Below are 72,089 nucleotides of genomic sequence, written 5' to 3' on the forward strand. Positions count from 1 at the left end.
ATAAAATGGGATTAAATACATAGCATAAATGATATTTGTCTTATTTAACACAATTATTGCAGGATTGTAGAATATTCTGAGTTTGCATTTGACTGTTTTTATTCATTTTGAGGAATACTGAATATGTATTTTTCAAATGAGATGAGTAAATTCTAAATACATGTTCATATTTAGTCTAGAATTAAGCATCATATGCACACAGTGCTCACAACGCCTCTGCACTTACTCCTGATTTCTCTCAACATGGCAACACAAGAGCTGTCAGTCAATACATGGTAACTCATATTTCCTTCTAAATTAAAAAGTAATGCTTCAAAATATGTGGACGATCTCAGTGAATCCAGTAATTAAAGTCTGTTTTTAACCTTATCTCGGGTCAATGTTATAGCTATAAATTTGTCGACATTTTAATGATTTGATCATTTTATAATAAAAAAGAAAGCATAGTAGTTAATAGTTTTTGTTGCATTTACACCGTTTTGACCAGCACAGTGAAGCAATTGGTTCAAGTGAATTCCACTCAACTGGGGAAAATACATGCAGCCGCTTATTTGTTGAAATAAGAATAGAGTCCAGAGTATTTTTTAGAAATAACATGCAATGCTTGTCCTGCTGGAGAAATTTTACATGGCTTCTATTGCCAGTGGATCTGGTTTCGACCTGGTAGACCATCAACAAACCAGCTAATTAGTGATTTAAGTTAAATATCCCTGCTAAAACAAACAAACAAAAACAATAGAAACCATCACAGAAATTCTAATGGTTTCCACTACAAATATTACAAACCATCAACGTTTTAGCCATTAAAACCATATAAAAATGTTTTCCTGTAGTGTGTTTTGGTACATACTCCATTTGGTTTTAACAAGCCATCAATAGAAGGTGACCAATTACCAGAAGAGACCAATAGGCATCATTACAGTTTCCATTAAAACCAGTACAATTCCCATTATAACCATTAAAACCACATTCTGTGAGGGTTTGTATTGTTTTCTCAGCAGTGATGATAAACAAATAGTGAAGATGAAGCTTACCATCGGACAGAACGATGCTGGCTCCAATAACGGTTAACATCAGGAAGGCGTTCATGTTGGTTGAAGCTTCTGCAGTTGATTTCTGTGTAGAAACTCTGAAGATAATATGCTGCTATATATATTATGATTTCAAAGGCCTCGTGATCCACAAAGTAGTGATTTTATTTCACTTCTCCTAATCGTTCTGTGTGTGGTTCTGTCTATTCGTGTGCGTGTGAAGGCTCATGTGTAAATATGTGGTTTGAATCTGTTCACATGTTCATCAGCTGTGGGTCATCTGGACACATCTCATGTTCGGCCCGGTTACCACGTTCAAAATCCCCCTGGAGTCCCAGACTGTTTTTACCAAAAATTATACATCAAGTGCATGATTTGCATTTGACTGCTTACCACAGGTGGAACATTTCTTTAATAGCCCAAACAAATCAATGAATTGTTCATTATGAAATTTAAAATTAGAATATATTATTATATAAATATTGAATATATAATTAATATATAATTAATTAATATTAATTATTAAGAATATATCAATAATATTAATTAATTAATATGGATATAAATAATAATGTTAACTTTATAAATGTTAATCAAATGATCATCTTGTTAATAACCTGATATTTATATTAATATTTGCTATTTGTATAATTGATATTTATAAGCATTGACATTACATTTAAGCATTTAGTAGACGCTTTTATTCAGTGACACTAATACAGAGCAAGTTTCACAAGACAAATTCAAAAATTGGTCTAATAATTATTATGCTGTGCGTTCTGAGACTGAACAGAGCAGCAGTCTTACTACAGGACATGAGAGAAGCACACATGTCGAGTGAATCATGTTATCGGGAAAGATAAATCTGCAAAAATATACACGAAGGAAGAGGTCATCATCAGTTTAGAGGCATAATACATGAAGACAAATGAGTTAATAAAAAAAAACCTCACGAAAAGTTACAGCACAGGTGCATTTATTACTCATACATACGCTCCTATGACTTTCATGCAGGAGAAAGGCATTTGATGTGGAAACCTCTGGTGCAGATCTATCTATCTATCTATCTATCTATCTGTCTATCTGTCTATCTATCTATCTATCTATCTGTCTATCTGTCTATCTGTCTATCTATCTATCTGTCTATCTGTCTATCTGTCTATCTGTCTATCTATCTATCTATCTGTCTGTCTGTCTGTCTGTCTGTCTGTCTGTCTGTCTGTCTGTCTGTCTGTCTGTCTGTCTGTCTGTCTGTCTGTCTGTCTGTCTGTCTGTCTATCTATCTATCTATCGTTCTATCTATCTATCTATCTGTCTATCTATCTATCTATCTATCTATCTATCTATCTATCTATCTATCTATCTATCTATCTATCTATCTATCTATCTATCTATCTATCTATCTATCTATCTATCTATCTATCTATCTATCGTTCTATCTATCGTTCTATCTATCTATCTATCTATCTATCTATCTATCTATCTATCTATCTATCTATCTATCTATCTATCTATCTATCTATCTATCTATCTATCTATCTATCTATCTATCTATCATCTATCTATCTATCTATCTATCTATCTATCTATCTATCTATCTATCTATCTATCTATCTATCTATCTATCTATCTATCTATCTATCTATCTATCTATCTATCGTTCTATCTATCTATCTATCTATCTATCTATCTATCTATCTATCTATCTATCTATCTATCTATCTATCTATCTATCTATCTATCTATCTATCTATCATATACTGCTACTGAGCAAAAACTCAACTCAGCTAAAGAAGAAGAAAAAAGAGCCTCTCACATTCAGATGCTTTTATTTACAGCAAATGTCTTAACATGTTCAAATATTTATATTAATATAAAATGTTAAACAACTGGAACATAATACAGAACAAGTTTCACAAGAATCTAAAGAGCAGAATAATGAGTCCCTGAACAAGAGGAGGGTCAGCAGAAAATGTCACAGTGAGTTTCTTGCTTCCATCGGCTGCTTTAAGTATTCGATGTGTTATTTGCTGTGTCTTTGTAATAAGTTTCACCATTATTTTTCAGCACACAATATTTTATAAAAATACTGTTGATTGAATACCAATAACAAAATGAAGTGCATTTCCTCCCTTTTAAAAACTTATTCTATAATAATATATATCCCACTTTATTTTGCTCTCCTAACTTCTGTATACTTAATTAAACAGGATTATTTCAACCATTATTTTGGTCGCTACCCAACAGATAAGAAATTGTGCTCTATGTCTTGCAAGTAGTTTTTAATCTGTGGATAAATCTACAAAAATATACACGAAGGAAGAGGTCATCATGACAAGTTACAGCACAGGTGCATTTATTACTCATACATATGCTCCTATGACTTCCATGCAGGAGAAAGGCATTTGATGTGGAAACCTCTGGTGCAGAGCTACATTAAGCGCTTTAGAGAGAAGACCAGTGGAAGTAAAAAAGCATCTTGCATCATTTAGTATGTATTATGAAATCACCATAGGACATTTACCCAGATAGCAAATAAACGCACAATTTTTTTTTTTTTTTTTTTTTTCAAATCAGTCATGCTGCAAATGTTTAAATCTAAAATAAAATAATTTAAAATATTTTGAATATAATATATAAAACAGATCATATCATATTTAGTGAAGTGGACAAAGAACAGAAGATTGAGGAAAAACAACACCATTTTTTTTATTTTTTTCTACATTACAAAATTGTCCATATTCGTGCAAAGTATTAGCCAGCAATGTTGCTTTCAGCCAAAATGACAATACATTTTTTTCACAGGTCTGTAGAAATATGCAGAAGAAAATTTGTGCTAGAACATACAGTAAGAGAAAACATACATTTTTGCATGCAAACACAGATGGGAAATTATCCTTCGAGGATCTTTTTCACCCATTCATCATTGGGATTGAGGCACGTCTGTCCATTGTTCAAAGTGGCACTGTAAGACAAAAAAAGTTTGTTAGGCAATTTCTGGTCAATGTCACATTTTTAATTTGACTTCATGCATTCAGACTTCTGCATTGCATTGATCTCTGCTTTATGTCACACTCACATGATCTCCACGTTTTTGCACCATGCTCCAGCAGGAATCATTTTTACTTTCTGTATTTGTTTAGGGTTAATTGGTTTTCCCAAATACGTTCCAACACACAGGCAGCGTAGCTGTCTGGCAGTGATGACTTAATGAAACAAGATAGAAATAAGAGTATAAGTATCTCTGTAAGCTCTACAATATTTATTCAACATATACTAGCATACTGAAATAAACCCTTAATAAAAAATAAATACAAAAAAATATTATCACAAACAGTCACATTCACAAAATGACTCTGCTTACCTTCTGTTGTGAACAGCAGTGTCATGCATGTCAGAAAAACAAAGGCTGCTGATGTGAATTTCATCGTTGTGCTTTATAAGTGATCAATGCATAAGCATGTAAAGAATAAAACCGCAGATGTTTCTTAAAGAAATCGGCTTGTCCGTCTGTTGATAGTGTTTGTGTATGATTTGGCAGAACACTCTCTTTTAAAGAACCCCGCTTGCTGACATTACACTTATCAAAACTAATTGCGCAACAGGTCCTCCTCCTTCAGTAAACCCAAATTCCAGCGAATTAACCCAGGAAATTTAGAGTAAAGCACTCGCAAAATGCACTGATGATATATTGTTTACAGTTTTATAAGCATTTTCAGACAGAAATGATCTGAGTAATGTAAGGCAATCAGATTCCAAAAATTAAGTACTTGTAATTAGGTTAATTACACTTTAAATGACTCGTAGTCAGACTTATAATCAGGCAATAACTGATTCAGAATTCTCCCTAATTCTTCTTTTTCATCTTTTAAATCTGATTGCGTAATCCATATTACATGTAATCAGTATCTACCCGCTCTGCATGTACAGTGCTTTCTAGCTTTTGATTTTTCATTTTTATTACATATTATTGGCTTTGATCAACAAACCCCTTTTGGGAAGGCCTGCCTTACATTACTCAGATCATTTCTGTCTGAAAATGCTTATAAAACTGTAAACAATATATCATCAGTGCGTTTTGCGAGTGCTTTATAGTGCTTTACTCTAAATCTCCTGGGTTAATTCGCTGGAATTTGGGTTTACTGAAGGAGGGGGTATCTGTTGTGCAATTAGTTTTGATAAGTGTAATGTCAGCAAGCGGGGTTCTTTAAAAGAGAGAGTCCTGCCAAAGCATACACAAACACTATCAACAGACGGACAAGCCGATTTCTTTCTTTAGGTGAACAAATAAAATATTTCATTACATTTTTTTAAACAAATGTTTTATTTTGACTGATGTTATTTTAAAATGATGTATTTTAATTTGACATTTTTATGAATTAAGTAATTATTGGCTTTTCATTAAACTCACGAACACCCTGCAGTTCCTTTACAAACCCCAGTTTGGGAAACCTTGACATTCATGTTGTCAAAAAACAACAAATGAAATATAGATTATTTTTCTTGCCATTTTATATCGATATAGTACAATGTCAAAAGTAATCAAAAAGTAGACTGATTATGTAAGAATTGCAGAACCTCAGACACTTTGAACTTCTGAGATGGACAACACACACACAGTGCATTAACATACAGACATCTGTCTCCACATCCCACTGAGAGAAAACACGGGAAAACGCCTCTGTGACATATGCATCAGTTCCTTTCATCCCCTCTTCCCCGCACCCATCCTTCCCTTCACTCAACTCAACTCACTCAGGATGGTCAATAGTAGATTGTAATGTTCTGCATTAATGCAAGTGTTATTTACAGTCATATACTGCTACTGAGCAAAAACTCAACTCAGCTAAAAAAGAAGAAAAAAGAGCCTCTCACATTCAGATGCTTTTATTTACAGCAAATGTCTTAACATGTCCAAATTTTTGTATTAATATAAAATGTTAAACAACTGGAACATAATACAGAACAAGTTTCACAAGAAAAATTAATCTATCATCCAGTGCCTGCTGGGTAACAATGAGCAGAATAATTTACAGACTTAAAGATTAAGTAATTTCCCATTTAATAAGATTAAGTATTTTTCATTTTGATTTGTACTAGACAAGCATGTTAATTGCATGAATGTTAACAGAAACTAACCACCAGGAAGGCTGATTACAAGGAGACGTGCGCTAAAACAATCACGTTTACCACACCTAAATAAACAAACAGTTCAATCACACACACACACACACACACACACACACACACACACACACTAGTACTAGCCTCGAGCAGACCAGAACAATCACAGACTCTCTGAGGTGAACTGAAAGCTGGCCGGAAACCATCAGCTGCACTTTGACTGGCTGCAAGCTCCGCAGCTTTCACAAGTAATGCAGGATTTTATTCTTTATTAGGCTATAGATCAGAGTCACACATAAAACTAAATTGTAATTTGTATATTTAAAAAGAGCGCTGTTGAAAAACTAATGCATCAGCATATTTGTTAACATTTGAGTCAAGTCATTTAAATAGGCCTGTACTTTTTGGGCCCTAAAGCCTACTGTATTTTATTTGACACATGAATTTCATAGGCCTCTAAATTATCAGCATGATTAAAATTTCACAGAATTTCACTACTACTTGCCAATAGGCTAGTTCATTATAAAATGCTTGGAAATTTTAAAATAAAACCTTAAACATGCCCCCTTCAAGTTATGGTACACATCTTTGTGCTGAAATCTATATATACACACACATATAAAGTGAACATAAGAATAGCATTTATTAGTAATATATTAAGATGAACATTTACTGGACTAAAGCAACTTAAGTTCACTAGATTATCCTTAAATAATTTTAAAGTGTAAATACGGTTACACTTTATTTTGATAGTCCACTTTAGACATTCTACTAACTATAAGTAACTTTGTAACTACATGTCAACTAATTCTCATTCATTTGCAACTACATGTCTACTAACTCTCAGAGTAGACTGTTACGGTAGGTTTAGGGTTAGTAGAATAAGTTGACTGATACTTGCAAAGTTTCTGATAGTCAGTATGTTGTATGTCGTGGACCCATCAATATAAAGTGTTAGAAGATATTAAACAGACAGTCTACTAATACTCTAATGACTGCTAGTTGACGTGTAGTTGCAAAGTTACTTACTGTTAGTAGAATGTCTAAAGTGGACTATCGAAATAAAGTGTTACCGTAAATACTTATCAAATATAAATAAACAGTAAATATTGTTACTTCTCCCTCTGGCTGCAAAAAGCATCTTTCTCCACTTATGATGAATGAAAGCAAAGACTGTAGATGTACCAAGATGATTGCGAGAACACGCAATGCACAATAAATATGAAGTATGCATAAGTATGGCCCTTTAGAGTGCATGAGTTCTATGGTCTGTTTTCAATGGCAGCTGCGTGAAGTCTTAAAACAGAACATTATCCAGAACGTCTTATTTTGACTTCTGCAGGAGAAGTTTAGAAAAACATGATGCAAATATAAGGTAATTCACTTTTGTGTGAACTCCATTTCGTTGCAAACAGCTCAGGGAATGATACAGCTAAAGGATGAGACTCAAACAGAAGATTAGAATAACTCAGATGGCATTTTTGAACAGCAACAGAGGTAAATGGGTAAGTGGCAGAATGTTCAATGCAGAGGTTTCACAGTACTCCTTTTCCTTACAGGAGATTTTGGCAATAACGGAGGAGGAATGGATGACAGCACACACCTCAATGGAGCAATCCAGGGTGATTTGGGAGAAGACACACACACACACACACACACACTGGAGAGGAGCACAGGAGGCAAGTACATCAAAGTATAGCTGGAGTAGCATAGCAAGTCCACTCCATATGAACAAGACTGGACACTGGAGTGGAGTGAGGTGTGTGCTTATAAAACCATCTTGATGAGGCTGCAAAAGCATCAGTAATCAGGTGAGGGTGTGCGCTGTGATTGGACGGTGAGAGAGCCTGGCCGATCTGTGACAGACACTGTAATGTTGCAATGTTTTATGATAGAACAAAAAAGCACAATAAAGACCAACTAAAATATCCATTATGACAGTTTATTTATTCAAACTTCATTCAAAACCAATACAAAACTATTTGAACATATAAAACTCCAATTCAGTGACACAATAACAATAAATATAATTTAATCAAATACAATGAAGGTCAGGCAAGGTTACAGTAAGCTCATCTTCAATAAAACAGGTGGTAGAGAAAGCATATCTTCACATTCAATACTTCATTTATCACCCAGAGAGGACAAAATAAACAATTCTATAATACAGTAGTAATCGTTTTATTCAGCTACACTTTGAAAGGTGATATTCATTCACTGTTGTCTCTTGACGCTCTTCTTGTTGAATCTGCAAACATGAAGAGACAAATGAGTTAGTGTCTGAAGGATGCCTTGTCCGAATTTAAAAGCATTAATTATGATTATTAATATAAGTGAATTAAAATCAAGCTAATGAATAATTTTAAGATGGATATTTAGAGTCATCAAGGCAAGAACTTACTTTTCTTTGAGAGAAATCACCCAGTCTTTTGTAGGATTGAGACACATCTGTACTTTCTTTGTTGTGACACTGTAAGAAAGAAATGTGTAATTCTTTAAAATCGATAGAATGACTCTTTACTATTGCATAAAAGGATTCACATGAGTCACATTCTGACTTCATCGTTTAACTGAACCGTTCATCCAATAATAGACATTCAGTCATCATTTACATGCCCTCGAGTGTTGCTAAATTTCGATTTGTTCTTCTGAGGCGCATAATATGTTACTTGAACTGTCTAAGCCCATCTTTTCCAAACATTAAAACTGCCAAGGAAAATGTTCAAAGCAAGACTTTTATAGATTTTAAATATTTATTTAAATTTTTTTTCTCTGACATTCTGCTAAATATCTCCAAATCAAAGCGGCTGAAGGCGAGCAAATTTTGACCAAATTTCATTAATTTAGGTGATCCATCCATGAAGCATGAAATGTTTGCACGCTCTCTTTGCCTGAATCTTAATATGAAAAAATTAATTGAATTTGGTGAAAGAAAGGCATCAACAAGTGTTCACCACACAAGTGAACTCCTTAAATGATGTTTAAAAGTATGCCAGGATGCACCATGAAACACATTTGTAATAGTTACACATATTTAGTTTTAGTTAACTATGAAAACCCAGGGATTTAATCTTTTTTGAAGAAGCAAAGGAGGTTTTTATTGGTAGTGCACATTATGTGTCTGTATTTGAAGTGCTGCTTTGGTAAATTTCACACTCACATGATCTCCTCATTTTTGCATTGTGGTCCAGCAGGAATCGCCCTCAAGGACTGTATTACTTTGGTAGGGATTTCTGGCCCTGAATATGTTTTAATGCACTCACAGCGTAGATACATGGATTTAGGTCTACCAGGTCTACCTGCAGTGACACAGAGAGAGTTGCTGTGAGATTAACTCAAAAGATTCATCAAAAAAAAAAAAAAAAAAAACCCAGAAAGCATGATGAATGAAAGCTAGTCTGCTTACCCTCTGTTGTGGACAGCAGTGCAGCTGTGCAGATCAGAAGCATGAAGGCAGATGCGGTGAACTTCTTCATTCTGAGTCAGTAGTGTGAAGAGCAATGTCAGGTGTCAAGAGACTGTCTGCTGTGCTTCTAACAGCGGCCTGCACTCTTGCTTTTAAAGACTGACACTCCCACACAACATGAGTTTATTGTGCAATTATGACTTCTCACTATTGTTCTCTTCCAAGGAACTTTCTCTCTCTTTAAATGGCTACTAAACGAATTTAACAAAAACAGAACAAGTCATGCTGCCAAATGTCAACTGAGATAAAAAAAAAAAACTCAAAGGATTTTCTTTACCGACTAAAGCTTACATATGTACATTTCTAAGGCTTCTGAATTATCAGCACAATCAAACATGTTGCACAAGTGACTACATTCCCTCTGTCATCTGATTGATAGTTCATAATTTTTTGAAGTAAAAGCCTTTTAGCACAATGGTACAAACATCCACCGTCAGCGTGTGCTTCACATAGAACTCTTTACTGATTTTTATAAATATACAAATAGCTTTAATATTGTTAATAATATTTCAGAATGAACACTTACTGAACTGAAGCAACTTAGGTTTAATTAATTATCATACGTTGTTTTGTTCCTGGGCGATACATTTAGAATTATGCATTTGCAATTGTATAATACTTGAATGGTAAATATAAATCATTCTGAATGATCCAATTTCATTCTGTTCTAAAATGATGAAGAAAAGCACACTGGAAACCCAAACACACATGCTTTCAACTTCATCCAGAAAGAAAATTCGTTCAGTATATTCAAATTACATTTTCAGGTGATTGGTTTGTTGCAGCAGTTAAGCCTAAGTTTTATTGCATGTGTCATCTCGCAGTTCCTTTTAAGAGAACCATGCAGCAACACAGAAGTAGTGAAATCTCTGATGACATTAATAGTACAAGTAGTTAAAAAAAAGTCAAAAAGAGAAATGTGTTGTTCATTATATACAACAGATGGCATTCTCACGCTCTTAGTCAAGCTCCTCTAAATTTTGACACTGAACATGATGTTAAACCAGAAACTGTGGGAAGTTGGATCATTTAAGTAGTTTACAAATATACAATAAAGTATGTACATTATCCTGATTCATATGCACTGAATGGTGACTCAGATGCCTCTCTCTCTTTCATTCAAATTGGTTAAAATGTCTTTCCCAAGTAACACACAATGCCGAAGCTAAAAGAAATTCCAGAAAAAATAAGGGTCAGTCTGGGAAGGGCTCCAAATCAAATGCTCTTGGTTTCCAAAGAACCACAGTCAGAGACATTATATCCAAATTCAGTACAGTTTCCCAGAGGTAGCCGACCTTAAAAATTCGCCCCAATGTCAACACAGAAGGAACCACGGGCCTCTTTTGCTTCAGTGAAGTTGTCTGTTCATGACTCAACTATCCAAAAGACACGGGCGGATAACAGCATCCATGAGAGAGTGGTGAGATGAAAGCTACTGCTAAACCGTCTGAACAATACACCCTGGTGATCCTCAAACCTTGTAGGAGAATGTCTTGTAGACTGGAAACCAATTACTGAATGCAAGTAATTCCACCTGTCAACAGCTCAGTCAAAACAAAATCAAAAGCTTTGAATTGCCTAGTCAGAATCAATTGAGGAACACAATTAAGATGCTGTGGCAGGATTTGTAAACGAGCAGCTCTGATGTCTCTGAACTAAAGCAGTTCTGCAAACAAGAGTGGGCCAAAATCACACTACAGCACTAGTGGCACAACTAGATCAAATTAAATAAATAAAAACTGTATGTGTTGCCTTTGTTGTATTGTTTGAAGATCTAAAACTACACATCGTGGGTACACATCGTGATTAATCGTTGCCCAGCACTAATATATATATATATATATATATATATATATATATGTGTGTGTGTGTATATATATAAAAACATTCACATCAGTGACAACACAAGGACCGGTTTTGTAAACGATTGCATTATACTAGGAGGGAGAAGAGAATAATTACTATTAATGTAATATAAATGTTACATTTTCTACATATTGTACATAAAAAAAATAGGCTCTTGTTTAAAAGATTAACTTTCATTCAACAAAATGAAAATAATTATATAAAATAAAGATTCGGGCAGACCACACACACACGGCATCTAAACAGTTAATAATTACAGTAGAGTTTAATGTGTAAACAACGGTTTCATCATCTTTCCACTGAAACATTTTTGTATACTGATAAGTCTGGAAGAGCTGCACACTTACAGAGCGGGAAGGGCTTGATGACGTATCAGGTATCAGGGCATGTGAGTGCAGATAAAATATGAGATAAAACGTTTCACTGCGTCACTGTAATTACACTACGTGACTCATTTTAACACAGTAGGAACATTGTTTCCTTTCCCACATAGATCAATAATTCACCCACAAATGAAAGCTTATTCATGTTAACTCACCCGTATGTGCTTTACCTGACACAACTCTAATCCATCACATCCGTCATATCATATCAGATGGATAAAAGTTTTGAATGTTTAACATGTAGCCTTACTCAGGATCAGTATTGGGGAAAGTAACTTAAAAGTAATGCATTACAATATTGTGTTACTCCATAAAAAAGAAACTAATTGCATTTCTTGTTATGGAAAGTAATGCATCAAATTACTTTTGCGTTAAAGGGTTTTGTCACCTAGACTGGGCTTGCTTATTTGCTTTTAATAACAAAAACCCCAATCGTTGAATTTTTGGCAGCTGTAAAGGCCCTCACTCCAAAAGTGAAATGAATAAACCTGATGGAAGTGCCTCTGCCTCTGTACACATTCCTGATTTCTTACAACATCGGGGGCAGGAGAGCTGTCAATCAATGGGAAAACAAAGTAACTTGCATAATTTGCAAACTTAAGTAACTTGCAAGGTAAATAGTGTATTTCACTGTATATTTAAAAGCAAGGCATTACTTTACTAGTTACTTGAAAAAAGTATTCTGATTATATAACTTGCACTACTTGTAATGCATTACCCCCCAACACTGGCCAGGATAGTTCAGGTTTCACGACGGACGTGAATAGCAACAGATTTATCATATTGGTTTGAACTATTTTAACACCTCAACCCATTCAGTCGTTCTCATTAAATATCTTTTTATTGTTATAGTACGTTTGTATAAGGTACTCAAGGTGCTTGTGATAAGGACAGGAAACCAAAAACCAATCATTAGCAAACATCACAACAACGTCTTTTAGATGGATTTTGAATTTCAAACATTTTGACAATGACAAGTGGAGATTTTAATATTCTATTTGTAAATTTGTTAAAGTATAGCTAATAACCGTAATTTATAAAAAGATTGTATTGAAATTAAGTAAAATAATAGAAGAAAAGAACAACATCTTTTATTAAAATATAGACAGTTTTCATGGATTCGTAAGTTTCCCAAAAGTACTTTGTTTCTGATTGAAAGGATTGCATTGCTTTGTCGGCAAATTACGCAAACTCCAACATTTCACAAAACAACATCAAACAGTTTCTCCCTGATAGCGAGGAGCCTGAAGCATTCACAGAAACTGAGAAGGAAGAGTTGTAATATGATCACATCAGATTTTAAAGAGCCCTGTTTTAATAATGAACCGATTGCCCTGAAGCCAAATATCCCTGCATTCCACTTCTGTGGTTTGCACAAGCGACAGATGCATCTTTCTCCGTCAGACTAGTTCTACGTGTGACTCACAGGAGTATTTCATACGGTACTGTTCCATACTCTACAGTCAGCTTTGCCAATTAATATTGCACATTTTCTGCTCATGTTCTTATGAATTTCAAGATTTTCTGAAACCACTCATTTTTATTTGCTATCATTAAATGCATTTTTTTCAAATCACATAGGCTACGTTTGTAAGAAACTGTTTAATTTTCCAAAAAGATTTTTAATTATAGTAATATAATGCACCATATGCTGATCAAAGAAATGTAGACGGGATGTAATGCCAGAGTAAAGTAAAGCCACAACTTACACAACAGTGTTCAGATCATCTTTTTTCCTGACAAAATCAATAAAATGCAATATTTCTATGTGCTGAATGTAAGCTTTTCTATATTCCAAGCTTGCTTGCTGCACTGGGGACATCACATGCATGTGCGAGTCCTGACAATTATGAAAATAAATCTAGGAATTATTTGATTGTTGGATTTTAAAACAACGGGATTGAGTGGTATCAAAAGTAACTAACTAAGCTATTTAATGGATGGTAACTGTAATATTATTACTGAAATCTTATTAGTAATTAGATACACTACTAGTTACTGCAAAAAGTATTATTATTACAGTAACTAAGTTATTAGTAACTAGTTACTGCCCAACACTGATAACTAATAACTGTTTATAAATCTTCTACATCTCAAGACAAGTTGGTTTTTGTTGAAGTTCATTGAATGTGATGAGATAGTCTGGATAAGCCTGGCAGTCGTGGAAAACTACAAACATGGAGGGATTCTGCTCATTATCCACCACACTGTCATAATAGAGATCAGGTGCCTCACGGACAGGGGGTGTCCTCATGGTCGACTGACCCAGAGCGTAATAACCTGTGAGCACACGAGCCACAAACATGAGCTGAGTCCCGTCTGCTGCAGGAACTGCATAGGTAGGATTGGCAGAGTAGCTGGCGTTCACAGCGAAGTAAGTTCCAATACCGTAGATGGTGGCTGAGAAAGGTATAAAAGTCATCAGTATCAATTAGTCTGCAAACTGAACAATTAACAAGTAGCTGACTGGGAATCTATTAGACTATAAAGAGGAAGTTCATCCAATGGAATAAAGGATCTTGTTCACCCAAAAATAAAAATTCTGTCATCACTCGCTGTTGGGTTTGTTACTCCCACAGTTATTGCATGATTTCAGAGTGAGTCAGATGAACTTTACTTTATGATGCTTGTTGACATTTTTGGCCTTGATACTCATAGTCACTATGAATCAAGCTGTTAGCAAACGGTTTGGAACAAAAATGTCAAACATCAGCTTTGGCAATATATATTGGTCACAAACAAATATTGACAGAATTTAAATTTTTTGGGCTATTCATTTAATCAACCTTAAAAAGCAGTTACCATTTTGTCCAGCAAAATTACGATTAAAGTTTGACTTCATGATGGATGAGCAGGATGCCTCTGACGTGCCGTGATAAAGGATCCTCTCTCCTGCTCTCACACTGGGATCATTTCTGTTCTCCAGCTCTGTTTTACGCCCCTCATATAAGCGTCGAAGATTCATGTTCTGGATGCGCTGGATCTGTTGAAATACATTTGCACTCAAACAGCCATGCACAAATATATTTAATATAATAAGCCCTTGTTGTAGACTAACTAATCCTACATATAAATTAAAACATTATGTAGCTAGTTCTTTAAAATCTTTTTTTGAATGTCCTTTGGTGTGGTTTAAGCACACTAAGATGGTATTAGGTGTCAAACCTTGAGCACTGTTTTTTTGACAGTCGTCCTAAAGCCCTCCTTCACAGTCTTGTACTCCATGGATGACTGATCTAGGTCAATCACCTTTAAGGGGTCACTTTGACTCATGTTGTCCCAGTAGATTGGCAAAGCGAAATCTAAAACGCCAAATAGTAAGGGTTTTGACTTTGTTGGATTATTATGTATCAATTTATAATATAGATGTATATCAGTGGTTTTCAACTGGACAAAGATTTTATCTGACACAGCATCGAATATTTATCTGACATAATCAGAGTCATATATTTTCATAGACTATGAAAGTGGTTCCTCACCTGAAAGGTTCTCCAGTCGTTTGAGAGCGGTCACCTGTCTCGAATCACGTCCTGTGGCCTTCATCTTTGCCAAATCCACAGTCCATTTCACACCCTGTGCATCCACAATATCATCTTTCACATCTCCTTTCTCAAGCTTAAAATTCATGTCTTTTGGTACCTTCTGCCAAGTACCCCATGGTCCCAGAATGCACCACGTGACTTGACTGAAGACGAAGATTTGGTCCTTCTCTCTTACCTTAGAATTTGGGAGAAAAAAAAAGTTATTAGATATAAGATTAGTATATCATATATAAGTGCAGTGTGTGTGTGTTTATATATGTATATAAATTGGGACACTCATAGCACAACTCATGACACTATCAACTATTATATGCAAATTCTATGCATTATGTGCTGAGGCAATTGTGTGGAGAGCTAATTATTTTTTAATGTCAATTTAATGTTATTCTCACCTGTCTGCGAAGTGCATCTTGTATCAGTCTAACCACCTCATTCACTCCATCCTTCAGCCCTTTTACTACCCATCTATCAGAGCTGCTCTGTTCTATCTGCAGGTGCAGTAAATCCACTTTAGAGAGCAGCTGGTCCATCTCATACCGAGTGAGGCGCTCAATCTCATCAGGAGAGAAAGTTTGTGTGGAGCACTGGTTCTCATATGCCCGCTGAATTTCTCTACAGGCATCAGACACTTCAGTACTGGTGTGGCCAATGACTAGAAATTCTGCTATGCTCTCTGTGTCATGCAAAGATGTTACTAGAGAACTCAAGTCCAAAGCGACTGGTAAGGATAAGGAATGGGATCTTGATCTAGTTGATCCACTGTGCCGTCTGGTGGTTACACTGGTAGGTACAAGTGGTCCAGGAGCTGAAAATGGTGAATGTGACAATTGACAATGAATGTCTTGAACATTTTATAATGCATGAGATGGACAAGTAATAAAATGTCTCTGCATTACACATATTTACTCACCTGTTAACTGTATATTACCAGCAAAGATTTGCTTTGCCGTTGCTTGGAATGCCAAGAAAACGTTAATCTTCAGCAGAATGATGCGGATATTTTTGAGATGTTGAAGATTCGCTCCTTGTATACCCTCCTTTACTCCCTCTAGAATGGACTTGGCCACCACATTTGGATCCAAACCTCCTTGTCCTGCAAAGCCCAAAAATGTACCTTGCCACAGCCAATTATGACCCCAAAACATTTCTGCTATTCCATTACTGCATATTTCTAAACAGAAAATTGTGCATATTTCACATTTATCAAATGAGTGTCATGTGCTCATGAAAGCAAAAACAAAAGCAGGATTTTTCAGCTGTTAAAATTGATGGATATATGTCTCACAATTTTATTTGAATTTTTTTCAAATTACAGTATTTTTTACTCTGAGGTGGAAACAGACCATTGTTATAGACGATAGTAAATGGGAAAAAAATACATAAAACAAACTGCTTTACAAGACAACCATTTTTTTCTCATTGTAAGTAATAATGAAGGTACTGACCAGCGCAGATCGCAGGAATGGCCACAGACCTGTAGCGGCCCTGCTCACATTGAACCACTATTTCTTTTACCAAGGTCTTGATAACATCAGGGTTTCTCTCTCCACAAACATGCATGATGGTCTTACATGGGAAGCCTCCTGGTGGGGTTGTGAATATCTGCCCGCTCACAAACTGAGCTGCAGATTATATTTAAGGGATAGTGTTAGATGACTTCCTGCATGTCTAGATTTCATTATTTAACTCATTTATCTAATTTTTCAAGTGTCATTTGGTATATTTTTCATTTTTATTTTTTCATTTTTAAATGCCTAAAGAAGGTTGCCATTTGTACATTTCAAACTATTTTTTACAAACGGGTTCAGTTAAGTGTATGTAGTGTCTTGAGCCTTAAAACTTAAGTGTAAAACTTTGTGTTAAAAATACTTTCTATGTTTGTATACAGAGGTATTTTTAGTTCATTCAAGCATACTTGACAAAAGTCTTTTCATATGTTACAAAATTAGAAGATAATGTTATAAAAGAGGCTGTAGTTTATTTTTCTTACCCCCTGTTAGTTGAGTCTGGATTTGAGGTCCTGCCTTGGTAAGGATGTCCTTACACACTCCTGTGATGGATAGGATAAAAAACACTCTCTTATGGTCTAAACTGTGTATCGAGAATGCTTTGGTTATTATTTAGCAATCTGCATGAATACCAGCTGTCTGGAAGTCCTTAAAGTCAGTGGTGTTCACGATGGCATCAGTAGTCTCATTAGTGATGTCTCCAAACACTAGATGGAGTTCAATCCCATGTACTGGCATGATGATCTCATCAAGGTCAGAGGTCAGTGAGTGAAACAGAGCTGTGGTGACAGTGAAAGACATGTGCAGATATAAGAAGGTGTGGTATTTTCCAATGCAACAACAAATACCTTGTGTGCATGAGCACTCTGGGCCACTAAAACTTATTTTGAATCTGATTCTGATGTTTGATTCTCATTCACAAATTTTAATGCACAGCATCATGCTTTTGACGTCATAGTGTGAAAATGTGCTGTGGCATGTCCATGCGCAATTATATGACTTGTAAGTGTATTTGATATTTGATATTGATAATCTTGGACGGTGCCAAAATAACAAGGCTCAGTTAATATTGCTGCAAGCAGCAAATAAGAGGCCAGGCACAGAGACAATGAAGGCAGATAACTGCAAAAATTTAATAATGTAATTAAATACATTTTAATATGATTTTAGTCAAAATGTCTGAAAAATCATAAATACAAGCACAAGCAATATGATTTAATGGTTTATCACGTTTGACCAATAGGTGGCGCTGTTACCAAATTGATTTGTGTGAAGTGATGATGACACACATTAAGTTTGGTGTCATTGGCTGCATCTGAAATCACATACTTCTTTACTATATAGTAGGTGAAAAACAGTATTTCACAGTAGTCATAAAAGAGTATGCAAAAAGTACCCAGATGACCTACTACTTCCTTATATACTATATATATCTATATATAATTTTTGACCACAATGTGGCAGTGCCCCAAAACTTTTGAGTACTTTCAGAGCATAGTGCAGATGATACCTATGTTTTGTGATGATGTGTTCATAAAATATGACATTTTATGACAAAATTGAAAATTGCTGATGCCCAAATTGGGTGACATGAGAAAATTGGATACTGTTAAACTGGATACCTTCAGTGCTTGGCTCCTAAATATAATACATAATTCCTAAATTTCTTACCTTGCCCTGCATTGTCCACCATTTTTGCACCCAGATTCCCACAGACTGTCTGAAACATCTGCAAAGTATTTCCAAAATAGGGTTAGGAATAAACATTGCTGCAATCGTTGCATTGCGTGTGTTATTTATAGCTTACCTCTTCAGAATGAGCATAATTAGGCCTTATTGCGATATGGATGGAGTGTAGGTGACCAGTGGGTCCAGATAAAAATTTGCAGATCTCGTGAGTAAGAATATTAACAGAGTCTTTGACCGGTACTGACAGCACTATGCCAGGTCCAATTACTGGCAATGCAACCGAACCCCAAGAGTTCTGCTCACACAGCTCAAAAACTCTGCCAAGTCCAGAGTGAAGCGCCTAAGATCAACATCAAAAACACAACCTTAAAAAATACATTACAGATGGCAAAAATACTAAATGTTTAAATTCTTTAAATCCCATACATTCATTCATTTCTCCTATCAAAACACATTCACTCCTTTTTAATGTCATACTTTTTCAATGTTGAGCTTATTTCCTTTTGGCGCACATTCTATGAAGAAAACCTTGGAGCATCCCAGCGTTTGTGTCCCATCCACCTCCAGCACTTCTCCAGGCTTAAGAGTGTGATTTACTTTGGCATTGTTGAAGTTATTTTGAAGCTGCTGTCCTGCTTTCTTCAACAGGGATGATCCAATCAAGGTTGAGGTCATGTTTGTTTGGATCATTGGAGCAACGAACACATCTGCCTGTTAATTAAGTGAACCGTGAAAGCTACGTAACAGTGCTCTTCAAGAGGTATAACGTATAAATTCTGGTTGTTAAGGCTAAGTAATTTGAAAAATTATCATTCAGCCTTACCTGTTGTTGCTCAAGGCTACCAACCACAACTTTAATGTTTATCTCTTTGTCAAAGTCCAGAGAGTCTTGGGAAGGTGCAGATGCAGATGGCTGGAGACTGATACTGCTTGTGTATTTGGGCACTTTACCCATTTCCCGCTTATCATCAATAGGCAGTATCACAACCAAATAAGAATTCTTCACTAATTGCAAGGTTCTTGCACCTTCACCTTGAAAAAACTGTTGAACTCCAGGTCCTTTCACATCACATTGTTTAGTGGCAAGACTTTGAAGAAATGAGTCAAGGCTGTCCTTCAAATTCTCAACTTCACAGCGAGGTCCTGTGAGGTGGACGCATGGGGAAGGTAAACATGTTGCCTTTATTTCCACACTGCTCTTCTTCACACCTGCCATTGCCAAGATTTCAGGGAAGTGCTCTGCCATCTCTGGCCTGGGAAGAGGCAGGGTGGCATGGTGGTTCTGGTGGTTTATTTTGTATTCCAGTACAATGTTCTTCAGCTTATTGACTTCAGTAGTGTAGCCCACCAGTTGTACTTTGGGGTCAGTAGTTGATTCATCCAGGTATTTAAGCTCCACTTTAACACTTCCACGATTGGCCTGCTTGACGGCTTCACTCAAATCCTCCTTCAGTGTATTAAATGCAGATGATTTCTGAGTGTTTTCCAGGCGCACAGTCTCCAAACATACATCTCTCTGCACAGCAGTGGCCGCCTCCTCTAGCGCTCCATCAGACAGACTCAACAGAAGAAGATCTGAATCTGAAGTCTCAAGCATAACCGGGCTGCGTAGGCTCTGCTGAAATCGGTTTTGGAAGTGCTGTATACTGCCACTTGAGTCCAAGAAAGTCATAAGAGCACGATGCGGTTGAATTCTCTTCTCTTTGATTCCTAGTGCTAATTTTAAAAACTCTTCTTCACCTGCATGAACCTCTTTCTCAGGACCCTTCAGAAGAACAACACCTGCTCGTTCCTGTGTGATCTTAAGAGCAGGTAAATGAGCTTTTATGTGTGGCTCAAACTGCTCTTTGATGAGATCATATTTTTTTTCAGACACGTAACACTTTTGTTGAACCTGTTGTTTGTCCTGCAAGCCACTTAGAAATTTCAAAATCTTCTCCACTTCGGCTCGTTCTCCGACCACCACAGCTAAACATGTTAGTTTTTCAAAATACATTTTTAAGTTATCACTTTGGAGGAAAGAGTTTTCTTCCAGAATCGCAGATTTGTCGCTTTCAACCTCGAAGTGGATGATATAGCGTGACTTTAGAGTCTCAAACACTTCATCCACTGCAAATTCCCATTTCTTCAGGGGAAAAACATCTGCGGCAGCTGGGTCCCTCATCACCACCAACTGTTCAGAGTCAATGTTGATCTTGAAGGTGCTGGAGACCTTAGAGAGGCATGTTTCCAGATTTGAATATGGGCTTTTACATTCACTGAGGAAGCGTAGTAGATAATGGTCCAATTTTAAAACCTTCTCCACAGTTTTAGCACTTGCACTTGCACATTTCTAACATATGAAAAAAAGTAGACAAGTATTAATTGGTCATACAAAATACTTCATAGTATGCAAGAAAAGTGAAATTCATTTATCAGGGCTTAACAATAAGGATATTTCCTGATGGCCTGGTCTAGTTCAGTTTTTACCTGCTTTACCAGCATTTAGTAGACCAGCTACAGATAAGATAACATAACTGTCAGGAAACTAGTTTGAAAGACATATACAAAACACATATACAGGATGAACTAATGTAAATTGTAGTGATAATGCTGATAAAGCAACAGCTAATTGTTTAGCAACAGTAATTGTTGTCTTAATGATGTAACACTATCGGGTATGTCACTCACTTCCCAAAAAACACACCTTGAAGGCACGGTGAATATTTTGAATGAATTGCATGAATCAATGACTCATTGGAATTCATTCAATTGACCCATTCATGCACTTTATCTTAAATCCAATACTTCCTTACTATATAGTAGATGAAAAACAGTATGCCAAAACAGTAGTATGTCCCAATTCATATTATTCGAAAAATACTTCCTTACTATATAGTAGATGAAAAACAGTATGCCAAAACAGTAGTATGTCCCAATTCATATTATTCGAAAAATACTTCCTTACTATATAGTAGATGAAAAACAGTATGCCAAAACAGTAGTATGTCCCAATTCATATTATTCGAAAAATACTTCCTTACTATATAGTAGATGAAAAACAGTATGCCAAAACAGTAGTATGTCCCAATTCATATTATTCGAAAAATTGTAGGCAAAAACGACCCAAATGACCTACTACATCCACCGAGCTTCTGAAGTGTGCATGCAATGGACACTTTACTATCCCATTATGCCACAGGAGAGATTTATGAACGGCAGTGAAGTGACACAAATTATGCTGGTAGGTCATGTGATAGTAACATAGCATCATGCATGTTCATACTACATAGAACATACTTTTTTGCGAAGTAAGTTGAAATTCAAATTTTACTCAGACATTAAGCTATTTCGGACATGCCTATTAAAGATAAATGCTTGCTTCATTCCCTGAATGAATCAGCTGTTTGAACGACATGGTTGAAACAAATGACTAATTCATTAAGACTTTTACTTGCCGTTGTTTCAGTTTTAAAGTATTCTTTCATTTAGTTAATCATTTCATATTTTTATATTCAACATTTTTAAAACAATAAACTCATTATTTATGCAACTTTAATTGCCCTTACAAGGGTAAAAATTAAAAAAAAAAAAGTCAAAAAGGGGGGAACAACCCATTTCGGTCACTTCTGTGAATGCAAACAGACAGATTGCTAATGTTACCTGCACAGTTAAATCCAGACTGGAGAAGGTCTAGCAAAAATGTATTCTAGTGTATTAACTATATAGTTTAAAGAGTGTACATTGAAAGTGAATTAAAAACAAGAGCATTTATCAAGACCATTTCACAGGTTAGTAATCTCTTTGTTTGCATTGACATTTTTCAGCAACTACACACCTAAAGCAACTTGATTTTTGCTCAGTTGGAGCACAACAGTCTCTTTAAGTATAATTTATGTGGACCAATGATGGCACAGAATATAAAGAATATGACTCAAAGAGAATCAGCCGTCCACGACAGGCCTACACCAGTCTAGGGACCAGCACAAAAAATATATTCAGCAAAATTAACATATTAACAAAATATAATGCTATTTTCTGTCAATATTATATGCTGTAGTTCCTTATTGCCAAGTAATTATGCATAGCTGGTGATTTCTGAGAACTGTTAATGTATTTACTTTAACTACGCAGAGAGTCGTCTCCCTATTGGTTCCTGAAAAACAGGTCTGACCACATTTTGTATCAGCAGGAAACAAGGTACAGAGCATATATAAATCGAAGCTTGTTTGTTTTATGACTGTGCCATTTACCTGATTTGCAGATCCTGTAGTTTGTTCACTGCTTTCAGCGACATTTTCAAGTCTTAATGAAACATGGATCTCCTCTTGTCCTTCTATTTTGATGACATGATCCTTTCTTTGTAGAACTCTTTCCTGGGCTTTAAATACAAATTACACATAAATGGAATATTTTTATTATTACAGTTGTTTTGACAAGCAATAATGAAATAAAAGAATGGCATGGTTTTTAATAACACCAAACTGCAATAATAAAAAACATGCTTACCAGTTTTGTTCATAAAACTTATCTTGTAGGTGCTGTTACCCACTTTGTAGATCTCACAGTCTCCTCCTCCAGACCTTCTCCTGATTTTAAAGTATAGTTGCATTTGTCTAAGTTCCTCGTCTGAGAGACTCTTTGCCTCAAAAAACACAGCGTGCTGGTAGCCCTCCATCTTTAATCTGTTGTTGTGTTGAGCTTCGAGATAAATATAGGTGGTCAAAAATACTTTCACTTTTGCTTGTATTACAGGATGTGGTTTCCATGGCCTCTCCCCTAGCTTCCTCTTGATGCTGGCAGATTTAGGTAAGTGGCACAGAAACATAGATTTGTACTATAACATTATTTAACATTATAAAAACATAACAGGAATGACAGGACAAAACTGAGTGGCAAACCAACTATGCATGGGTGAGATGGTTGGTAATTAAAGACTAAAGATGCAGTTAAGGGAGACAGTCACTTGATGGTGATGTTTGAGGTCTGCTTGGAAGGTTTGTCATGACACAGCAATCTGAAACAGAGAAATACAGGCTGCAAGCTGAAGCTTAGCCAAGATGAAAAGGAAGTTATTTTCAGCCATGTATTTACTTTCGCTTCAAGGTGGTTGGAGAAAGCAGAACAACTGATAGGCAGAACTGTCAAAGTTAAGCAAAAGCCTTCTTTCATCTAATCCATCACATCTATTGCCATGAACGGGAACATGTGAAGTGAGAAGAAAAGTTTGGAATGTCATTCATTTCTAAGACATTTTGTTAAATTCCAGAGTGATGAATCAGTTGCCCTGAAGCAAAATATCTGTCACACACACACACACACACACACACACACACACACACACACACACACACACACACACACGTTATATAAATATATAACAACTTGACCCTATAACACTAGCTCTCTCTTTTCTATTTCTGTTCAATCTATTTCTATCGTTTTCTATTCTCTCTTTATTCTTATTGATTATTATATATATAAAAAAAGAACTTGCTACATGTGCTGTGTTAAACTATCTGGGACTTTTCACAGCACTTAAATATTGCTGCTCTTTTGTTGGTTTGATTGCTTCGATTGTCCTCATTTGTAAGTCTCTTTGGATGAAAGCATCTGCTAAATGATTAAATGTAAATACAAATTTGACTGTAGTTAAAACCGAAGCTTAAGGTGTTGTTCGCACCTGTTAGGGGTCTGATATTGTGGTTTAGACACATACATTCATACATTTGCATATGATGTGTAAGGTGTTGCAATTTTCCTATGGGCATGCTTGCTACCTAGAGATATTACAATTTTTTTCTGTTTGAACTTTTGACTCTTCCTTGTGAAGCCTCTTTGGCAAAGGTTACATTTCCTGTTTTCACGGGAGGTGGGCGCAGGCACAGACAGAGGCAGAGGAGAGAAGTTTTGAATGAGATTAATGCAAATTATATGTAAGGCTATAAAATACTTTATGTACGAGGCCGGCATTCCGCGGTGAAGACTTCTCGCTTGTTATTTTGTTATTTGCTTATGAGTTATTGTTTTTTAAATAAAACAAAACCATTGTATTGGTGATTCGTTAAACTTTTAAACCCATTCTCTGAGTGATTAATTATTAAATAACCAGTTATCAGAACCTGACTAAAACCTTGTTTCGAGCTTCAAGTGGTCTGAACTCGGCTGAGTCAGGACGGACACCAGGAGAAAGGACTTCACCTGACATCTATTCACCCAAAAGGTAATTATAGTTCTGCCTATTATGACCTGTTTTTGGGGAACATGGATGTAAATAGCAGGTTTTAACCCTTCATTTCACTATACAAGTATAACAAAAGGAATAAATTTGAGTACAAATCTGTAAAATAAACAGATTTATACATATTTAACAGATCTTAGCAATTTATTCATTCTGTGATCATATTCTGTAATCATAATCATGAATAAAAAGGGAGTTAACTACCAGATTGTTGAGTTAACACTCAACAATCTGGTAAGCGAGTGTGCACTGGGAGGCATAGCTATGTTAAATAAAGGCATGCTCGTTTTATATTCAAATATTTTTATATTAATATGGTGGTGATGGCGCAGTGGATAAGACACATGCCTTTGGTGTGAGAGACCCGGGTTCGAATCCACTGTGAGACACCAATGTGTCCCTGAGCAAGACACTTAACCCCCTAGTTGCTCCAGAGGCGTGCGACCTCTGACATATATAGCAATTGTAAGTCGCTTTGGATAAAAGCGTCAGCTAAAAAAAAAAAAAAATATTATATTCTAGTTATATGCATTATATGGTCCAGTGATTGTCTAGAGTGCTAATTTCATTTAAATACTGTCTTTCCCACCTGTCTGTGGAATGCATCATGTATCAGTTTAACCACCTCATTTACTCTATCCTTCAGCCCTTTTACTACCAATCTATCAGAGCCTCTTGTATCTAACTGCAGGGGCAGTGAATTCACTTTAGGGAGCTGGTCTGATTTCATCAGGAATGAAAGGGTGTGTAGCACACTGACTGTCATACACCCGCTGAAGTTCTCTACAGGCATCAGACACTTCATTATTAATATTACAACTGCAGCTCTGCTCTCTATGTCAGGCAAAAATGTCACTAAAGAACTAAAATTCAAAGCGACTGGTTAGGAATGTGTTCTGCTCGATCTAGCAGAACCTTTGTGTCTGCTATTGGTTGCACTGCTCCCTCTGGTGTGTGCACTGGTAGGTACAAGTGGTGCAGGAGCTGAAAAAGATTGAAGTGCAATATTGACAACAGAGTGATGCACAGATGGTGTATTTTTCTAGGCCAAAATCTGAAAGCGAGTTTCATTTTATCCATTACAATTTTTGAAAGGATTTTAGTTCAGTGTCTAAAATACGGTCTGTGGTTAACAAAAGCTCAGGATATGTAGGATGTTTCATTGTACAACATAAAATACATCAATAATAACCCTTTGTAAACTTTTAAAGCTCTTACTTAGTCTTTAAACTCATATGCTAACAAGTTTGCTTTTCCAGCCTCATGGTGTTTATAATCCTATTCTTGCAAACTCAAACTTTCAGGGAAAACGTTTCTAAATAAAGGCTTAAAGAATTGTTAAAGCTTAATGGTGGTGATATTCAGGTTGTGCAAACGGTTGAGGAGTTATGTAACAAGAATACAGCTTGGTTTAATGTGTCGGCGCCGACACAGTCGGGTTTAAAGGGTTAACATTAACAAGAACAACAATTATTATTTAATATAAATATTTAATATGAATTAATCAGGACTGCAGACATTCACTCCTCTGTAACAATATATTGATCGATCCCATCAGTCTGAACTGTAAAACACACAAAATATGTAATAAGTGACCTTTAAATGACTGATAATAATGAGAGATCTGGTTAAACCCATCTGTAGTAGAACAGATGAGAAAGAGAGAGATCTCACCATGAGCTCTGTAGCATTTGACTCCCAGTATGATGGACACTAGCAGATATGGAGAAGTTGCCAGTAGAAAACTGAGCAGTTTGACAACTGAGAGAACCGGCAATGGAGCTTCTGAACCTGAAAAGAAAAAAAAAACTAAACACTTTTTCCTCCGGTTCTTTTCACACCCAGCAGAACCAACTGCTCTGATTTTGTTTTTGTCTGCTTTTGAAATGCTGCCATAGAGTACAGAACAATTACATGCCAAACTGAAAATGATACTGTATAACATTTTTCCAATTACTTTGTAGGCATTAGAGTTGGATTGTGTGACTTTATTTAGCAGCCTTGAGCCTCACAGCCTTGACTTTATTTACACTCATATTGTCAGTCTGACACTGACAATATGCCATCAACACTCAAGCGTCATATAAATATCTATTAATTTAACCACATAATTTTAATATATGTAAAAGTTGATTGTGTCTGAATGTAGTCAGATTGATGAGATTCTCACTCTCACCTGATACGGTCAGTGTAACTTTATCACTGGTGTGTGAGTATCGTGATCCTCGGGTTTCTCTTCCAGAACAGCTGTAATGACCCATGTGAGATTCATTAAAATAACTGATTGAGTATTCCTGTGATTGACTGACATGAATCACTGAATCATCTTTATTCCAGCTGTAGATCCAGCTGCTGACGTCTGTCTCCTGTGTGTCACATGTGAGAGTGACAGTCTGTCCTCTGAATATCTGTGATGGTTCAGGCTGAACAATCAGACGAGGTTTGGGTCTCTCTGAAATTGAAAACACAAAGGTTACAATCAGTGCCGATTCTAGACTTCTGGGGGCCCTACGCAAAACTGTGTCGCCAGGGGTGGGGGTGGTTTGGGATGAAAAAATGGATGAAACGCATTTGACCGTGTTTCACTCGTCTCAAATCGTGCTCAAAAGCGCTCGAGAAACAGTAACTCTTCTGCACTGTAAAAAAAATTCCGTAAAATTTACGGTAAAAAACTGGCAGCTGTGGTTACCAGAATTCTACCGTAAAAAATACGGTAGCAACATTTTAGGTTTTACGGTTTTAACTTAAATTTACAGTTAAATACCGTAATTTCTTTAACTGATATAATCTTAATATACCAACCTATTAAAGTACTGAAATCTGTTTTGTTCCTTTGAAATACACTGATATCCACCAAATGCAGGTGATGATGAGAAAGTCACATGATGAGCCAAAGCCCATCACAAGCAACTTTTAAACAATAGAATATACAGAAAGTGCACAGTGTCATTCACACAAGCACTAAACACCATCATGGTGAGACTCATTAAACTGAAATATGCTATAAACATTAATTTAACAACATTAGATGTAACATACAACCCTAATAAACATAACCGATAAGAAAAAACTAAGAAGAAACAGTTATTTCAAAGAAAAAAACGTCAAATTCAAACAGAATTTGAAATGGAACGCAGGGAATTCTGAGAACGTCAGTTTACGGTTTTTCCATGTAAATTTTACAGGAACTTTCCGTTAACCATGTAACAGGTTTTTACCGTAGCATTTTCACAGTTTTTTACCGTTAAAATCACGATCATTTTTTACAGTGTGCGGCTCGGTACACTTTTAACTTGTTTTTTTTGTCTCGAGCAAGAGACTGTACTACATTCACGTTACATGATTTGACTGATTTTTACGTAGAGAGGGTAACAGCGCACCACATTAAAAGAAATGATCATTTATGTGTATGTGAGCAAGGGGTCCCCCTGGTGTTTCAGGGGCCCTATCACAGCTTGCGTATTCTATGTATAGGGAGGATCGGCTCTGGTTACAATATGGATCCAAAGAAGCCAAAGCATGGAGTGAATCAACGCAACCTGTCCTAAACCCTGTAAATGTCGCAACAGAGGATAAAGTAGTCGCCACTTTCTGGACTGAAATACGAGTTGAGCAAGGTCCTGATGTCAGTCAGTGATGATCACTCACCCAACAGAGCGAGAGTCACATTATCACTCCATTGAGAGCACAGTGAGAGTCTGCAGCCATAACACCTGCATTTCTGTTCACTCTCTACAGTGATCTTGAGTTCTTTCTCCTCAGAGTCGTCCTGTTCATCTCCACACTGCCAATTGTATGTCCAACCGTCCCCCTGTATGTCACATGTGAGAGTGACAGTCTCTCCTCTGAATATCTGTGATGGTTCAGGCTGAACCATCAGAAGAGGTTTAGGTGCCTCTAAAAGAACTGAACAAACAGAGGTTATGGTAAAACATCCAAAAAAGCCACAATAATGTACACATCTACACATGTGGCAGTTTATCTGTTTATTTCTTGTATTTGTCATTTGGTGCAAAACATTTTCGTCATCAAGACGGTCCATTAATCAGATATGGCCATAATGTATCTCAGACACTGAATATTACAAAACACCCATTAATTGTGGTTAATTTGGAGAGGCTGAAAAAAAGAGCCAATCGACTGCTGTCAAATTGCTCTTGCAGTACTTTGATGTCTCACGTTGGCGTCGTTTCAAAAAAAATTCTTGTCCCTATATGTTTTTGATAAATTTTGGACACAGAAGGACCACCATTCAAGTAGTACTTAAATATGCCATGGAGGGATATATAAGAGATTTCAAAATAAATATTGTGGGCATTAATTTGAAAGCGAACATTTACAGATAACAATGCAAGAGGGAGAAGCCTAATGTTACAGTCATCACGATCGCAGATGAAAAAATCCCGGATCAACACTGTTCATGTACCGGACAGTAAAGGCCATTGCACACTGAGTCAGAAATTTTCGTATGCATTTTTTCAGATTCGTCATCCTTTCCTATCAAAATGCTTGCTACGGATGCGAAAACGCAGAAAATCAAACCTGAACTGATTTTTCTTTAATGACGGATGAAAGTTTCGGAGGCAGTGTGTAAATTGACACAACGCAAGGTTGTATTTATTTTTTAACGTTTCGGACGAAAATTTCAAATGCTAATAAGAAGGAGTGGCTCCAGTTTGACGAAGATGTAGATAGGATCCTAGAGGTAACATCAAAGGGAAATGCTGATCAGAAACTTCAGACCATGTGCACTCTCATAATGTCCATATGCTCAGAGCGGTTTGGTACCATCAAAGAGCGTGGTTTGAGCAACCCAGTAAGACCAAACCGGTAAGAACTCAAGATCAGCCAGCTAAGACAAGAACTCAAAACTCTCAAAACATCAATATAAGTTGGCTGAGGAAGATGAGAAAACTGCCCTGTCAGAGCTTACAGAGATTATGAGAAAAAGGCTCATCATACTTAGGCGCGTGGAGCAAGGAGGGAGCCTAAAAGTGCAGTGCTTTCATTGCTGGTCCCTTTAGCTTTACCAAAAGGCTACTCGGACAAAAGCGAAGCCGGTGTCTCACTTGCTCCGTGGAGGAAGTTAATCATTATCTCAGTAGCACCTTCAGTGACATGTTGAGAGAGCAAGAATTTGACCAATGTGAGGCATTGGTGGCACCTCCAGAACCGCTGATTCAATTCAACATCTCTGAGGTGACTCTAAAAGAGGTCAAAGAAACAGTCAGAGCAGCAAGATCAAACTCTTCCCCTGGCTCCAGCAGAGTACCATATAAACTTTACAAGAAGTGCCCAAGGCTTCTGGTGAGAATCTGGAAGATCGTGAAGGCAGTCTGGCGAAGAGGGAAGGTGGGTATTCAATCAGTGTATGACGTTCTTCCCAGCCCAACCAATCTGCATTGTTGGGGAATGGCAAGCACTCCAGCATGCCAGCTGTGCCAGAAGAGGGGCACCTTGGAGCACATCCTAAGTGCTTGCCCAAAAGCCTTGGGGGAAGGGAGATACCGCTGGTGCCATGACCAAGTGTTAAGGTCTTTGGCAGATACTATCAGTACAGCAATTCACAAAAGTAAGAATCTACATGCCCCCCGACAATATATCTCCTTCATCAGAGCTGGAGAGAAGTTGGATCAGAGGGTTGGCTCAGTGGGGGCGCTTTTTGGCAGTGCACATGATTGGAAGCTCCATGTCGACCTAGGGAGACAGCTAAAGTTTCCAGCCAACATTGCAACATGACGCTCCACCCAGACATGGTGCTAACATTGGAGTCTACAAAGTAAGTGGTTTTGCTAGAACTGACTGTCCCCTGAGAAGACCGAATTGAGGAAGCGTATGAACGCAAAAACGCTAAATATGCAGACCTTGTCACAGTGCTGGAGCAATGGCTGGAAAGCACGGTGTGAACCAGTCGAAGTTGGGTGTCAGGGCTTCGCCGGTAGATCAGTTCAGCGAACTCTTAACCTTCTTGGTATGAAAGGACTGTACCGCAAAAGGGCCATTAAGAACATCCTGGAGGCCGCTGAAAAGGCCTCGCGATGGCTGTGGATCGTGCAATCGCAAATCTAGAAAGTGAAAGTAAAAAGCAATCATGCATTCGAAAGCAGTTTCAATGCCCCGCATATTAATGGCGGCTCCCTGATGTCCGCATTTTATATACAGTATAATTACTCAACGATATAACTGCGAGAGAAAGTATTGAAATATATATTTTCCCTGTGTTTCCTTTCTACTGTGTGAAATACTGAAATGAGGCGCACTGTGAAACAGCCAATCAGAGCAGAGTTCAACATTATTATTCATGACCTCTCCAAATAAGGTAATAACAGACCATTCTAGGGACAAATCCTAGGGTTGTAAATGGACATGTAAAACCGTTTCTGGAGAATTTTTGCCCTTACCTAAGCCACATACCTTCTATGTAGATATCAGAGAACAATTTAAAATATTGTATCAATACATTCTATGGCACCTTTAAGATTATATTAATTTACATTTAACCAGTTTAATATGAAGAGACAGTAAAATGTGAACCTTCGTTTATGTGTTTTTTAGGGGAAGTCGTGGCCTAAAGGGGAAGTCGTGGCCTAATGGTTAGAGAGTCGGACTTGTAATCCAAAGGTTGCGGGTTCGAGTCCCCGGCCGGTAGGGATTGTAGGTGGGGGGAGTGAATGTCCAGCGCTCTCTCCACCCTCAATACCACGACTGAGGTGCCCTTGAGCAAGGCACCGAACCCCCAACTGCTCCCCGGGCGCTGCAGCATAAATGGCTGCCCACTGCTCCGGGTGTGTGTTCACGGTGTGTGTGTGTTCACTGCTGTGTGTGTGCACGTTGGATGGGTTAAATGCAGAGCACGAATTCTGAGTATGGGTCACCATACTTGGCTGAATGTCACTTCACTTCACTTCACTTTACCTACACTGTACAAGACCTGAGAACAGTTTGCTATTTATGTTTGTACGTTAGCATGGACTAACGTTAACGTTAGCTAGTTTTAGCCAGAGATGCCTTGCTGAAGCACAAGATGACATTAGCGTTCTGCTTGAGCAGATGAAAATTGTAACTTAATGACATGTATGACAACCAGAAAATGAACGTTTTCGTCTTCATTGGGATTGGGGGTGAATGCTTAGGGACATTTTGCTCTGTTTTGTTTGGGTTTAGGAACTAGAATTAAATAAATTACATTGCCTATCTTCTCAGGATACGTGTTACAAGACCCCCAGGCACACCATTTTTGTAGCATAAACCCCATAAAAATGATGCTAGCTTTGGATCTTCCAGTGTTTCACTATGGTACTCAATCCTAAAGATGTCTGAGTTCCGGTGTTGTGCCGAAAAAAGCACCCTGCCAAATTATGCACCCCCTAGTATTGGTAGGTTTAGGAGTAGGTGTGGGGGAGGGGTTAGGATTAGGGGTGGGGTTGCGATTAGGCAATCAGGCAGCGATTTCAACGAAGGGGTGCATAATCTGGCAGGGGTGCAGAATTCGGCACAACACCGGTCCCCGTGCAATTGATACTCCATAGGTTAGTCTGTGTTCAAGGGGAGAGGCTTACCGATAGGTCAATGCCACCCCTGAACAGCACTTTGGAGTGAGAACAATAATGGATTCCAGCAGGGGCGGTTTCTCCATTAGGGCGATCGGGCGACGCACCACCAAAGCGCGAAAGGGAGTATTTTGTTTCTTTCACATACCCTAGCTTTCACTCTTCTATACTGTTTGTTCTTCCTCTGGAAATATAGTCCAATCAGGGTCGAGTCACGTTCTGTGTAGTACCACCCCTTTTTGGGCGATTTCTGTCAGAATGAGAATGGCCCCATAGACTTCCATACAAAGATTTTTTTTTTCAAACTGCAGTCACTGCAACGCAATCTCTATGGGTTACGGGAGGGCTAGCACTAACGTACTTTCGTCATCATACGTAACCTTAACTTGTGCAGCGATTGGTCAGAACAAACATACCGCTATTCAGAAGAAATATGAAGTCAGGACATGTCTGTATGGGTTCAATAAAGCAAACCAGTGAAGTTTTGATGGATGACGATTGTAATGGAGGTAAAGACGATTACAGTCAGTGACATACATGAATCGTAACTTACATTATTAGATGCGTGCGAGTCCGTTATTATTAGTGTGCAAATAAACAAACTGTGTATGTGTGCTCTCTGATAGCTTTATGAGCACATTTCAGTATGATCGCATGTCTGGCAAGTGTTTTATAATGGACACTCGCTGAAGAAGCGTGTTTTTATAGACGTTAGACAGTGGTGTATTGGCATCAACATTCACTCTGACAGAGGAACTGCTCACTGGTCAGTCATGTTGAGCTGCCTTCAAATCACCACACCCAACAAATTCATAATATTTTTATTTATTTTTATTTGTGTTTTGCTCTGTTTAATAATTCTGAATACAGATGTCTGTATATTTATATAACTTTAAGGCGACTGGGATGGTGGTCTGTTGGCATCTCCGTGTGGTTGTGCTTGATACTGCAGCTTGACTTGTAGTTATTTATATATGTATAGAAAATGGTATAAACAAATTCTCACAGATTGTGCTGTTGCACTGTATACATCAATTTTGAATTATTATTAAAATTAAAAACAAAATATTTTCATTTTTCTTGGAAAAAGCTTGCAGAAAATATAGTTTTGTGAGAATCATCCTCAATCTTGAATTTGGTAAAACGATTGTCTTTATTTAAAGTTTTTCACGTCTTAACACTTTTCCTTTTGATATACTGGGATAAATTATATCGGGATGTATGCTAAAATTTTTGGATGTGGCGCCCCACCTAGAAAATTTTCCACCAGCCGCCACTGGATGCCAGTTTGAAGCAGGTTTAATTGTGTGACAACATCCCTCCTTAATTGGTTCTGCAAGATGATGCAGAAATGAGTTCAAAGGAACAGCTTTTTGGTGCCCTCCACCCTTTAAAGGGATATTTGCAAACTTCCCTAAGCACTTCCCCTCGCAGGAATCCCCGCTACTATTTTGTGCGTTCCTCAAGTGCCAAGGGGAGTTTTTATGCACTTGTGCAACGTAAGAAATGACATACATCCGAGTCCAGGAAACGGAGCAACATGAGGCTGAGTAAATGATGACAAAAATTTTAATTTTTCGGGTGAGCTGTCCCTTTAACATGTCATCACATAAACACCCAGATGTAGCCTATACAGTAGTTTTATTCACAACTCATTTATGTCATTAAGGACCCAATACATTACATAAATAACAAATGCACACTGCACACAACACACATGCACATGCTTTCCCCTTCTGTTCCACTGTGTTACATGTGTGATGCTTTGCAGAAATGCATAAATCACCTTGAGTCTGTCCAGGGCGGATGTTTGAAAGCAGCACTACAAAACAAAAAGAGACAAATCACATTTATTTATAGATGTTGTTGCTATAAATATATATAACGAACTATATGAATAGCTGTCAAAAGAGTGGTTAGAAATTCAACATTAATCATTAATTTTAAATCACCATCTGAACAGTTTAAGCTGATTATAAGGTGGACGATCAAAATTAAAACAGGCTTATTAATAGAACACTAATTTGCTAATAAGTGTGTATACATAAGACAAACAGCAAAATGTTTTTCTCATTCTTGAGAAAATACAGTACTGATTTAAGCACATTAACAACAGAGTCACAGTCAGGCTACACGGAATCAAATGGTTTAAGACATTTCAGACGAACACTGCTGGGTTGTGTTGTTGGGTCAGCAAGCTGGTTAAAAATCAGAAAAATTCATCAGAAAATGAAGTAACTGATTATTTTAAGCTTTACTCTTTTACCACAAAGAAAAGTGCTTAACTATCATTCTCTATTTCTTCATAGCAGTCAATAACAAATGGAAAGTTTGAGGTGACGAAGGGTGAAGAAAACATCTATGTGTATTACTAAGAATATGTAGGTTATGCTGTTATGATATAAATGAACCCACAGGTGAATGCAGATGTTATTTTGCCATCTGTATCTCATATGGGAAGTGGCATCATTGTGGTCAGTAACATCACTGGTCAGAGTTTGCGTTACTGCAGGACCACACGTCCCATAAGATCACCTATACATGGATATTACACTGCTGAACTATTCAACAAATGACTTTCCATAACAACAAAATTTGACTGAATCTGAGCATATGAGTTACATCACAAGTAAAGAATAAATGTAGGTGCACAAACTGCCAGTGAAGTTCAACTGAAGAAAACAAAAACAGTAATTGTGAAAAGAAATGATACAGAACATGACAGTATGTCCAATACAACTGATGAACCATTGCAAACCCTAAACTGAATGACTAAAGATCAATACACTGAACTCATTCATCTACAGTACACAAGAGAGTATTTGAACGCAAAAGCCTCTAAGTGCCATTTGAAATATTTTTATAAAATAAGCATTTTTGTTTATCAGGTTGGTATATTTATGTGCAGTTATTTCACTTTAATTGTATAGAAAATGACCTATACATTGCCATTAGAGTAAAATTACTGAACCTTAACATAGGAGCCTGATAAAAATGCATTTAGGATTATTTCATCCTCATACACATATCACGAGCTACAGATGGATTTGATGCTCTCATTGCTCTGCCACAATTATCAAGCAACATGAATAATAAAAAAACCAAAGTGAAATCGGTAAGATTCAATACAAAACACTGATTCATTATTACTGTCATTACAAAAAATAGTGCAAAAATGAAAAATGATACTCACAGAGTATTAGAGGAAGTGGACTGAGCTCCATACTGATCTATTAATGACACACTATCAAACACATCATCTGTGTAATAGACTCAACACTTCCTGCACAAACACATAAAGAAGACACTCTGTCTGTTTGGTGGACATATGTCAATGTGATGAGATAGTCTGGATAGGGGTGATCATAATCAGGAGAGGACTCCACACACACTGTGTTTTAGTGTATTATAGGTCTTTAGTGTATTGCTTGTGTTAGAAACTACCAGCTCAATATGTCACTGCACGTGGCTTGTTCATTCACCACCAAACAGAAATATGCCAACGTTGGTTATAATCACACCCCTTTTACTTAAACATCGATAGAAATCTGCAGCGGAGATCAGTCTGCTGACTGGATGAAGATGTGGGGAAAAAAAAATAAAAGGACATCATTTATTTGGAATCATGTCCTCCAGCAATGCCAATGCATCCATCATGCAATACTGTACAGTGGGGAAAAAATTATTTGATCCCTGCTGATTTTGTACGTTTTCCAACTTTCAAAGAAATGATCAGTCTATAATTTTAATGGTAGGTTTATTTGAACAGTGAGAGACAGAACAACAACAACAACAAAAATCCAGAAAAACACATTTCAAAAAAGTTATAAATTGATTTGCATTTTAATGAGTGAAATAAGTATTTGATCCCCTATCAATCAGCAAGATTTCTGGCTCCCAGGTGACTTTTATACAGGTAAGGAGCTGAGATTAGGAGCACTCTCTTAAAGCTTGTTACCTGTATAAAAGACAACCTGTCCACAGAAGCAATCAAGAAAGAAAGCCCCTTTACAGGCCATATGAAGTTTGCCAATGATTCAGAGGAGAACTGGGTGAAAGTGTCGTGGTCAGATGAGAAAATCCAGCTCTTTGGCATCGACTCAACTCGCCGTGTTTGGAGGAGGAGGAATGCTACCTATGACCCCAAGAACCCCATCTCACATTATGCTTTGGGGGTGTTTTTCTGCTAAGGGGATAGGACAACTGCACCGCACCAAAGGGACGATGGACAGGGCCATGTACCCTCAGGGCCAGGGCATTGAAAATGGGTGGTGGATGGGTAGTCCAGCATGATAATTACCCAAAACATACGGCCAAGGCAACAAAGGAGTGGCTCAAGAAGAAGCACATTAAGGTCCTGGAGTGGCCTAGCCAGTCTCCAGACCTTAATGTGGAGGGAGCTGAAGCTTCGAGTTGCCAAACGTCAGCCTCGAAAACCTTAATGACTTGGAGAGGATCTGCAAAGACGAGTGGGTCAAAATCCCTCCTGAGATGTGTGCAAACCTGGTGGCCAACTACAAGAAAAGTCTGACCTCTGTGATTGCCAATAAGGTTTTTCCACCAAGTACTAAGTCATGTTTTGCGAAGGGGTCAAATACTTATTTTACTCATTAAAATGCAAATCAATTTATAACTTTTTTGAAATGCTTTTTTCTGGATTTTATTGTTGTTATTCTCTCTCACTGTTCACTGTTCCTCCCATTAAAATTATAGACTGATCATTTCTTTGTCATTTGAGCAAACGTACAAAATCATTTCTCCACTGTATATGCAGAAGTGTCACCGCAGAATTCAAGTGATCAGATCCAATCATTTACACCTTGTCACACAAATCAGACAATGAGTGGTAAACCCATACACCTTGAGATCATTAGAAAATTAAAGTTAAGGTAATTCAATTGATGCATTTTTATTTTATTATTTATTGCCTTTTATTTATTTAAATTGGTAGTGAACATGCATGTAATTATGATTAGGACACATAATAAGGATTAAAATTGATTTGTCTGTTTATGGTAATAGGGATCTATAAACAACTTTTCAAGTTCAGTAAGTTTCATTTCCATCATCTGGCGTCAGTCCCTCAACTCACCATCGGGTGTCGCCAAACTGCTCAGTCTCCAAAAAGTCTGTATGTATGGGTCAGAGTTTGCGTGCAGGTGCACAAATTTTCCCGTCAAGTTTGTTTTTACAAATCCCACCTTTTGCATAGGAAGTGGTGTATGTCTCTTTCAGTGCAGTTTTTGTGCATCTGCAACGGTTATAAATGAGGCCCCAGTTCTTTTTCTCCTTAGCTCAGGTGAGACGCTTCTTACGTTGTTTCTGGTTCAGGAGTGGCTTGGTTCTAGGAATGTGACAGCTGTAGCCCATTTCCTGAAGACGTCTGTGTGCGGTGGCTCTTGATGCACTGACTCCATCTGCAGTCCACTCCTTGTGAAGCTCTCCCAAGGACTTGAATCGGCTTTTCCTGACAATCTTCCCAAGGCTGCTGTCATCCCTGTTGCTTGTGCACTTTTTCCTACCACACTTTTTCCTTCCAGTCAATTTTCTATGAATATATTCCGATACAGCACTCTGTGAACAGCCAGACCTTTCAGCGATGACCTGCTGTGGCTTTAGGTGTAGGGCAATAGCACACACAGTTTGTTCAGTATAAAAACCATTATGCCTATGGAGAGTCCCCATAAACCAACGTGTGTGTGTGTGTGTGTGTGTGTGTGTGTGTGTGTGTGTGTGTGTGTGTGTGTGTGTGTGTGTGTGTGTGTGTGTGTGTGTGTGTGTGTGTGTGTGTGTGTGTCTCTCTCTCTCTTCTGGACAAGTACTCAGTCAGTACTCTTCCCCATAATTGTGGTTGCTTGTTCTAAACTAGCCCAGGAGGTACCCAGTATTTATACTCAAAATTAATCAAACTAATCAAGCTCAAAATGGAATATTCAAATTGTTTGAGATACTGAATTTTTAATCTTCCTAAGCTGTAAATCGTAACCATCAGAATTAAAACAAACAACAAAAACCCCTCTTTAAATAGTTCAGTTTTTGTGCAATGAATCTAGAAAATAAGAAAGTTTGCTTTTTGGAATTAAAATACAAAAAATAAAGAATTTCCCATGATATTCTAGGGAGCATGTGACCGCCTGTCTGAATTTTGTCGACAGCCAGAGGCAGCACTAAATTTCACAGAGACAAACACCTTGAAATTCTTTTGGCAGGAAAAGCCCTGCCTTAAATGAAATGCAATTAACATTTTAAGTAGAAATGTTTCTTCAAATTCCGATAAAATATCAGAACCAACAGCCTTGTGCAGTGCTCCAACAGATAGTGTGTTTGTGCTCCGGGTGATCCTTGAAAGAGTCCCAGCTCTAGGTCCTTTCTGATGCCATCCCCTCTATACAGTTTAGCTCCAACCAGCTCCAAATCACACCTGCTTGGAGGTTTCTAGTGACCCTGAAGAGCTTGATTAGCTGGATCAGGTGTGTTTGATTAGGGTTGGAGCTAAACTGTGCAGATCTGCGGCCCTCCAGGAATTGAGTTTGAGACCAATGCTATACAGCAGGGATGGGCAACTTCGGTCCTGGAGGGCCGGTGTCCTGCAGAGTTTAGCTCTAACCCTAACCAAAATATTATCGTCTGATAATATTTATTTAAAAAGGTATCATCCTTTAAGATATTGATAAGTGATCATATGTTCATGATCAATACTGGGACAGGTTGGGGACCTAGTCTGATGTTTAATTCAGCAATATTTGTACGGAATAGAAAGGAGATTGAAAACACATTGTTTATTGAACAAGCTCATTTATGTCATTAAGGACCAAATAAAATACATAACAAATGCACAAATTCACACTGTAAATGACACGCATGTGTAACAGACGTAGGCAAGTAAGTGCTGGTGCGTGTAAACCTCACTCCCCTGATCTCAAAAAAGAGGCGCCATGGCCTTTAGCCTCCTCGTTAGAGCGCCCGCCTCCCGCGCCGGAGACGGTGGTTCGAATCCCGCTCGGAGCGAGGCGAAGTAGAACCGGTTACACACGCTATAAACACTCCCTCCAGTTCCACTGTGTTATATGTGTGAAGATTTGAAGAAATACACATAAATTACCTTCAGTTTGTCCAAGGTGGATTTTTGAAATCAACACTAAAAAAGCAAAAAAAGGCAAATCACACTGATTTATAGATGCCGTTGCTTTAGAACTATTTGAATATCTGTCAAAACATTGATTTTAATACATAAATACATAGTTTGAAGAGTTTAAGTTTATTATGAGGTGGAAAACTGAAATTAAAACAGGCCCACCAGAAGACTAAGTTGCTAATAATTGTGTAAATGTTACTGTAAAACAAGTAGCAAATTGCTTTTGATAAAAGTTCTGATTTTGTGTTTATGTTGAGATTACATTACATCTAGACTTTATTCTTGAGAAAATACAGCACTGATTTATAGCACATTAGAGTCATAGTCAGGCTACACTTCAATAAATGGTTTAACACACTCAGACAAACACTGCTGGATTGTGTTTGTTGTTTGGTCAGCAGGAAGTGGACTGAGCTCCATACTGATCTATTAATGACACACTGTCAAACACATCATCTGTGTAATAGACTCAACACTTCCTGCACAAACACATAAAGAAAAGAGAGAACTTGGAAATATTTAATACAAATAGATATTTGATTAAATTTATGATTGATACTGTGATTGATAATGTGGTACAAATGTAAAAAACTACATACAAATATGACTGTTATAGCATTTTAGTCATGCTCTTATTTGTCATTTCACATCAGCTGGATCTCTGTATAGTATATTGAACAGCTTAGGTTGAAATCAAATAAAATTATGATAGAATGTAAAGATTGTGTTGAAAAATATCTAACAATATTGTAAATGTTTATATTTGAAAGACATTCACACTCAATAAAAGAATAGAAGAATGGTCGTCTCTGGCTTACTAAAACATGTAGATGATACTTTAAGCCACAGTGTGAAATAAATCTCACCACTCAACCTAACACGTATTTAAAAAAGAAAAAAAAGCTGCATTTTTTAACAGAATTTTTTTTTTGTATTGGTGTCAAGCTTTTTGTTGTAATAAGATTATTAATTAACAAAATAAATTAACCAGCAAACAAATTTTATATAAAAATGACATTTGTGTGTTTCAATCTAGACTCATATTGAATGTTCATATTTAATTTTATGTCATTACAGAGTCCTGAGCTATTCATATTCTCATTCATACATTTTGAAAACAAATTATTACACATTGGCAGGTTTAAACATGAATTAAGTTCTAAAAATTATATATATATATATATATTGTGACGAGCGTCCCGATCTCTCATCAGCGTTGCCCTGGAAACGCACCAGAAACACCTGTCCCCGCTCATCAAGACTAAAGCGGCCGCACCTGATCCCCATCCGCCCGCGGCCAGATAAGCCGCGTGAGGCCTGGAGGCAGGGAGAAACTGAGATCTAATGGGCATTCTCTCCACTCTCTTTTCCAGAAACGAGCGTCTAAGCGACCCAGCCTGCACTCTGCACTGCACCGGTCCACCACGCCAAGGAATCGCACGGAGAGCACCCCGAGCACCTCAGCACGCACCTTCACCGATCACCGCCTGTTTTCTTAATAAATCCACCCTCCGGGGTATTTATCTGAGCTCTCCTTGTTGCGTGATTCTTCCACCCCGCCACTATATATATATATATAGCCTATATATATATTCGTTTTTAAATACACGGTGATACAACAGAGATAATCTCAATTAAATAAAAATAATTTTCTTACATTAAACCTTTAAAACCTAAGCGTAAAATAGGTCATTTTTACACATTTTGTTTATTTGACTGTAAAATTCTAACAGAATGTGCTATTTTCAAGTGCAAGGTGTCATTTTTTTTTCAGAAAACAGACAGCTTTCAAAAAAGTACAGTTTTTGACCATTAATGTCGTGTGTTGAGTTTGTAAACAGAATTTAAATAGACAAAAATAAAAAACAACAGTAAAACATTTTCTGTTTTTTATTTATAAAAAAAAGAGAAAAATCGTGATCGAAATAATCCAACACTTCTTACTTCAAAATTCAACTATATTACATATATACAAGTAGTTTTGGGACACTGGGTTGCACAGTTTTCATTCAGGAGGCTTTTTTGTTCATACACGCACATATTTACACATGCATGTAAATGCGTGCACATGCATAACTTGCACCCATACATTTACACGCACGGACTCATTATAGCGATGCACACATTACATGTGAAAAAGTCTCACTCAGACTGCTCCCAAAGTCTCGTCAAAAATCATCCCAATCGACTCCTGTGCTGTTTACTCCACCTTCACCATGTTTTTGTTTGTTTCGTTTATTATTTTATGCAATCCAAAACTCCGCGCTCCCTATCGCTCCATTCAAATTCTCCCTCCCCGCTCTCCCGGAAATCAGCCGTCATTTGTCGACGGAGCGCAAGACATTACCGTAACAAGCAATATATTGCCGAAAAGCGCATGTTGTTTACTGTCAGGAGCAATTTGAATTATTGTGATGGTGCAAACGGTTGAAGAGTTACGGTATCATGAATACAGCTTGGTTTAGTGTGTCGGCGACGACACAGCCGGTTTTAAAGGGAACTGAAATAGTTTACTTCAGGCTGTTAGTTTAAAATATGTAATAATTCACATTTTCATGGTGGGTTTTCATATCTTAAAGGTTGGAGAAAATGTTAAAACAATGAAATCTATACATAAACAGCATAAAAGAGAGTCCTACATCACAAAAACAAATGAAGGCATGACAAAAAGTTCCTGTTACCTTCATATAACAAACAAGAAAGAGATTAAAAATGTTGAAATCATAAAATAATAATAATTCTGAGTATAATCCTCATGAAATCACAGTGTATGAACAGATCTGAGTGATTCCCTGACAATCAAAGCCAGCCAGTCAGTATTACACAATCAGCATTACATAGATATATTAAATACATACATATTGTAGTGAAATACATCTGTAACACACACTTTTCCTGGCCAGAGGTGAACTGGCCCCCCCAACTGAGGCTGGTTTCTCCCAAGGTTTTTTTTCTCCATTCTGTCACAGACGGAGTTTTGGAAGTTCGTCGTCGTAACCAACTTGAGTGGGCAAATGCTCACATTCGATGGCGTCTGGCACTTTGGAGAGATGTTCTCTTCACGGATGAATCCCGGTTTTCACTGTACAGGGCAGATGGCAGACAGCGTGTATGGCGTTGTGTGGGTGAGCGGTTTGCTGATGTCAACGTTGTGGATCGAGTGGCCCATGGTGGCGGTGGGGTTATGGTATGGGCAGGCGTATGTTATGGACAACGAACACAGGTGCATTTTATTGATGGCATTTTGAATGCACCGAGATACCGTGACGAGATCCTGAGGCCCATTGTTATGCCATTCATCCACGACCATCACCTCATGTTGCAGCATGATAATGCATCCCAGTTCTTGCATGGCCAGCATAATCACCGGACATGTCACCCATTGAGCATGTTTGGGATGCTCTGGATCTGCGTATACAACAGCGTGTTCCAGTTCCTCCAAATATCCAGCAACTTCGCACGGCCATTGAAGAGGAGTGGACAACCATTCCACAGGCCACAATCAACAACCTGATCATCTCTATGCGAAGGAGATGTGTTGCACTGCGTGAGGCAAATGGTGGTCACGCCAGATACTGACTGGTTTTCGGGCCCCCCAATACAGTAAAACTGCACATTTTAGAGTGGCCTTTTATTGTGTCCAGCCTAAGGCACACCTGTGCAATAATCATGCTGGCTAATCAGCATCTTTATATGCCACACCTGTGAGGTGGATGGATTATCTCAGCAAAGGAGAAGTGCTCACTAACACAGATTTAGACAGATTTGTGAACAATATCTGAGAGAAATAGGCCTTTTGTGTACATAGAAAAAGTCTAAGATCTTGGAGTTCAGCTCATGAAAAATGGGGGCAAAAACAAAAGTGTTGCGTTTATAATTTTGGACAGTGTATGAAACGTAACCATTAATTCTGTACAGATCTATATGGCCAGTTTCAAAATTTTATAAACAATTCCACAAACATTAAAATCTGCAACAACATACAATCAAATGTATCAGGCAAGCAAATCTTTACACTTCACTATGAAGTCTTTCACGAGTTTGTGTGCCCATATAATCTTACCATTATTGGTAAAAAGATTCGGCTTGATGTCTGCAATGGAGGGCTCAGAGAGACTATTCTACTCGAGCTCCGATAGCCCTCATAAAAAGAAAGATAAATAATTAAATATGCATAAAAGGAGGAGATGTGGAGGAGGAGAGATGCTGAAAGAACTAACGACGGAAGTGGTAAGAGGCTGTCTTTTATACTTGGATATTAATTGGAAGATTAGATGGGTGTACTCCTCCTGAAATCACATTAATAACTTCACTAAAAAAAGAAAACAACACCTACATCTGCTCCATGATAATAACCTGAGTGGCATGTCCTTTACATGAACTGTGATTTTGAAATGAATATTAAATCTGTTTCTATGGACACTTGAACACTGTTAAAAAGGTTAATTATGACTTAAAAAAATATGGCTTATTTTATGAAACCTTTAAGATCCATAGAACTTTTCCATTTCACAAAAGGTTCTTTAGTGAAAGATTTGTTAGATTTTTAAAATGTTTTCACACTAAAAAAAGGCACTTTTAAATGTTCACTGATAGGTTCTCTGTATAACCAAATATGGTTCTTCTGTAACATCGCTGCGAAAACCTCCTTTTGGAAACTTTGTTTTTAAGAGTAAATAGAAGAAAGATTTAGTGCCTCATTCAAGAAGATGAAATGTATAGAAGAAGAAACATCTCCATGCAGAAGAATAAAAAATGACAAACACCTTATTCTTTTAAAAAGAAATGATGTCTGCATGATTTAGCTGATGATTACCATGTCTCACCAATGATCTTCAAGAAAGGTTCAAACAGTTTTTTCATGGCATCGTCTTCACGAGGGATATTCTTTACAAGGTCTCGTGTGTTCAGCATTGACTGCAATTCACCCCACTGTTTTAGCATTTGATCTGCCAGTTCAACTCTGTTTTTGTGCTCTACTGAGCTCCTGCATATTTTTTTATTCCAGCACATGAAGAATTTAATTCTCGCCAGTTCTTCATCAGAAAGCTCATCCAAAATCTTCAGAAGAGCATAACTCCATCCGTGTAGAGCTAAGCCTGTGGAAATGTGATCAGATGAGCTGAAACTGTGTACAAATATTGTTGTACTATAAAAATATATCCTTTTTGATCTCAGTCAAACTATAAAAATAAAATTCTTATATAAACATAAAACTGAATAATGATGTTGAAATATATCTACACAAAAAACAAAAGGCCGCCAATATGTCTGAATAAAAAACACAGTAGGTTTTCCAGGGATTATGAACTTACAACAATTATTTAACAGTTCTAAACTAGTTTTTTTTTTTCAAATATAATTATTCATAACTGCTCATTTTACAGAAATAGGGTTCAAAGAATAACATTTTTATGTGAAAAGTTTGGTAATTCTGTCTTTATCGTGTTCAGACTTTTGATTGACACATTTGGTGTAGTGGTCACATACAGCCCTGCCAGAAAAATCCAAATGTTTCAACGCACCTGAAGTGGAAACGCAGGGGGGAAACGCGAGGGGGACTACTGACAGGAACGCGATCGTGATTTCTACCGAGGGGACCACCACCACCACACCCCCGGAACGCGATTAAATTCCTTGTTTTTAACAGTTCTGATTATTTTTTATGATTATTTTACTTCCTTTTATGTAAAGCACTTTGAATTACCACTGTGTATGAAATGTGCTATATAAATACACTTGCCTTGCCTATGAGTGCAGAAATAGTGAAAATGTGGCTTAAAAGGTAGGGTGGGTGATTTTGTTAAAAACATTTCTTGCTATGCTGGTTGAAAGTGTCTTCACATCCTGATAGCAATCACTAAGTTAAGTGGTCTACATATCTTTATATCGACTGTAGAAGGTATAGGACCATAAAATGTTCGTCCAATCACTTCCCTCGGTCTGAGGGTTACAAGAGGCTGTCCTACCTGCCTGTAAAGTATGTATTTGTGTACCTCAGCGCACAATGCTCGCACAGACATGATACGTCATCAGCGAAAATAGAAGTATTGCTATTGTAATATTTTGCACTGTAATGTTTTGTCACTGGTGAATGAGACATGAGGTAATCTGACAGCATTGCATTTAGTCCTCCACCTACACTAATCGTGCCGCTGGTTAGTCTCTGGTCTACTTGTGTGCATTTATGTGTCTTGGAGGCTTTTAAAGCTAGCCTCTCCGAAATTGCTACCCTCCTTTTAAGGTCTTTCCACACTGCTTTAATTAATGCATTAATCATAATTTAACTTATAATATAACAAATTAACTACTTACCCTTTGAATTAAGCTCCTGCAACTGTATTTGGTTGCAGCTTCTTCTGGACACCGTTAAGACACCTTGATAGGGTTTGCTACGATAGCCAGCATATACAGTTTCATTCTGATCCTCATGTGTTCTCCTGTATAAAGCTTCTTGTTTCCACTTTTGTAAATCTATTTTCAATTCTTTAATCTCAGCATCCTTTTTCTTTAATTTATTGCTCTTCATATCAAGTTGATCTTCCACTTCAGCGATTCTTCTGCGTAGGCCAGAGGGGTCAAGATCTTGAGTTCTTAAGTATCTTGATTGTAACCTCTCTATCTCCCTTTCTTTTTCTTGAACAATGGCATTTAGTTTTCTTATTTCTGCATCCTTTATATCAAGTAACCTTTTAATGGAGTTATTATTTTGTGTTCTTGGATCTAACATTAACTCTTCCTTGGAGGCTGAGAGAATAGCGATTTTAAATTTGATTCTGTCAACAAGACGTCTCCAGTCTGATTCTAATGTATTCTTAACCTCTGTCGGAGCTGAAACTTTAAAACAACATGCTGAATTCTTCCTGGCAACAAGCTCTTGAATTGTGTCAGTAATCTGGTTGCTGTCATTGTTTTGGATCACAAAATATCTTTCTCCACATTTGTCAATTAAAGGTTGAAGCTGATGACGTCTAATATAATCCTCAATGGTATAACCTCCCAGTTTTTCTCCATGTGTGAACAGCACTATGGTATGTTTCCACAGTTGAACAGTAAGCAGACTCTCTAGGATGCTGATGTTCGATTCTGATAGCACTGTGTTCACTTTAAGCGCCAAGATGATTGCATGAGGTCCAGTTTTATATAAAGCCTGTACACAGTAAACAATTTCACGTTTGGTTTGCTCCGATCTACTCAAGTCTCCTCTCCAGCCTGGGATGCGAGTCAAATGAATCCGTGTTCCTGATACTGTACGAGTCTTCTTGATGTACTTACTCCTTAAAGACGTCCAGAATGTGAAGACTTTTTCCTTGAGGATGGCATTAGCAATAGTGTTTTTCCCAGCACCCTGACTTCCAATCAGCACAAGTTTAAGTTCCTCAAAAATAGGCTGAATTTCTGAAAAAGTGAAATCTTCAGTTAAGTCAAAAGAAATTGAAAAAGTGCTCTCAGTAATATACGTTTATATTGCACTGTACAATATGATATGAGTGAATCTATATTGACACCAGACACTAATTTGTAATGCTTATTTAATTAGAACAATAATACAGCTCTAAAGAATACAGAAGTGCATTTATGAGTAATATCTTGATAGTTTTCAGTGGTCTCTTTCTAAAAAAGAGTGACAATTCTAGTCTACTGTATTTTTCTACATTTGTTACAATATCAAATTAAATTGCACTGAGATTCACAATAAGTCTGATTGTCAGATGTATTGACAGATGTCAGATGGCTTATAAGAAACAAACAAATATACATTTCTAAAATAACATTTTTAATATACATAAATACACAGATAATTTCCTTCTCTCACCTTCAGTGTGTCCTAACAAGGGCTCTTGGTCCTCTTGTGCTAAATCAGAAAACAATCAGTAATAAAACTTTTAAAAACAAAACTTAAAAAAAAGTTCATATATACAGTCATTTCAAAGATTAATATGAAAAATATTCACTGTTAATAATTACTTTATTATTATAAAGATTTAAAATCTTTATAACATCACTTACATGCACCGGAACCCATTTTTTAATGTTTCAGTCAGGAAAAGTCTTGATAGCTTCAGTTCATTACCTTTCTAATGAATAAATGGAAACAAATAAAGGATTTTAGAAGTGATTGAATATTTCTTCAGTCCAACAACCAGTATAAAAACATATCCTAAAGACTGTTGTGAAATCACAAAAAAAAAAGAGCGGGAGAAAAAACATTTATGCAGCATGTACTGAATAAACTGATGATTTAAATTATTAAATTATTATTATGCAGCTCTACTCATTTTATACAAGGCCCTATAATTGTAAATATATAATTTTCAAAACATAAATTAGATACATTTTTCATAAATTCTAAATTTGAATTAAACCTGATTGCATTTGTGCTATCTTTAATTATCTACTAAACACTGCTAATGTACTAATTACTATGAACAATTTAGTAAATCACTCTAAATTGGAGGTGGAAACATCAGGTTTTTGATACCCGTTTTTAAAAGTACATGTCCGTCAGAGGTGGCAACTAATAAGGGGATTTTCCAGGATGGCTGATATGTAAATCTGTACTGATAAAAACCAATAATTGATAATTATGCTCCCATATACAGTACATCTTTCAGATATTAAAATAGTTTTAATAAATCACTTTAAAAGTTCACCTGTTGTCTTAGGACACAAAAAAGTGAAACTGAAAGCTGCTATATGAACATATGAATCTTACATAATAACAAAGACTATAGAATACCTAAGACATGTCACTCGCATTGTTTTGAATGGGGATGCAACGCTCAATATGGCCGCTCAATCGCAGGAAGCCCCGCCTTCTGAATGAAAGAACCAATCGTTAATCAGTAAAGTCAGCGCGTCACTGCAGCTGCCGTTAGAAGTCCCGGTTGCTATATAAACAGTCAGCGCTCTGAGACGCGCGCTCAGGACTGCGCATGCGCACTGGCTGATCTAGCCTGAGAAATAAGCTTTTTATAACGCTATTTGAGCAAAATAAACAACATTTATGACACAGTTGTTGTCCGATTTCATTGGTGATTTCAAATATTAAATTTAATCGTAAGCTTAGTGAACCGTTTTGGAGAATTTGATGGTTCCCCATACAAAGAGATAGGAGCTGCACTTGGATGCCCGAGGCCGAGAGGCGTTTCAAAGATGGCCGCCGAGTGACAGGACTTGTCTCAAAGAGACTTTGATAATAATCAGTTAGTAAGGTGAATTGATTAAAACAACAGTTATAGGAACTGCTAGAATTTCAAACTCAACTATTGCATCTGGTTTGTTACATAAAAAAGAAAAGAGACCTGCTTGTCAAAATACTTCCAAATGCTTGTAAAGATTGTAGCGTCTGCTTATGATCCTTGATGGTCATTGTGGTTTTATGTCTTAGAGACCCCTTTTAACCTGTGACATTAGCTAAATAACTCACAGACCTGGCCCCAAATTCTACATTTATACGGTGCGTAATTGCCAATGGTCTTTTTCCACTATCAAAAGACGCTAAGCAGGTCAGCTCTCTGGTCTCTCTATCAAACTTCAAACACATCCCGAAAAGGAGTGAATGACCCCCCCTGTGCCAGGCACCAACGGCCTGACTAGACCAGTGGTCTCCACAATTTCAAATACACATCACACACACACACATAAAGATATTTGCTCTATTTAGGCTATAATTAAGCAGTTATAAATGTATCTGATATAGGCATGTGTTGTATGTATATTCCACTATTATATTAACCTAGTTACAACCCTTTACTTGTATTAGTTAGACTCTAAACGCCTATATTCAGGTGTATGAATGTATCTCTGGTTTAATATATGCTAGATGTTTCTTTCTTGATATCAAAATGATCTGCTCTTCATTTCTCAAACAATGATGTACACTGTGACCTCGTGAAATGCATCATAATATTCCTACAGTACTGTGGGAAGAATTTCACTGATCCAGCAGAAGTCATAAAACATGCAAATGAGGTGTAAGTGAGACAAAGGAACACTCTCCCGCTGAAACTACGGGCGTTGTTACTGGTCGAACTGACCAGAAATGGGTGTAACTTGGTCAGATAAAACTAAAACTCCCACACCCAAAAGCCCTCTCTTATCTCTTTAGACCGGGTGCCCTAGAGACACGCATATCACAGTGGAAACTTAGCGACAGTGTTAATTTTGGCAGGCATTTTGGATTTAGTCTTAGTCTTTATCTTGAGAAAAAAATGCTTAATAGTCACATTTTAGTCATTCATAGTTTTAGTCTAGTTTTAGTCGACGAAAAGTCATTGCATTTTTGTCAACTTTTAGTCATTACTTTTAGTCAAACTGCAGTTACCAACATTTATTTTGGTAGCTATTTTATATGTAGTATTCAAACAAAAATAGTCATCAGTTCTTCTCTCTTTAGACCAAATCAATTAAGCTTAGTTATGAGAAATTTGAATCAAGGATTGAATTTGGAAAAACTGGAATAAATTTTTATTTTTTGGTAGAAATATAAATTAAACTCATTTTTCAGATACAGTAGGTTTACTTAACAAGTATACATTTATTTAACATCTTTTGTTGGTTAACATTTATGACAGATAATTAGGAATGCTGTCCATTTAAGACGGAAGATGTAATAGCCTACTGAGATACATTCAGTTTTCACCCACCTGTTTAAGCTCACTTAAACCATAACCCACTGTATTTCCGTGAGATACTCTACATGAGAGACATTTGGACTGCTGTGTGTGTATTTGAGCGCTGAGAACTGATCGCGCGCTGTATGAGAACTGAAGAAGTGGAGCGCGCGCGAGAGAGAGCACTTCTATCAGCGCGTTTCCGCCTATCGCACCTTCACTGACTTTAAGTTAATCGACAATGAATTGTGACTCCCGGGAAAAACGGGACGTCTGGTCACCCACTCCCTAACCCTTCGGGTGCTGAGGCCATTGTTTCAGATCGCTAGTTGGCGTTTTGGTAGCCTATCCGTCCACTGCGGCTGCCATGCAAACGCACCTTATCCAATGACAGAGACGCACATTTTGAAAGACAAGGCAGTTAATTTAGCCTATAGGATGTATTTTGAATGTCCGATAGTCCTCAAATAACATTTTAGTCCTGTCTCGTCTTGTTAACGAAGATGTGGCATAAATTTTGTCATAGTTTTTATCATCAGATATTAGTTTTAGCTCGTCAACATCTCGTCTTAGTCACAGAAAAAGGTTCGTTGACGAATATTTTTCGTCGTCGTCTTCGTCAACGAAATTAACACTGCTTAGCGACTCCCCTTCGGGGGGAGTTCGAGCTCATGGCAGCTTTGAGTTCAGTAACTTTGGCGACTTAACTTCGGACCAATCAACCCGTGGCTGGAATGACAAAGCTTTCGCTCCTAAAGGAATTCATCAAGAATTAAGAATCACATTGCAACAAACCAGTGCAAGCAACCGCTTGATAATGTTTAGACGCGCTTCTAGGCTTCGACCACAGTTTGATTAAGGTGATGTAATTCTTTGATGGTTCTAACAGGTTGTGTCAGCTGATGTACAACTCCTGCACTTATGCTCTCGTCCTTTCCCTTGCGCACGCGCGCAAGCGCTCTCTCTCTCTCTCTCTCTCTCTCTCTCTTTCTCTCCATGCCTTCCGTGCGTTGGCATCTGTGTTTAATGTATGTATGTTTGTGTTTAGTTCAATGTTACATGTACCCCGTAGAGTAGTTTAATAAACATCCATATGTATTCACACTTGGTTGTGTGTGTCTGCAGCTCACAGAAGGAGGTCACTTTAACGTTCCGGTTTTGTTACACGCTGAGCGACGTGTTAAGAAGGAGATTATTCTCAGTGACCAGAGAAATAATTTTCCTTAGAGTCAATAGACGATTGAAACTGTCCGTACTGCGGACGAACAAATCTTTTTATTGTACTGTTAATGCTACAGTTAATTCCTGAAGATGAATATATAATTGATAACAACCCGTTATGATAAATTATGTTCATCTTACTTTGAGCTAATTTGCTACAAGATACTTTCAAAATGCAACACTCCCATTTTATCAAATCAATGAATCATATACAGTAAATTAAATGTAAAAAAAATAAAATAAATACATTTAATTACGCCAGTTTTCCCTCAAAGTGAATTAAAGCTGCTGTTTAGACAGAGTATGTGCTCACAAACCACGAAGCATTACATCCCGCTGGAGATGGAACATTTACTCCTTACATCACCATAATGATGAGAGATGAGATAAAGTCGAAAATTCATCACGACTTTGCTTAAATCTATTAATATATTAATTTAATATAGGCCAAGAAAACAGATGACGTGTGATCCTCTGTTTGTGTCTGTACAGAAACCCCACCTGTAGTCATGAAGTCATGTGACTCGATCGGGCCATCTTAGACAAAGAAGTCTGAACTGGGATGTTATTTCGTTTCATATTTCACTAGAGCAGTGACAAAACCCAATACTCTATTGGTATGCTACATGACTCACACGCGGCAAACTATCCAATCAGTGTTTTATTGGTAATATTTTGAATATCCTGGGACGACTGTATAATCTTTCAGACAGAGTGCAACAACACTGTGATTTGTGGACAAGCAGAGAGATGTTTAATCAAACAAATGAGCGATCTTATTCTTCAACCTGTGTTTGCACTGCAGTTCATACAAATGTTTGCTTTAATTAATATGTAACTTGAACAGATTTCACAAAATACAAATAAATCACATGTTAATAGTGGGAAGGGCATACAGGTGCCTTTCATTTATTTACATTTTGTGGTGTATTTTTAAGTCACAAGTTTTCAATTGACTTATATAGAGTCACCTCACTGAAAATGTACATGTTTCTTTTAATCAACACTGAAGCCTGTTCTTTTATGTAAGCCTGTTTTAAAAATGCTGTATAGTTATGCATATCGAGTACTGTATCCAAAGTAACAAAAAGTATTAACAGAATTAAATTGACTTACATCAGTCTTTTCCCTCTAAGTGAATCAGAGCTGCTGATCATCCGTTTTCACAAAACAGGAAGTCCTAAAATAGCTGGAGATTAAGAAATGATCCTCCTTTCATCACTCAAAGGATAATAAATGAGATTAGGTTCAAAAGTCAAAAAGAAGTTTTGCATACTGCTTAAATCTAGTATTATCAACATAGCACTGGAACAGAGATTATCGCGATTCTTGTGCTCTTTTCGTCATGTCTGTAGAGAAACTGGCCGCAACTGCACAGCATCCGTTTTCTCTTTTTCCTGTGTTCTTCTGTCATGTGATTTGTGGTTTATGCAAAAATAGCTACAATAAGCATAGGCTATAAGCTAGACAGGAAGGTATCATGTTACATAATACAGATGAAGACATGCTACTTTATGTATTATGTAACTGACATGAGACAAAAATCTTTAACCATGTTATTTTTGATGTTTTATTCAATTATAGTGTACCATTGTTTGTGATTGGTGGACAGAGACATGTTTAATCAAACAAATCTTATTCTTTAACCTGTGTTTGCACTTCATACAAATATTTGACTTGTGTCTCAGGTTTGTTAACTGCTGTACCTTGAACAGGCTTCACAAAATATGTATAGATTTTGTGTTAATATTGGGTAGTACAGGTATCTTTATCCAAACTTAATTACATAGTGGTGTTCTCTATGGACTGTATTATTGCTCCTTTTGTTTCTTAAATTAGAAACTGATACAATAGCACTAATAAAGTGTTATTTTAGCTAAATGTATGAAAATTAAAAAATAACCATGAACCCTTCAATGACCTTTAGACATAGAAATACATTCCAAACAAAATCACGCTTTTCTTAAAGAGCTTTTTCTGATTTTGGTTTGTAATAGTTTTCACACTACAGAATACAAACATGCAGACATTATGATTTATTGATATTTAAATATTATTTCAGCTGAAGTGGAGATACACAAATTAACACTACAAATGTGACCCTGGACAACAAAACCAGTCATAAGGGTAAATTTGTCTGAAATTGAGATTTATGCATCATCTGAACGCTGAATAAATAAGCTTTCCATTGATGTATGGTTTGTTAGGATCGGACAATATTTGGCTGAGATACAACTATTTGAAAATCTGGAATCTAAGGGTGCAAAAAAATCTAAATATTGAGAAAATCGCCTTTAAAGCTGTCCAAATGAAGTTCTTAGCAATGCATATTACTAATTAAAATTTAAGTTTTGATATATTTACAGTAGGAAATTTACAAAATATCTTCATGGAACATGATCTTTATTTAATATCCTAATGATTTTTGGCATAAAAGAGAAATCAATAATTTTGACCCATACAATGTATTGTTGGCTATTGCTACAAATATACCTGTGCTACTTATGACTGCTTTTGTGGTCCAGGGTCACACTGTAAAAAGTGATAAGTTGACTTAACAAAAATTTAAAAAAATATTATTTACTTAATCGTTTTAAGGCAACAGGTTTCCTCAGTTTTTTTTTAAGTTAAAGCAAACCACACCAAACAAAAAAATAAAAATAAAAATAAAAATCAACATTGTATTTGCTCCGGACCAAAGCAAGTGGACTTTCCTGGTGTGAATACACCCTTAGAGATGATTCACGACACTTTGCTGTGCCACAAACGGGATTTTGGATGATGACATACGCATGGACCAATCACTGAATATATTTCCTTAAGAATATTCTCAGATAAATTCACATTGAATGGTTAGATTCCTAATAGGAGTTTACATTCAACACACATTTGACAATAAAGAATTTTCAAGAGAATACATTATGGTGAAACGAAGCGTCATCACATCTCGATTTAGGGTGCCGATAGACGATAGTATATGTATCGACCATAGTCAAAGATATCGCCTGTTACTGATGCCTTTGACGACAGCGAGAAGAAGATTATTATTATTATCCGTCAAAAATAGACTAGGTGCCTATCTTTAGTGATGCAGCGCAGAGAGCCACTTCAGAAACTTGCCACGGCGCGGCTGATCAGCTCCAGTGGCCGAGGAGCTGTAATGCGCTGCAGCCATGTGCAGTATAAATAAAGGGTAAGAGATTTATTCATCATACAGTGTAGATCGCATAATACTCGCACTAGACTTAAGTCAGTTATGATGTTCTTTGGTAAGGTAAATGTTCTTTACTGGTTTTGAATAACTGAGGAAATGTAACCATTTGATTAAGTGCTCATCGCCAAACATTTCAAGAACATTCTTCCTCTCCTGAGAGATTCGCGCACGTCTCTGTCTCCTCAGCACCATCACAAGCCCCTACTGGCAACTCCAAACCACTTGAGAGACCTCTCGAGCTGTCTTAAATAACTGGGAGAGTAAGAGTGATTCTTAGCTTTAAGACATTTGATAACTTGCTTTTATACTTAAGTTTGAAAGTAGGAGTAAACTTCATGAGTTCTCAGCACTTAAGACTAAAATGGCACTTTGAGAAGCTTGATAAATACGGACCCAGATTAACAAAATCAAAGAGCTTGTCTTCGATAAGATTTCAGCAAATGTTAACAAGTTACTCAAATCAAAGGATGCAGAGATCGAGAAACTGAATAACATTACTCAAGAGAAAGAGAGGGAGATAAAGACACTCAGATACCCAAGAGCTTAAGATCTTGACCGGACTGAAGAACCGCAACATCAACTTGATATGCCAGACCGGTTTGACCCTTACTTGGAAAAATTTGGTGCAACATGGTGAGACAAATCAATTAATGGTGATCAGTTAAAGCATGCAGTCATCATTTTCTTTTCAAAGATGACTGCTTTATTTTTATCATCCTGCATTGAGACATTTCTTCTGCACATCAGACAAATCTCATATCGGTTTATTTAATACTCATCTCAAAAACCCAACAGAGATATGGAATTTGTACAACCACATTTCCAAAAAAGTTGGGACATTTTGTTAAATGCAATAAAACAAATATTTGTTAATTCTCTTTAACCTCCATTTAACTTATATGACCAACTCAATTGTAATTTGTATATATAAAGAAATTCAGATTTTGATGGCTGCAACAAACTCCAAACAAGTTGGGACAGAGGCATGTTTACAACTGTGTTCTATCACCTTTCTTTTTAAAACACTTTTTAATAATCAAGTTGGCTTGAGAAATCTACTATTTAAGATTCTTCTTCTGAGATTACATTTGAAAATGTATCTCCTCCTAAAGCTTTCAAGCTACAACCACCAAACTTGGGTCAGACATTCAGACTGGTCTGACTCTGGTCGCTATATATTTTCTAACTGATTAGATTTATGATTTTCGTTAAACGGACAATCGAAACTACAAAAAGTCTCACAGACGTTCGTTGAGAGCAGGGCCGTAACCTCCATAGACATTGAGGGGGACAAGATTTGACCTCCTCGTTTCTGAAAAATATAATGTAACGATTCAGCATCGAAGCAATTTTATTATTGAAAGTCACGGGGCAGCGCTGACAACAAGTTCTGTGCTCCTGAATGTTTCTGTGTGTAAATGCCATTATTTTATATGAAAATGTTCATTGTATTTTGACCATTTTTGTTTGTCTTGCATATTTTTGATTAGATCGGATAATATTTTAAGCTGTTATGGTCATGTTGCAACATGTATGGGGCATAATGTCACATTTCACTTTCCTTCTTTTGGTAGAAAAAGGAAAAAAACTGATAAATGAATTAAATAAGACCACATATTTGTACTAGAGGTGTGAAATTATTTGTAGGCGTTACTACATGTTCATTTTTGAAGGGTCAGTTGTCTTTGTAGGTCTGAGTAGTAAATATTTTATCTGTTTAGTATTGTGTGTTGTTGCACATTTTAAAGTTTAAGGAATTAGATATGCACAGAATGAATAATGACATTTCATATTTTTGCAACACATTACTTAAAGTTCTAGATAAGCTCCTCTAATTGTCACCAGGATATGTAAATATCTAGTATTTTTCTGGTAGGTATTGCTGACTGAATAACAGTGTCTTGAATAAGGTTTAGTAAGTCTTGCCCTGTACAGGTCCTTTTCAAAAAATTAGCATATTGTGATAAAGTTCATTATTTTCTGTAATGTACTGATAAACATTAGACTTTCATATATTTTAGATTCAATACAACACAACTGAAGTAGTTCAAGCCTTTTATTGTTTTAATATTGATGATTTTGGCATACAGCTCATGAAAACCCAAAATTCCTATCTCAAAAAATTAGCATATTTCATCCGACCAATAAAAGAAAAGTGTTTTTAATACAAAAAAAGTCAACCTTCAAATAATTATGTTCAGTTATGCACTCAATACTTGGTCGGGAATCCTTTTGCAGAAATGACTGCTTCAATGCGGCGTGGCATGGAGGCAATCAGCCTGTGGCACTGCTGAGGTGTTATGGAGGCCCAGGATGCTTCGATAGCGGCCTTAAGCTCATCCAGAGTGTTGAGTCTTGCGTCTCTCAACTTTCTCTTCACAATATCCCACAGATTCTCTATGGGGTTCAGGTCAGGAGAGTTGGCAGGCCAATGGAGCACAGTAATACCATGGTCAGTAAACCATTTACCAGTGGTTTTGGCACTGTGAGCAGGTGCCAGGTCGTGCTGAAAAATGAAATCTTCATCTCCATAAAGCTTTTCAGCAGATGGAAGCATGAAGTGCTCCAAAATCTCCTGATAGCTAGCTGCATTGACCCTGCCCTTGATAAAACACAGTGGACCAACACCAGCAGCTGACATGGCACCCCAGACCATCACTGACTGTGGGTACTTGACACTGGACTTCAGGCATTTTGGCATTTCCCTCTCCCCATTCTTCCTCCAGACTCTGGCACCTTGATTTCCGAATGACATGCAAAATTTGCTTTTATCCGAAAAAAGTACTTTGGACCACTGAGCAACAGTCCAGTGCTGCTTCTCTGTTCAAAAGTGGCTTGACCTGGGGAATGCGGCACCTGTAGCCCATTTCCTGCACACGCCTGTACACGGTGGCTCTGGATGGTTCTACTCCAGACTCAGTCCACTGCTTCCGCAGGTCCCCCAAGGTCTGGAATCGGTCCTTCTCCACAATCTTCCTCAGGGCCCGGTCACCTCTTCTCGTTGTGCTGCGTTTTCTGCCACACTTTTTCCTTCCCACAGACTTCCCACTGAGGTGCCTTGATACAGCACTCTGGGAACAGCCTATTCGTTCAGAAATTTCTTTCTGTGTCTTACCCTCTTGCTTGAGGGTGTCAATGATGGCCTTCTGGACAGCAGTCAGGTCGGCAGTCTTACCCATGATTGCGGTTTTGAGTAATGAACCAGGCTGGGAGTTTTTAAAAGCCTCAGGAATCTTTTGCAGGTGTTTAGAGTTAATTAGTTGATTCAGATGATTAGGTTAATAGCTCGTTTAGAGAACCTTTTCATGATATGCTAATTTTTTGAGATAGGAATTTTGGGTTTTCATGAGCTGTATGCCAAAATCATCAATATTAAAACAATAAAAGGCTTGAACTACTTCAGTTGTGTAGTAATGAATCTAAAATATATGAAAGTCTAATGTTTATCAGTACATTACAGAAAATAATGAACTTTATCACAATATGCTAATTTTTTGAAAAGGACCTGTATAAGATTTCTTTTGAAAATGCAAATTGTAATTTAATTGTTGTGATGTCATGGGGAGTGTCAGGAAAATAACAGCCATTCTTTATTTGTGCACTGTAAAAAGTGATAGGTTGACTTAACACTGCCCTTTTTGAAGTGAACCAGAAATTGTAAACAAAACCACACGTGTGCTAAGATTATCCATTCATTGGTTCATCCATTCAGCCGTACCAGAGTTCATATGGAACTGGACCGAGACCACCTCTTCAGCTGGGTCTCGGTTGTTTGGTCTGCACCCGAGTGAGATTGCTGTATTCACACCTGCCCAAAAGATCCGTACCAAGGGGGGAAACAAACTTTTCAATCGAACCAAACAAGACAGGTGTGAATACACCCTAAGACTGAGGCTGTGTTCGAAATGGCATACTTGCTTACTGCCCAGTACACAGTGCATACTGCCTACTATTTTTTAAAGAATAGTGTGTGAAACGGTATACAATAAGCAACAAATGTTTCAGAGTAGTATGCTTAATTGTCACATGACAAACACAAACATTAATTCAACACAGCTGTCTATGGTTGTTACCTTAATGTGCTAACTATTCTGTTTACAAAGGCTTGTTAATAAGGCTTCATATTAGTAAACAATGGTATATTGTCCAATTGAACTCATTTCATAATTGAATAACTTTACAAAGGCTATTGGACTGAACTGAATGAGCTGTCTTTAAATGAACAATTATATTTTTGGTAGTTACACTAATTCGAAAAAGTGATATAATTACACTAAGTGCAAATAATGATAAATTCTGTTTACACTAAAATTGCAGCATTTTCTTTAGCAACAGGCGTGTAAATAGTAGTTAGGTGGCAGATATTTATACTCCAGTACTGTAGTACATTGTAAAACAGTCAGGGGCGTGTCTAGAGCATTTTAAATGGGGGGGGGGGGGGGGGGCAGTCTTGGGCACTGTCTTAAAAGAGGGTGGCCGGGGGGAGGGGTTGGATACACGATGTTAATAGGCCTATATTATATAGGTTATTAATTGCACAGTGTGAGATTCATTGGTCCTCACAGAACTTTGTGAGATCGCGATGAACAAAGAGTGACAGCTTTATTGGTTATGAGCACTCTTTGCGAGCTTTCTAAGCAATCCATTTAAAATGTAGAACTTTGTTTTTTGCCCACACACACTTTGCAAAGTTTTGGGAATGACATCTGCATATTTATTCGGGATTCGCTCTCGAAGTAGCAGCATATTGATAGCAATAGAAGGGACAAAATATGTGAAAATGTGCATTAAGAGAGCACCCCCACTTATTTCAGAAGCAGCCTTAGTGATTATTTCTGGAACCTGGTTGATTTCTATAATTATATACAAAAACAACAAAATACAAAATGTACTACATAAAATAATTTAATAAATGCATATTTACAATTTAAGCACTTAACTAAAATAAGTATTAATAAAATTAATAACTAGAGAAGGCTAATTATATTCAGCTTGCTTCCATTTAGTGAGAAAAGCCTACTCTTCACTTGAATTAGAAAAAAAGCTTTTCTGGTCTTCAGTGATGCGAGGATAACGTTTGAGCATACACACAATATCTGAGTGAGACCCGAGCCAATTCATAAAAGAACAATGTAGATTTAAAAGCACACGTCCAGTTTTGTGCGAGTGAAGGAAATCCGCTTGCGAGTGGGGAGATTCGTGCTCGCGCATTACATGATCGTGTAACATTATGCGCTCTCGACATTTGTCATTTAGATCACGCTAAAATGCCTAAAATTAATAAAGAAGAGAAGAAAGCGGCCCTAGGCAGCTGCCTACACATGCCAAAATACGCCAGATGCAGTTAGAAATTAACTAAAAACAAGCCTATCGCAAGACATCTGGTAGGGGGGGCACCTGGGGTGGCCAGCCAAATTTCAGGGGGAGCCGGTGCCACCCCTGGCCAACACGTACACACGCCCCTGATAACAGTATGCAATAACATATTGAGTGTTATCATCAAATTTTATTTGATGAACGCCACTTTATTGGGGCAAAAACCTACCTACTGCTAAGCACACTGTATTATTAATGAGGTGTTTAATCTCCACTTTTCAAATATTTACTTATTTTTTTATTGAAAATGAATGCCTTTCTGATCTGGTATGTGATGGGAAAAGGAGTTGCATGAGTTTGACAAAAGGCAGAATCAAACTCGGATCGCTCGCATCAGCAGCACACATCTCGTGCCATTTACACACTGCTCCACTGGTTCTACAGACATTCACATGTCTTTTGCAGAGCTGTTTATCGCAGCCAGGCATTGGTGGCCGGAGTTCATGTAAATAGCCTCTGACAACAAATTGGTCTATTTGTCTTTAGAGTAAATACACTCCATTTCTTTTTATAGCTGCTTGACAGTGGAATTTAATTCTGTTTGCTTAATTGAAATAAAGTTTATTTATACATTTTATTTATATATTATATTAATGCAATATTAATATTATTATGAGCTATCTTTGAAACAATGTATAAAGCGCTATAGAGATAAAGGTGACGTCAAGTAGAGGGTGCTTTCAGACCTGTAGATCGTTTGCTTTGTTCCAAAACAGGGATTAATTTGTTACATTGTTGCATTTTCTTCTTGGTTCGGTTCGGTTCGCTTTCACATGGCAACATTACAAAGCGTACCAAACTGAGTAAAGCTGTCCTCTTATTGGTCAGAGTTCACTTGTTTACGTTCCTCTGCGTCATTCATCAATATATATATATATATAAAGCGCTTGACTGCTAGACACAAAAGACACTGACTGCTGCTTTTTATATAACATATTTCCCGTTATGAATTATGATACCGCTTGGTTCGTTGGGTCGGATTGCTTTCTCACCACAAACGAACCGCTCCAGGGTTCGTTTGAAAGTTTGCCTATCTTCTTCTTTTGTCGATCGCTATCTGTACACGTCTTAATAATTTGATCCTCCTGGAAAGCAAATCGTCCCCCGTTGCCGGAGGAACACCCAACGCTTCCGGATGATGGCCGTCTCTCTCTCCCTCGTGGCCAGAAGACTCGCCTTACATTCTGTTTGTGTCATTCACTGCGGTAAAGCCAGCCGCGGTTCAGAAAAACACGGTCAAGCCAGCCGCGATTGATTTTAGTGCGCGCGCATATTACAGTGATTACGGTAGTTTCAGGAACAACACAGAGAGAACGCGCTTTCAGAGCGCTTTTCATTTAGACGCCCAGGACTGAGAGATAATACAAAATGCTCGTGAATTTTTACTTGCTTATTTATTTGCATTTCTGCTTTAATATCCGTGTTATTTATTGGTGACTTTGACGGTTGTCTGTTACAGTATTTTTCTTAAATATTCACCTTTCAATTAATAATTGTTTTATTTAGATGAGTTACAGCAGAATTCGTAGAAAACAGACAAAATAACATATTTAGTTTTTCTAAATACCAGAATTGATTTTTAATTTATTTTACTGTTCAAAAGTAACAGTTATTCTTCAATGAATGTTTTCTATAATGAGTTTTTACATCTGCTTTGAAAGAGAGGGCAAATAAAAAAAATGTTCACAATGGAATAAAAAGTTAAATAAAATGCCTTTATTTCACTCCAGAGAGCTATGAAAAAATTAATTCTAGTAAGTATGAAATGCCATGGTCAGTTTTTATCCCATATAATGTGCACACATTATATGAATTAAAAAAAACAAAAAAAACATTTTTGAGATATTGGACATTATTACACTTTAAAGGGGTATAGAGACCCCATTTCTAATAAGTAGAAAAAAACAATGATCAATTCGTATCCAGGACGTCCCATAATATATGCACACCTCATATGAAACTATTTTACTGCAGCATTTATGAGATATGGGACATTATTACACTTTAGAGCGGTATAAAGACTCCATTTCTAATAAGTAGAAAAAAACAATGATCAGTTCTTATTCAGGACGTCCCATACTATACGTACACCTCATATGAAACTATTTTATTGCAGCATTTATGAGATATTTGACATTATTACACTTTAGAGGGGTATAAAGACCCCATTTCTAATAAGTAGAAAAAAACAACCACCAGTTCTTATTCAGGACGTCCCATACTATATACACACCTCATATGAAACTATTTCACTGCAGCATTTATGAGATATGGGACATTATTACACTTTAGAGGGGTATAAAAGACCCCATTTCTAATAAGTAGAAAAAAACAATGATCAGTTCTTATACAGGACGTCCCATACTATACGTACACCTCATATGAAACTATTTTATTGCAGCATTTATGAGATATTTGACATTATTACACTTTAGAGGGGTATAAAGACCCCATTTCTAATAAGTAGAAAAAAACAACCACCAGTTCTTATTCAGGACGTCCCATACTATATACACACCTCATATGAAATGATTTTACTGCAGCATTTTTGAGATATTTGACATTATTACACTTCAGAGGGGTATAAAGACACAATTTCTAATAAGTAGAAAAAAACAACCACCAGTTCTTATTCAGGACATCTCATACTATATACACACCTCATATCAAACCATTTTACTGCAGCATTTTTGAGATATTGGACATTATTACACTTTAAAGGGGTATAGAGACCCCATTTCTAATAAGTAGAAAAAAACAATGATCAATTCGTATCCAGGACGTCCCATACTATATACACACCTCATATGAAACTATTTTACTGCAGCATTTATGAGATATGGGACATTATTACATTTTAGGGCGGTATAAAGACTCCATTTCTAATAAGTAGAAAAAAACAATGATCAGTTCTTATACAGGACGTCCCATACTATACGTACACCTCATATGAAACTATTTTATTGCAGCATTTATGAGATATTTGACATTATTACACTTTAGAGGGGTATAAAGACCCCATTTCTAATAAGTAGAAAAAAACAACCACCAGTTCTTATTCAGGACGTCCCATACTATATACACACCTCATATGAAACTATTTCACTGCAGCATTTATGAGATATGGGACATTATTACACTTTAGAGGGGTATAAAAGACCCCATATCTAATAAGTAGAAAAAAACAATGATCAGTTCTTATACAGGACGTCCCATACTATACGTACACCTCATATGAAACTATTTTATTGCAGCATTTATGAGATATTTGACATTATTACACTTTAGAGGGGTATAAAGACCCCATTTCTAATAAGTAGAAAAAAACAACCACCAGTTCTTATTCAGGACGTCCCATACTATATACACACCTCATATGAAATGATTTTACTGCAGCATTTTTGAGATATTTGACATTATTACACTTCAGAGGGGTATAAAGACACAATTTCTAATAAGTAGAAAAAAACAACCACCAGTTCTTATTCAGGACATCTCATACTATATACACACCTCATATCAAACCATTTTACTGCAGCATTTTTGAGATATTGGACATTATTACACTTTAAAGGGGTATAGAGACCCCATTTCTAATAAGTAGAAAAAAACAATGATCAATTCGTATCCAGGACGTCCCATACTATATACACACCTCATATGAAACTATTTTACTGCAGCATTTATGAGATATGGGACATTATTACATTTTAGGGCGGTATAAAGACTCCATTTCTAATAAGTAGAAAAAAACAATGATCAGTTCTTATACAGGACGTCCCATACTATACGTACACCTCATATGAAACTATTTTACTGTAGCATTTATGAGATATTTGACATTATTACACTTTAGAGGGGTATAAAGACCCCATTTCTAATAAGTAGAAAAAAACAATGATCAATTCGTATTCAGGACGTCCCATAATATACACACCTCATATGAAACTATTTTACTGCAGCATTTTTGAGATATGGGACATTATTACATTTTAAAGGGGTATAAAGACCCCATTTCTAATAAGTCGAAAAAAACAACCACCAGTTCTTATACAGGACGTCCCATACTATACACACCTCATATGAAACTATTTTACTGCAGCATTTATGAGATATGGGGCATTATTACACTTCAGAGGGGTATAAAGACCCCATTTCTAATAAGTCGAAAAAAACAACCACCAGTTCTTATTCAGGACGTCCCATACTATATACACACCACATATGAAACTATTTTACTGCAGCATTTTTGGGATATGGGGCATTATTACATTTTAAAGGGGTATAAAGACCCCATTTCTAATAAGTAGAAAAAAACAACCACCAGTTCTTATTTAGGACGTCCCATACTATACACACCTCATATGAAACTATTTTACTGCAGCATTTTTGAGATATTTCACATCATTACACTTTAAAGGCCTATAAAGACCCCATTTCTAATAAGTATGAAAAAATAAGGACCAATTCTCATAGGGGACGTCTCACACTATATCCACACCTCATATCAAACCATTTTACTGCATCGTTTCGGAGATATGTGACATTATTACCCTTAAAATGCCTATGAAAACCATATTTCGAAAAAGTTTCCCTGGCCTTTGCCTACACATACTAGTATTCTTTATAACTATAGTTTCATATGAGGTGTGTATATAGTATGGGACGCCCTGAATAAGAACTGGTGGTTGTTTTTTTCTACTTATTAGAAATGGGGTCTTAATACCCCTATAAAGTGTAATAATGTCCAATATCTGCAAAATGCTGCAGTAAAATGGTTTGATATGAGGTGTGCATATAGTATGGGACGTCCTGAATAAGAACGGGTGGTTTTTTTTTTCTACTTATTAGAAATGGGGTCTTAATACCCCTCTAAAGTGTAATAATGTCCCATATCTCAAAAATGCTGCAGTAAAATCATTTCATATGAGGTGTGTATATAGTATGGGACGTCCTGAATAAGAACTGGTGGTTGTTTTTTTCTACTTATTAGAAATGGGGTCTTAATACCCCTATAAAGTGTAATAATGTCCAATATCTCTAAAATGCTGCAGTAAAATAGTTTCATATGAGGTGTGCATATAGTATGAGATGTCCTGAATAAGAACTGATCATTGTTTTTTTCTACTTATTAGAAATGGGGTCTTTATACCCCTATAAAGTGGAATAATGTCAAATATCTCATAAATGCTGCAGTAAAATAGTTTCATATGAGGTGTACGTATAGTATGGGACGTCCTGTATAAGAACTGATCATTGTTTTTTTCTACTTATTAGAAATGGAGTCTTTATACCGCTCTAAAGTGTAATAATGTCCCATATCTCATAAATGCTGCAGTAAAATAGTTTCATATGAGGTGTGTATATAGTATGGGACGTCCTGGATACGAATTGATCATTGTTTTTTTCTACTTATTAGAAATGGGGTCTCTATACCCCTTTAAAGTGTAATAATGTCCAATATCTCAAAAATGTTTATTTTTTATTTTTTTAATTCATATAATGTGTGCACATTATATGGGATAAAAACTGACCATGGCATTTCATACTTACTAGAATTAATTTTTTCATAGCTCTCTGGAGTGAAATAAAGGCATTTTATTTAACTTTTTATTCCATTGTGAACATTTTTTTTATTTGCCCTCTCTTTCAAAGCAGATGTAAAAACATTCATTGAAGAATAACTGTTACTTTTGAACAGTAAAATAAATTAAAAATCAATTCTGGTATTTAGAAAGACTAAATATGTTATTTTGTCTGTTTTCTACGAATTCTGCTGTAACTCATCTAAATAAAACAATTATTTGAAAGGTGAATATTTAAGAAAAATACTGTAACAGACAACCGTCAAAGTCACCAATAAATAACACGGATATTAAAGCAGAAATGCAAATAAATAAGAAAGTAAAAATTCACGAGCATTTTGTATTATCTCTCAGTCCTGGGCGTCTAAATGAAAAGCGCTCTGAAAGCGCGTTCTCTCTGTGTTGTTCCTGAAACTACCGTAATCACTGTAATATGCGCGCGCACTAAAATCAATCGCGGCTGGCTTGACCGTGTTTTTCTGAACCGCGGCTGGCTTTACCGCAGTTTACATTCTGTACATTCACTTTCACATTCACTCTTTTATAACTTTCCACCTTCTTGTCCTTGATAAACGTCACCTGGAAGAATGTGTTTCTGTTCTAAAATCAGTAATCATATCTTTGTTTAAGCTGCAAACAGGCATCATCACACCAACCACTGGACTATGATGACAGTTTAGCAGTGGTGGACGAAGTACACAAATCAGGTACTTGAGTACTTAGTTGTGAATTAGATCAGGTAATACTGAGTGAATATGACCATTTTGTATTATTGTTGTATTACCTCCAGGTGTTTTAATAAAAGGGCTCACATAGCTTTATTGGTCAGTCAGCTTAAAAGCTCTCATCAATGCTAGGCACAGGCCTATGGATGATACATGCAAATAGTGCATTTTATATAATCAATTAACTCTGAAAAAACAGTCAATGTTTAACATTCTATTAGCTGTCAAAATGAATTCATTGCAACAGTTGTCAAACCTAAATCGATCTGTGCACAAAGGAAAATAAAAAAAAAGTTTTCTTTTGAATCCCCATCTGCAATAATGTGAAAAAATCAACAGCACATAAATGCCAGAACGTAAAATTTGATATTTTATTCATTTAATATAGTTGATATAGTTTCATTTTCGTACTTTACACACTGTGCTCATTTAGCCTACTTGTGCATTAAATTACAAATAAAAAATTAGGCTATCATCTTACGCCCTATTGTGATCTGGAATTGCAGAATATTTCAGTAGGCTACATGCATTTGAGAGACGTTCTTAACTGTGATACATATATACATGCATGCACAGTTTTCCTGCTTTAATCGCAGTTTTGGTAATTTCATGATGTATGCTCGTCGTTTCTTGTGCGGGTTATTTATGATGAAGCGATATAGAGCGTGCGCCTCATACTCGGTTGAAGAGCGTGCGCCGTGAGTAAAACGTCTGACAGAACAGGAATGTTTGTTTTACTGACATATAACATCTCATCAGACCGCAGTTCACTGTACTTAAGCTCATTTGGCACATTTTTTTTAAACATAAAGCATGCGGAATTCCACAAATCGAAAAAAAAAAAGATGCATTGCAATTAAGAGTGCTTGCATTTTAATGCATTGTATTTCCAGGACTTGAATTTTTAGGTCTGCAATTTAACAGTTGTTTATTTAAACTGTGAATATTTCAATTCAAAATATTTCACACACATTTTCGTAATTAAAAATTCAATAATTCACATTCACCTTCCAGAATTCTCTTCCAAAATATTCAGTTTAAAAATACAATTTATTTCACTTTCCAAATTCGCTGTCACAAATTCAGTGGTTAAAATTCGGCAGAAAATTAACCGTTGCACATTCGGAGCCCGCAGGAATAGCATTAGAGCACCGATGCATGATCTCCAGCTGATGTGAGCCGCTCACTAGCAGGTGGCGCAAGCGGCTGTTGATGAAGGCCATATGTGGATCAAGTCGTTCATTTACAAAAACTGATTTGTACGGTGGCCGAGAGAGCTCAACACGCTGCAACTTCAGAAAACACATGCAAATAGACAAAACACCAGCAAATCAAGAAAACATCATCATTTTGACAACACATGCGCTGCAAATGCTCACAACACAGGCAAATTGAGAAACGCTGCAAATGCTCACAACACATGCAAATTGAGAAACGCTGCAAATCCTCACAACACATGCAAATTGAGAAACGCTGCAAATCCTCACAACACATGCAAATTGAGAAACGCTGCAAATCCTCACAACACATGCAAATTGAGAAACGCTGCAAATCCTCACAACACATGCAAATTCAGAAACGCTGCAAATCCTCACAACACATGCAAATTAAGAAATGCTGCAAATCCTCACAATATTATTCTTACTGACATTTTTATTTTGACCTGGTTTTAACAATTAATAAAGCATTGCGAATTTATTTTCATTAACCTTGAAATTATATTTAGTTCAGGATAAGTTAGCCATCTTACATAATAACGTTAATCGTCTAATTTGTCATTATTAATCTAATAATATCCAAAAGACAAAGAAATCATGCAATCAGGGTGTTAAAATAAACAACAACAACAAAAAAACACTCACCTTTCAGTTCACCAACAACTCAACCAATAGCCACTGCACAATAAACAAATCCCAGCTGGTCCGTCACTTTTTTTGGGTCCCCTTGAAACATTTCCATTGTGGTCCATGCAGCGCGTTTTTGTGAGGATTTGCAGCGTTTCTTAATTTGCATGTGTTTGAGGATTTGCAGTGTTTCTCAATTTGCATGTGTTTCTTAATTTGCATGTGTTGTGAGCATTTGCAGCGTTTCTCAATTTGCATGTGTTGTGAGCATTTGCAGCGTTTCTCAATTTGCATGTGTTGTGAGCATTTGCAGCGTTTCTCAATTTGCATGTGTTGTGAGGATTTGCAGCGTTTCTCAATTTGCATGTGTTGTGAGCATTTGCAGCGTTTCTCAATTTGCATGTGTTGTGAGGATTTGCAGCGTTTCTTAATTTGCATGTGTTGTGAGGATTTGCAGCGTTTCTCAATTTGCATGTGTTGTGAGCATTTGCAGCGCATGTGTTGTCAAAATGATGAAGATGTTTTCTTGATTTGCTGGTGTTTTGTCTATTTGCATGTGTTTTCTGAAGTTGCAGCGCGTTGAGCTCTCGGCCACCGTAGATTTGCACAAATGGAGCAAGCGCTAAGTAGAAGTTTTGATTATCGGGACGAGTATAAACATGTGGAAAAGTTGATTGTGTGTATGTTTAATTCAACATCTTTGCTGTTTCCCGTAGCCTACATGTAAGCAGCTTTCGCTACCACAAAGGAGATTATAATGCTCTTTTACCCAACGCTGAAGTACAGAAATAACATTACATCTGAGGAAGGCATATATTGCTTTCGGTTGCTTAATTTCTGTAACTTTGTATCATGGCTTATGTGACGCTGTGATGTAATAATGGGGTTTATAGACAAGTGCACTTGGATGATGCGCAGGAAGAAATTAATGTCTCGCACTCTAAAGCACAGTTCAAACATGACTCTGGAAAGCAGCAAAACTCTCAAAAATGCTCACAGTTCGAATGATGCAAAAACAACAGTGTTCAGAACGAAACTCAAGGCTCCAGCAACTCTCTCTCGTGCTCTCAGCCAGTCTCTCACACCGTTCTCTGTTCGGTTACGCAATCAGCCGAACTTCTGCAACAACTCTGTCTCCAGTCTCATACGATAGCGTTAGTGTTCACTGGACTCGCAAAAACTCGAATAAACGGTGCATTACTATATTCTTTCACGTTTTCCCTGCAAAAGCTGCAGATCTCTCACACAGCGAAGATGGCACGTCGGTCTCGTAAAAACTGCTCTCTGCTCTTCTTCTTCCCAGACGTCTTTGCAACTCCCTGAACATACTGAAAACGGGGCAACACGTCAAAATAAAAGACCCTTAAAATTACCTCCGTTACATGTAGTGCAAACCTGCAAGATCGAGCAGTCTTTGCAATGTGATCTTTGAAGGTCAACTGGTCATCAAAGATTACACCAAGATTTCTGACTGAAGTTGATGGGGTGATTGTTGATGAACCTAACTGAATCGTGTCATGCTGAAGAGTCGGAGTGGCAGGGAAGACAAGAAGCTCAGTCTTTGCCAGGTTGAGCTGTAGGTGATGTTCTTTCATCCATGCCGAGATGTTCGCCAGGCAGCCTCGTCTCGTGTTGTTTCCACCAGCGCGCCAATTTTTTTCATCACTAATTGATGGATGTCTAAAATATAAAAATAAGGAGAAAATTACGACGTGAAAATTGGGCCGAAATGCAGGGCTCTAGCCTTCCCCTCGGTAGAAATCACGTTTCCTCCTCGGGCCCCCCCGCCCCATCGTCGGGCCCTTACAATCGTCCTAAATCCCCCCACCCCCTTACGGCGCACCTGGCAATAACTGTATTAAAATAAAAACAAAATATCTAATTTCTGTGGTTGAAATATGAATCACTGCTACAGTATGCTTAAGTGAATGGTATTTTTAAAATGTTTATCGGTTTTATGCAATTTGCAGGAAAAATAAGTCTGTCAACTACATTTAAGAAGGCAACTCTGAAATTATAGAACACAAATAAGAGATCATTATTTACAAAAACTCAAATTAAATGCAAATATTTTGTTTCTAAACACTTTAATTACTGAGAACATTTAAAAAAAATGTTAAACATGTTAGGGAAATTATTTAATTTTAATATAAATTATGGTCGCACCACATGACATTTTTTAAGGCTACGGCCAATTCATCTAGATGACAAAACACTAAAATCACTTAATTCAATTTTTTAATATGAATTTATGTGTGCACAACATTCTTAATGTTTGAACAATTACAGTAAATATTATTATTTTTTTGTATTTTAAAATTGGTCTGCCGAAAATCCTTATATGTCAATGACCCATATATGTATATGTCTCTGTATTGTCCCCAATATATGCTTCCCTGTAAATGGTACCTTCGCACATATTCCAGTCACTCATAATGTTTGCTCTGCTGCAGCCCCATACCATGACAGACATTTGCTTTTGCTTTTCTCACTGGTGAAAGTCTGAATGGTTTTGTCTTTGGGACTGAGAACTCAATGTCCATTTTTTTCCAAAAACAAGTTGAAATGTGGACTCATCTGAGCACAGCACACATTTCCACTGACATTTTGACTGTCTGAGATGAGCTCTAGTCAACAGAACCCAGCGGCATCACTGCATTGAATTCATGTATAGCTTTCTCCTAGTGTAAAAGAGATTCAAGTTGCATTTCTTAATGCAGTGGTTTTCTGAAGTACCCCTGAGCACATGTGGCTATATTTAATACCTTAGCATGACAGTTTGCAATAAGCTTCACTTGAGGTTTCCTGCCTTGCCCTACACAGACTGAAATTTCTCTGGATTCCCTGAATCTTTTCACAACATTATGTATGGTATTTGGTGAAAGACTTAAATTCTTTGCGATTTTGCATTGAGAAATGTGTGTTTTTAAAAAAATTTTTTTTTACACTTCTCTCTTGAAATTTGGAACAAGGTGATGAGCCATGTTCCAGCTTTGCTTGAAAAGACTGAGATACTCCTTTTATACCTAAACATGATGCCTTCATCTATTACCAACTCACATGCTTGAAATGTTTCTAAACAGTTTAATTTGGATATTCTATAACTTTTTCACTTTTATTATTTTGTCCCAACTTTTTTGGAGTGCATTATAGCCATCAAAATTAAATTAAACTGGTCAGTGAAAACACTGGAAATCTTTTCTTTGTACTTTTGTCAATTAAATAATGGTTAAAGAGAATTAACAAAACACATATTCTTGATTTCCTTGCATTTTACAAAATGTCTTTTTTTTTTTATTTGGAGTTGTAATAGTCTTCACCCTATAGAACACAAACATGAAGACATTATGATTTATTAATATTTGAAGTTTATTTCAGCTGTAGTAGAGAGATGCAAATTAACACTGCAAATAAAGAATGACTGTTATTACTCTCCTGATACTCCTCGTGACATCACAGCATTTTCAAAAGAAATCTTATGCAGAACTAGACTTACTCAAGCTTATTCAAGACACTGTTACTCAATCAGCAATACATAAAGATGATACACCAGATATTTACATATTCTGGTGACAATTAGGACTTTATCTGTAAAATTACTTTTTAAAGTAACGTTGCAAAAATATGAAATGTCATTATTCATTCTGTACATTAAAATGTGCAACACACAACACTAAGCAGACAAAATATTTACTACTCAGACCTACAAAGACAATTGGCACTTCACTATGCAGCACTTCAAAAATGAAAATGTAGAACTTCAATAACACCTACAAATAATGCTACAATAAATTTCACACATCTACTACAAAATGTAGTCTTGAAATGTGAAATGTGACAATATGCCCCATAGATGAGCATGTTGTAACATGACCATACAACAATATTTTCATATAAAATAATGGCATTTTAAAACCACCACAAAAATTGTTAAAAATGAAAATGAACAGACCAGAAAACAAAAGTATATGAAAATTACTTAAAGTGTACTAAT

At 36.8% G+C, this 72,089-nt stretch overlaps 4 protein-coding genes and 1 long non-coding RNA gene across 6 annotated transcripts in view; all 5 read right to left on the reverse strand.

Annotated features, from left to right (window-relative positions):
* LOC306888423 (interleukin-8-like) overlaps window positions 1-1,277 on the reverse strand; it is a 3,712-nt gene extending 2,435 nt beyond the window's left edge. The window contains exon 1 of the mRNA XM_079446704.1: window positions 1,035-1,277. Within this exon, the coding sequence (XP_079302830.1) occupies window positions 1,035-1,089 (55 nt within the window). The 5' untranslated portion in view covers window positions 1,090-1,277. The remainder of the gene's footprint in view (window positions 1-1,034) is intronic.
* A 2,440-nt stretch (window positions 1,278-3,717) lies between these two features.
* Window positions 3,718-4,623, reverse strand: LOC306882868. The gene is made up of 3 exons (XR_013785303.1): window positions 4,396-4,623; window positions 4,111-4,237; window positions 3,718-3,996 (listed from the first exon to the last, which is right to left on the reverse strand). It is a non-coding gene; the product is annotated as an uncharacterized lncRNA (long non-coding RNA).
* Window positions 4,624-8,084: 3,461 nt separating this feature from the next.
* LOC306878064 (interleukin-8-like) lies at window positions 8,085-9,684 on the reverse strand. The gene is made up of 4 exons (XM_079430160.1): window positions 9,562-9,684; window positions 9,316-9,454; window positions 8,557-8,625; window positions 8,085-8,403 (listed from the first exon to the last, which is right to left on the reverse strand). The coding sequence occupies exons 1-4, from the start codon at window positions 9,629-9,631 to the stop codon at window positions 8,370-8,372; spliced, it is 312 nt and encodes a 103-aa protein (XP_079286286.1). The 5' UTR covers window positions 9,632-9,684; the 3' UTR covers window positions 8,085-8,369.
* A 3,257-nt stretch (window positions 9,685-12,941) lies between these two features.
* Window positions 12,942-23,296, reverse strand: LOC306888658 (protein mono-ADP-ribosyltransferase PARP14-like). 2 transcript variants are annotated; one of them, XM_079447088.1, is made up of 16 exons: window positions 23,098-23,277; window positions 22,842-22,969; window positions 19,433-20,941; window positions 19,087-19,320; window positions 18,728-18,949; window positions 18,592-18,649; window positions 17,553-17,699; window positions 17,403-17,462; window positions 16,858-17,034; window positions 16,323-16,505; window positions 15,805-16,217; window positions 15,510-15,587; window positions 15,350-15,443; window positions 15,036-15,172; window positions 14,673-14,853; window positions 12,942-14,270 (listed from the first exon to the last, which is right to left on the reverse strand). In XM_079447088.1, exons 1-16 carry the CDS (start codon window positions 23,264-23,266, stop codon window positions 13,957-13,959), a joined length of 4,104 nt encoding a protein of 1,367 aa, XP_079303214.1. In that variant the 5' UTR covers window positions 23,267-23,277; the 3' UTR covers window positions 12,942-13,956. The 2 variants fall into 2 exon arrangements, with proteins under 2 accessions (XP_079303214.1, XP_079303213.1); XM_079447087.1 differs by having other exon boundaries at window positions 15,350-15,587; window positions 23,098-23,296.
* An 18,114-nt stretch (window positions 23,297-41,410) lies between these two features.
* Window positions 41,411-52,767, reverse strand: LOC306887013 (uncharacterized protein). The gene is made up of 5 exons (XM_079444469.1): window positions 52,468-52,767; window positions 47,525-47,592; window positions 47,331-47,369; window positions 45,830-46,912; window positions 41,411-44,613 (listed from the first exon to the last, which is right to left on the reverse strand). The coding sequence occupies exons 2-5, from the start codon at window positions 47,538-47,540 to the stop codon at window positions 44,327-44,329; spliced, it is 1,425 nt and encodes a 474-aa protein (XP_079300595.1). The 5' UTR covers window positions 47,541-47,592; window positions 52,468-52,767; the 3' UTR covers window positions 41,411-44,326.
* Between the last annotated feature and the right edge of the window lie 19,322 nt (window positions 52,768-72,089).

Source organism: Barbus barbus (genome assembly GCF_936440315.1).
Source record: "Barbus barbus genome assembly, chromosome: 2".
Taxonomy (NCBI): domain Eukaryota; kingdom Metazoa; phylum Chordata; class Actinopteri; order Cypriniformes; family Cyprinidae; genus Barbus; species Barbus barbus.

What these genes read in the sequence shown, in the direction of transcription:
- LOC306878064 (XM_079430160.1), bottom strand. Translation starts at nt 9,631, where the DNA reads ATGAAGAAGTTCACCGCATCTGCCTTCATGCTTCTGATCTGCACAGCT. An exon ending in ACTGCTGTCCACAACAGAGG is followed by an intron (nt 9,455 to 9,561) that starts GTAAGCAGACTA and finishes GTGTCACTGCAG; the next exon opens with GTAGACCTGGTAGACCTAAA. An exon ending in GTGATTTCTCTCAAAGAAAA is followed by an intron (nt 8,404 to 8,556) that starts GTAAGTTCTTGC and finishes TCATGTTTGCAG; the next exon opens with ATTCAACAAGAAGAGCGTCA.
- LOC306888658 (XM_079447087.1), bottom strand. Translation starts at nt 23,266, where the DNA reads ATGGAGGGCTACCAGCACGCTGTGTTTTTTGAGGCAAAGAGTCTCTCA. An exon ending in ATTATGCTCATTCTGAAGAG is followed by an intron (nt 18,650 to 18,727) that starts GTAAGCTATAAA and finishes AATACTTTGCAG; the next exon opens with ATGTTTCAGACAGTCTGTGG. An exon ending in CATTCCTGCGATCTGCGCTG is followed by an intron (nt 16,506 to 16,857) that starts GTCAGTACCTTC and finishes TGGGCTTTGCAG; the next exon opens with GACAAGGAGGTTTGGATCCA.
- LOC306887013 (XM_079444469.1), bottom strand. An exon ending in CTTGTTAGGACACACTGAAG is followed by an intron (nt 46,913 to 47,330) that starts GTGAGAGAAGGA and finishes TCACTTTTTCAG; the next exon opens with AAATTCAGCCTATTTTTGAG. An exon ending in GCAGGAGCTTAATTCAAAGG is followed by an intron (nt 44,614 to 45,829) that starts GTAAGTAGTTAA and finishes ACATTTCCACAG; the next exon opens with GCTTAGCTCTACACGGATGG.